General features: G+C 36.1%; 6 protein-coding genes and 1 pseudogene across 6 annotated transcripts; 4 read left to right on the forward strand and 3 right to left on the reverse strand.

Annotated features, from left to right (window-relative positions):
* Positions 1 to 591: 591 nt before the first annotated feature.
* Positions 592 to 3541, reverse strand: LOC143610426 (stress-related protein-like). The gene is made up of 3 exons (XM_077084910.1): positions 3420 to 3541; positions 1720 to 1953; positions 592 to 1058 (listed from the first exon to the last, which is right to left on the reverse strand). The coding sequence occupies exons 1-3, from the start codon at positions 3456 to 3458 to the stop codon at positions 597 to 599; spliced, it is 735 nt and encodes a 244-aa protein (XP_076941025.1). The 5' UTR covers positions 3459 to 3541; the 3' UTR covers positions 592 to 596.
* Positions 3542 to 21943: 18402 nt separating this feature from the next.
* LOC143610429 (uncharacterized) lies at positions 21944 to 24551 on the forward strand. Its single transcript, XM_077084913.1, has 3 exons — positions 21944 to 22337; positions 23442 to 23777; positions 24233 to 24551. Exons 1-3 carry the CDS (start codon positions 22133 to 22135, stop codon positions 24331 to 24333), a joined length of 642 nt encoding a protein of 213 aa, XP_076941028.1. The 5' UTR covers positions 21944 to 22132; the 3' UTR covers positions 24334 to 24551.
* Positions 24552 to 26490: 1939 nt separating this feature from the next.
* LOC143610432 (mitochondrial zinc maintenance protein 1, mitochondrial-like) lies at positions 26491 to 29483 on the forward strand. The gene is made up of 3 exons (XM_077084916.1): positions 26491 to 26503; positions 26846 to 27112; positions 29319 to 29483. The coding sequence occupies exons 2-3, from the start codon at positions 26860 to 26862 to the stop codon at positions 29393 to 29395; spliced, it is 330 nt and encodes a 109-aa protein (XP_076941031.1). The 5' UTR covers positions 26491 to 26503; positions 26846 to 26859; the 3' UTR covers positions 29396 to 29483.
* Positions 29484 to 29658: 175 nt separating this feature from the next.
* On the forward strand, positions 29659 to 30583 carry LOC143610435 (pectinesterase inhibitor 6 pseudogene; annotated as a pseudogene).
* A 3560-nt stretch (positions 30584 to 34143) lies between these two features.
* On the forward strand, positions 34144 to 35784 carry LOC143610424 (large ribosomal subunit protein eL22z-like). Its single transcript, XM_077084908.1, has 2 exons — positions 34144 to 34378; positions 35587 to 35784. The coding sequence occupies exons 1-2, from the start codon at positions 34152 to 34154 to the stop codon at positions 35729 to 35731; spliced, it is 372 nt and encodes a 123-aa protein (XP_076941023.1). The 5' UTR covers positions 34144 to 34151; the 3' UTR covers positions 35732 to 35784.
* Positions 35785 to 37279: 1495 nt separating this feature from the next.
* On the reverse strand, positions 37280 to 40622 carry LOC143610420 (blue-light photoreceptor PHR2-like). The gene is made up of 4 exons (XM_077084905.1): positions 39530 to 40622; positions 38483 to 38709; positions 37477 to 37563; positions 37280 to 37340 (listed from the first exon to the last, which is right to left on the reverse strand). The coding sequence occupies exons 1-4, from the start codon at positions 40478 to 40480 to the stop codon at positions 37280 to 37282; spliced, it is 1326 nt and encodes a 441-aa protein (XP_076941020.1). The 5' UTR covers positions 40481 to 40622.
* A 9460-nt stretch (positions 40623 to 50082) lies between these two features.
* Positions 50083 to 52175, reverse strand: LOC143610421 (uncharacterized protein At5g01610-like). The gene is made up of 2 exons (XM_077084906.1): positions 51926 to 52175; positions 50083 to 50410 (listed from the first exon to the last, which is right to left on the reverse strand). The coding sequence occupies exons 1-2, from the start codon at positions 52173 to 52175 to the stop codon at positions 50148 to 50150; spliced, it is 513 nt and encodes a 170-aa protein (XP_076941021.1). The 3' UTR covers positions 50083 to 50147.
* Positions 52176 to 72089: the final 19914 nt, after the last annotated feature.

The raw sequence follows: 72089 nt of genomic DNA on the forward strand, positions 1-72089 counted from the left end.
AGTCTATAAATTTATACTTATACTCAGTATCGCTTAACCCACGCCTATGTAAATCACAAGCTATAGTGCGCCGATACTACTTTAGACGTTTATAGATTTGCTTTCAGATTTAGTGATGGTTATAAACTAACCGGCACCCATTAGCAAAGCTTGAATGAAAACGTCAAAAGGGACTCAAATTGTATGAAAATTTCACAAAAGAGGGAGGCTAGGCTCAAATTTTCAGCCGAAAATATGTAAATTTACACTATGTGTATAAAATTTCGGGAGCGGGAGGGGGGGGGGGGGTTAATTTGCATTACTACACAACTCTGGCCCTTAATAAGCTTCTTCAATGCCGATACCAACCGAATGCACCCGTTGTCCCACCGCAATGTGACGGATTTGTTACCTACTTCACTATTAAATGAGATTTTCCTTTTTTTTAAATGTTAAAAGAGAGAGAGAGAGATGCAAACAAATACGATTACCTAAATGAAAACTTTATACAGAGCCACCTACTTATATCATATCAAACTTAACCATAAAACACAAAGACAAAAGTTACCACACCACCAAAAGCGAACGATTATCACAATTTGTTACACAAACACCACTCATGTCTCGACCTCAACACTTTGATTAACCGTTGCCTCATTCTCACCATCTTCAAACACCTTCGCAATCTTATCAATCGGAACCAACGGCAAATACTGAGCCACCACATAACCTTTCTCCGCGGAGTAGACAACTACGTAGTTATACTTCTCAAGCACATACACGCCGACTGGGACGGCTATCTGAGCCACTTGAGGAAACACGGGGAGTTTGTTCAACGAACGCCAAGTGGACACCACGTATTTCTCAGCTACTGGCTCATAGTTCTTGTAGAGTTCTTTAGCCGTCGGCTCGTACTTCACGTACAATGTCTGAGCCACGGTGGTGGCTGTTTTGAGCGCCTCGGAAGCCACTGTTTTCGCCACTTTGGGGAAGTTGTGAACCGTGTATTTGACTTGGCTTGGAAGCTGTTTTATCAGTGATGGTACGTGGCGGTTCAGCTCGGTCAACAAGTCGTCCACCTACATGTCATGAGACCACCGCTAGTTAGTTATTGACAGGGGTGCAAATGAGCCAAGTCTCTCGCTTGCTACCCAAAACCGGACCGATAAAGAGACTCGTAACGAAGCAAAGCAAGGTTTTTCAAGGTCGAGCTAAGGCCGAGCCTAATCAAAGCTCGTTTAGTTATCAACCCCGAGCTTGAGCCTTGTGTACTTTTTAAGTTTTACCTCTTTTAGACTTGCATGTACTAATTTCACACATACGCATCCGAGCTCGAGGCAAGCTTTGACTCATTTAGCATACTACAAGACCTCGAACCGAGCTTAGGCTCGGTTAAGATTTCTCTCAAAATATACTAAATTAATTAAAAAAACGTATACAAATTAATTAAAAATTTGATAAACAAGCCGAGTCAGAGCTTGAAAAAACGACTCACAGCCCAAGCCTGAGCTTTAGAAAAAGAGCTCTAGACGAGCCAAGCTCGAGCTCTAGTAAGACCAGATGAGCCGAGCTCGAGCTCTAGTAAGACTAGACGAGCCTCAAGTTCAAGTAAAACTAAACGAACTGAGCTCAAGCCTAATCAAGCTCGGCTCGGCTTGTTTAAACTTAAACCCCTAGTTACTAACTTGTGCTGATACGCGCTCGATAGCAAAAAGCATGACAATGACTGAGAACACGCACCTTCATATCAAGGAACTTGAGAGCTTCAAACGGAACATAATGAAACTTCTCATAAACCGGTCCAACAACAGTTTTAACCGTGTTCTCCACGCTCTGAATACCAGGCTTCAACGATCCAGCGTTCTCCTTCACGTATCCATACACAGTCGCGAAACAAACAACGAAATACACCGCCGCGTATTGCACGAAATCCAGATATTTCAAATGGTTCACCTCACCTTCATTACTCTGTACCTGTATATATCCAATCAAATTCAAATCACATCTAATTAAACAAAAATTACACAAAATTATTTAAAACCACCAGATCTAACACTAAAATAATCAAATCGATGTTTTAAATATTAAATTAACAATTTCGGTTACATGATTTATTAAGAGAAAACTGTGAATATGTGCTTATAAGTTTGTGAAGAACAAGATGCTTCACGAGTTCACGGCACGTGTGTATATTATGTGATTAACAAGCAAACACGTATCGAAATAGCGTTCTAGAGATATTAATAGATCAAATTAGAGCAGATTACAGCAAAAACGACGTTTAACCGGAAGAATAAGTAGAAATCAAATTAACACGCAATTGATTTTTTATATTTAAATATTTAATATGTAGAGATCGAGTACAATTTACAGCAAAAACGATGACGTTTAACAGGAAGAATAAGTATAAATCAAATTAACATGCAATTAATTTAATCAAAAACATTATATTTTCATCGAGTTACAAACCGAGCAATAAACAAGTACGAATCTATAATATATGATTGTTTATTGGATTACATCGAAACAGAAGGCAAGCGGGCAACAAGCTGCGCCGCCACTCCTTTTTGAATCGCAAAACCCAATCTTTTAAAAACTATATTTGCTGATCTTGGAGTCATAACATTACTATGCATGACCCGCTGAACACGGGTAAGTAGCTCCACAGCTTCAGGCGCGAGGAAACCAAAAGTGTCAAAAGCAAAAGGAATAAATACATGTCGGTTGTCAAGACACGCCTTTTTCATGTTTTGCCACCTTACCTGAAGCAGCTTTGAATGCGGCTTGACTGACCGCGAAACCACCACTCCCTAAGCCCACCAAAGGAGAAACCCTGTTAAATCCACACACACGTGTTTCCCTCCTATCCATCCAAACACCAAAATGTCAGCCGGTCGAAGAGATGATCTTCCCTCCGACGGGTCAGACAGGAAATTCACATGTGCTTCTTTCTTAATTTAATATTTTATCAGAAACTTATTTGATATGAGAGATCAACTGATCAAGTGCTAATTACAGCAAATTAAAGCAAAAACGACGACGTTTAACAGGAAGAATAAGTAAAAATCAAATTAACATGCAACTGATTTGATATTTATTTTGTAATAAATTGATCTGATATGTAGAAATCAAGTACAAATTAGAGCAAAACGACGACGTTTAACCGGAAGAATAAGTAGAAATCAAATTAACATAAATTTAAAATTAATTTAGTATAAATTAGAAATCAAGTACAAATTAGAGCAAAACGACGACGTTTAACCGGAAGAATAAGTAGAAATCAAATTAACATAAATTTAAAATTAATTTAGTAGTAATAAATTAGAAATCAAGTACTAATTACAGCAAAACGATGACGTTTAACCGGAAGAACAAGTAGAGATCAAATTAGCATTCAATTGATTAGATATTTAGTGAGAAATTGAAGAGAAGAGGCTTACAAGAGGCTCGGTAGTCTGAGTGCTTTCAGAATCCGCCATGGAAGAGAAGCTTAGAGAGAGTATTGACGGAGATTGCAATAAAGAAGAAGATGAAGAGTAAGCAAAAGAGATTCAATGCTGAAAATGTAATGTAATTTTATTATTATTATTATTGGAATGATATTATTGTTGCCTTTAATACAAGAGCCTGGATCTGGTGCGGAATACTCGAGAACACTCGATTCTCATCGGGTGTTGAGATAGTTACACGTGGCATGGGATGATAGTAAGGTTAGTTTTGGGAATATGACAAGTGGAAGTAATTGAATACTTAATAAGCAAGTTTTGGTTTAGAATTTAAGAGGACGTTTAAGGATTTTAATTTTTAATGTTATGGGATATTAATTAATTGTAATTAAAACAAATTAGTGATTGTGATTGTGATTGATGCATTGCACATTTAATATTTTAGGGGTTGTTCTTCTGGTTCAATGATATAGTTGATAGTTAGGGCTTAGAATTTTAGTGTAATTATAAGTTTGAAATCTGACTGTTAAAATTCTTTTAGCCTTGTCTCTATTGTTGCAGCTGCTCTCTCCTTATTTTGGCTCTGTCTCATTGCTCACTATCATGAAAATTGCCTATTGTTGCAGCAGTCGATTGATTCTAGCCATTCCGACATTGTTCTTCCATCTCTGGCTCCATCGTTGAAGGTGACTTATCTACCTATACTAATAAAAGAAGATAACCGGGACGCATGTTACTTGAAGATTTATTCATATCATAAATTTCTCGCTCAAACTATTTTTCTATTTTTACTGAAAACATATTTATGTCAGTGTAATCGAAACATATCAATTCATTATTTAATCAAATAACAAATTACATATCTTGTAGGGATAAAAAAATATGCAGATATTTATATCAATATAATCAAATAATTTTTATTTTTAATGAAATCAATCAATTTATATAGACTTTTGAGTGTCGAAGATGAATATGGTAAAATTCAATTAACATTATTTATAGGTTTACAATTATAAAAACAATAAGAAATTATGAATGAATAGCAATTTTATTATCACGTATTTATTCAACCTCCATAAAGTTTTCATCCATTTTTTCCGAAACTGTAATAAAAAAGCGTGTTTTATTCATGCTAATTTTATATAAGATGTTTTTTTTTCTTGTCATTCATAATGAAACATTGTATCATCTTTTATTTCATGATATTTTTTTCAATTAATCCGTTAGTATTTCATGTCAAATTTATGATATTTTTTTCTTAGTTTTGTTCTGATTATTGATGATGTGAAAAACGTGATGCTTGTTATTAGTCACATACTTCACAAGTATGCAAATAAAGATGTTTTCTTAAACTCTTGGTTCATCGGTTTGATGTTGAACATAATTCGAAGCCTATGCTGCCAACAACCCCAGGTAAGTTTATGAAATGGACCCATTGGTGTAAGTCCAATTTCTCGAGTATACTTTTGTAACTATGATACCTTGTCTAGCTTCTAGCGAGTTGTTTAGGTGTTAATGATATTTAATTTAGTTCTATTGTCGTTAAAAATAAAATATAAAATAGCATTAATATACGGAGTAATAAACAGTTTGAGTTGAGACAGGTAGAATATTATATTAGAAAGAAGTAGTGTGTCATAAATGTCGACACGTGAGGAGGTGGTGATGGGATCAGGGGCGGACCCACATAGGTCCGATCGGGGTCCCGGGACACCGATGTTTTTTAAAAATTACTTAGAGACGGTATATTAAATTTTGTAAGGATCCCATAAAAATTAATACTTGGAACCCATACTATTAGGATTGAACTGGTACAGTGGAAAGTCCCTTGTTTTACTTGTGAGAGGTTGTAGGTTCAAGCCCCACCATACTCCTTTTTTGTTGTTTTTTTAATATCCAAGTCTTAGTTATTCAGTTAGGGTATTTGTGCTTTTTGTTAGTTTCTCTCATATATTCATTATCACCATGCAACATATATAATGTTAACATGGATTTTGCATATTCTTTTATTATTTACCTTGTGTATGTATATTATAATTAATCATTTATTTGTGTTAGAGTTATTTTTTCATGTTTTGGTCAATTATGTAAGACCATATATATAGATTACGTTCATGTTGGGTATGAATTAAAAGTGTATGTTTCATCTAGTTTCTAATTTAGATTCTTTCTACTTACTCGTTTCCAATGACACCATAGTTCCGTGTTTTATTATGTTCCTCGCCTCGACCCGACCCGACCCGAATAACGATCGACCCGAAAAATTTTGTAAACCAAAAAAATTGGGACCCCATTGACAAAAAATCCTGGGTCCACCACTGGATGGGATCCTTATAAACTTACCTAACTATTTATTAGTGTATTAGGTGATGGTGGTCAGGCTTTTAAAATATTTTTGGTTGGTTGGTTTGGATTGACGCCGTTATTTACACCTCCATTGGCTTATTCTTACTCATTGACACTCGTACGATATGATTGTATAGACTTTATACTATCGTGTAAGATACAGAATTTTGTCTGCCATATAGAGAACCAGTGTATGACGGGATTCTTTTTAATGAAACACTCCATATGATAGTATAGAGCCCATACGATAGTATGACTTTTTTTATAACTTTTTTAACTTCTTACCCATATGATAATATAACTTTGTTTTTCTTTTTTAAACTTCTTACTTCATTCGATTATATAGCTTTTTTTTTCTAATTGCGAATTTCAATCATGTTTCTACTTTTTTACACGACTAGATTTTAACTATTTTTTTTAACTACCGACATCAGATGGCTTACAAGTTATATAGATGGCGCGTAGATCCTTTTCTTATTCGTTATCGTTAAAAATCGACATCGCCCACGCTATTTAGATAGTTAACGAATGAGAAAAAATAAAAAGACTTGCGTTGTTCGATGTTATATAATGCATTCGATAGAATCTTGTGTGGAATCAAATAATTGATGGAATCTTGTATCGTGTCAAATAATACACGGAATATTATATCGCATCCGGAATATTGTATAGTGTCATTGCGTAGACCGAGGGTAAGTGCGTACGAGTGAGAATATGGTGTTATGTTCTAGATTTTACACGATTGTATAGAGGTCATACTAGCGTATTCCATATGATCATATAGCACTCATACTATCGTATGACTTATGGTCCAATTCGTATGGACTGCATGTTTGTCAGATACTTTTGTACGGTGGATTTCATACGATAGTATAGTCCTTATAAAATCGTATAACGGTGTGTGAATTCTAGCGAAGGGTGTACCAATAACATATCCCTTTGGATTTTCAACTCATATCGAAACTGTTTACAAAGATAAACTGGTAGAGCTATAGCTTCATAACATTTTTTATTTTTTTGATAGGATGTCGTAGGCTCGATATCATCTAAGGCATGTTGTTTCAAGTTGAGTCACAAGGTTTTTTTGTTTAGCCGTTGGAACATTATCGTTTTTTAAACATTTTTGTATATGGAGTCAGTTCTTTTGGTTTAACCGTTTGAACTATATAAATGACCAACATTTTATACATTCATGGTTGTTGGATGTACGTTTTTTATATTGAACAAAGGGAAAGTTTTAAACGTAAACACAGTTGTTAGTTGTAGCATGAACTTTGTGCGCAACTTCGTTTAATCATTATAAAATTATATAATGGGCACGACTCCAAAATAGCAATTAACCAATTTAACCAATTAAAGACTGGACCACCTAAATGTTCGACTTAATACACTAACCGAAAAGACCAATGATCACTCCTCTATCCACACCTAAATCTTTACTCTCAATATTGGGTGAACATGATAACAATGAAAACATGAAAATAACCTTAAACTCTTCAAAAAAATGACATTTTAGATACACACTTTTAAAAGTAATGTTTTTAAAAACTCTCAAAAACTAATAATCTATTATTAAAAGTTAATAAAACAGGGCATCCAAAATGTCCTAAAGTATATAATACAGATTTACAGACGCTAAAAACCCGGTCCATAGAAAACAAAGCTTCACTAGGTCACCACCTATCGGATTAATTCGACTAAACATATGTGAACATAATAAAATGGTAACCAATTGGCCGACGATCATGGCTAACCCCGTTTGAGTCGGGCCCATTTTAAAAAATATATTGTCCAAAGCCAAGCCGAGCCCAAGCTGAGCCAAGTACACAACCATAGCCATGGGCGTGCGATGAAACCCACTCTCGGCCCACACAAGCCAAGCCGATAAGCCCATTAACAGAGTCGATGATACTGAGGTTATATGTATGGCCCACAAGGGTGGGATCCAAAAGGGTCGGGTTAGGGTCTTATATGTGTTGCTATCTCCGAGCCATATGATGATGCTTAGGGTGAGACCCACGGGGACCACAATGGCTAAGCTTAGGGATCGGAAGCCGCGACTAGCCATTGATGGTTTCTTTTGGGATCGTGTTCTTGCGACATTGTAAGTCATGATGTTGTGATTAAGGTTCGAATTTTGGGTCATTAAAGGACATGTTTGAGGAGAAAACATGTGAGTTTTGTTATGGGATGGTGATGAGAGTTTTTAGGAAATATGTTTTTGATGGAGAATGTTTTATCGCGGGAATATTGGTAGGGAATCACACGTGGCAGTTTGGATGGTGTGGATCAAATTGAAGGGTGCCAACAATTTTTTTTCTTTGAAAATCATTCGTTTGTTTTAAAAAAATTAAAATAATAAAAATAGTTCATGATTAGTATATATGATTGCATATTAAAATGGCAAAAATTGTTAAATGGTCGGTTTTATGTTTCAATCATAACCGAACCATTAAAATGTCTAGCTAAATCGGCCGGTGATATGGGCTAAATTATATACAAATATTAGAACTATATCCATACACTTTTGAGTTGTTTTGAGCTAGTTTTTAAAGAATAGTACTCTCAATTGGTTCATATATGGTTTGTAAAGGTTTGAGGAGACAACGGACTGAAATTAAGCACTTTTATTAAACTTGAGATTTAAGTGAAATTATATACAAAGTTTATGTATTTCTAATTTTATTAATATTAATTATATATCAAAAATCGGTTTTGTTAATTTAAATATGTGAATGCATTTATTGAGTTTGAACGTTAATTAATACTCATTTAATGATTTGTGTAGGCATACGTGGGATTTCACAATCCAAATTGAGATATGAATTCTTGTGAATTATGGAGTTAGAGAAAAGAAGCAAAAACTACCAATTATTAAATCTCAACGATACAGTGGAAAGTATATGGTGCATGGCCCAACATCAACAAATAGACTAAAATGGATTATAAGCCCGACTCGCAAGAAAGGGTTAATTTTGTAAGGGAATTATATAGAGTATGGAAATCCTTGGAAAAAATGAAGGGGATTGGAAGGGTTTGACAGAAGGTTTTGGTCGGCTAACTTGGAAAGCTGATGTGCAAAGAAAAATAAAAGGAGCAGCCGCAAGCAGTCTTGAAGGGGAGAAGAATATATTGGTTCAACCAAATAGCATCCGGGATCAACACCTACTCATTCAAACATTCTAGTTATTCGGTTTGAATTTTTTATTTTCGTCATGAATTTACTGTTTGAACCTATATATTTTCTTTTGGTCTTGAGTATGGTTGTTGGCTAAACCCATAGACCACCTAGGTTTATGATGAACGTTTGTTGACATTGGATTTTAGTTTGGACTTTGCTTTTGTTATAGTTTATGATTAAGTAAGAGGTTTCTTGTTTTTTATTCGATGCATATGTGTGCTTAGGACTGTTTGGTGAGTTTTATTGTTTCACAGTTTTCTTGGTGATTGTTTCATATAATAGGATTCTGTTAGGTCATCTACCGTGTGTTTTTGACTAGTTTATGGTTGATATGCATTAAAACCATAGGAACAATTTTAATAAATCAGATAGACTTAAGTGTGCTGCTAATCTAAATAACTGTAAGGTGATAGATTATGTTATAGGTCTTGGTTGATAAATTGCTAGATATAGTTCTCTGTAAGGAGTCCGTCTAGGTTTGGTTTATTTGCCCTGTCTATCTAGTCTAGGGAATTCTTTAAATTACCTTTGATTTCCGCGCTGTAAGGTAAGATTTCTTATAGAGGTACTTGTCATAAAATAATTAGCGACCGTAAGCGAGTCTAATTAAACTGGTGTTTTTAAGAACTTAGTATAGATCCATAAGTGTCTTCTTGAGAAGGGTCAGGGGTCCTGTTCGGGTTTTCTTTAAGTGACTATTTTATGATACCAGTTCCATAACATGCATTTTCCAAGTGATTGACAATTGATACATTACGGATTCTAGTGTAACAACTCGGGTTTTCCACACACGAATTTTATATCTAATACCCGACCCGCGTTATGATTCGGGAAATTTATCACTAAAAAGTAGCACGTCTACCGATGAATTTCTATATAAATTATATTTATCTATTATAATTATTTAACATATATTTAACTTTCGAAAATGTACATTTTTAGCTAAAATGTAAACTTTTACCCTCTATCGTTTCCACCTCAAAACACTAAGGACTAAAATACAATTTTTACATACTATCCATTTACCCATGATCCGTTTACCCAAATCTTGACCCGTTTAGATTACTTGAAGCACAATCATCAATTTAAATTAGGAATTGAATCCCGTTTATGATTCCTCATACTATATTCGGCCTAACTAACATAAACAATTAGGAAACGAGATCAGAATCGGATACGAATTTATTTGTATTTTGAGCCGACTAACCCTAAAATCGTTTATAAATTCTAAGATGCGTTGTAATTCAATTAAACACGGCTACACCTCCTTTATAACTCAGCGGTCACAACCCCTATAATTAATTGCATTGAGTTTGGCTGTAACCTGTCTTTTCGTCGTCGTTATTGCCACTGGAGACGAGCTCGCTGTTCTCCCTTGATTCGTCGTCGTTAGAGGTAATTAAAACATGGATATGATTCGTCTAACATCTTTATACATTAACCCTAATCTTAATTTAACAAACAATTAACGGTTTGAGCGATTGAACAATTAGGGTTTATAATCAAATTAGGATAATCTGGGTTCTGTATAAATTAAATCGTTTTCATCATATAACCAGCTGACACCCTAGCACAGTTGGCTAGGTTGTGTGTGCTAATTACTTGGACGGCTTAGGTCACGGGTTCGAGTCCCGGCCGCCCTATATTTTTGGTATTTTTATTATTTGATGATTTTAACATGTTTTAATTAGTTAAAAATATTATAAATAATATTAAATATTAAATAAACAATATTTTATTTAATCCGACATCATAAAGTAAACGTTTCGTGTCGGCTAGTTTCGATACAAGTTTTCGTGTATATATATATATATACAAGTTTTCGTGTATATATATATATATACAAGTTTTCGTGTATATATATATATACAAGTTTTCATAAAATAAACGTTTCGTGTCAGCTCAACCCTAGCCAGGGGCGCTGCCCCTTGGACCGTGCTAGAGGCTGCCGCACCTAGACCCCGCTACCAAGGGCGCTGCCCCCGGACCCCCGTTAGTTGAGGGTGTCATTGACTTAGATATAAGAAGTGTATGTTATATGTATGACTAAGTATTGAATGTTATTATGGAATGTTTATACGAATGAATATGTACATATACGTATATACATGACTAGAAGATATGTGAAGTATGCATGAATGAAAATCAATGGATGATCGAGTGACGTGACAGGTATAGTTATTGGAGACAAAGAGACCAGACCCTAAAAATATCTGATACAAAAGGGATCAGACCCTAAAAATATCTGATACAAAAGGGATCAGACCTTGATAATATCTGAGACAGAAGGGACCAGACCCTGATAATATCTGAGACAGAAGGAACCAGACCCTGATAATATCTGAGACAGAAGGGACCAGACCCTGATAATATCTGAGACAGAAGGGACCAGACCCTGATAATATTTGAGACAGAAGGGACCAGACCCTAATAATAGCTGAGACAGAAGGGACCAAACCCTAATAATATCTTTGATGGTAGAGATAGAATAGCCTATGGTAAATTACAAGGCCTTATGAAAGAAAGTATGTAAGCGTGTGTGCATGTATATAAAGTTTGTATGAAAGAAGTAAGAGCAAATAAGGTATGAATACGTATCTTCGGATGTGTATGAGTAAGGATATGAATGTATTGTATGTTAAATGATTAACTATAACTCACTCAATGTAGCTGACTTTTAGTATGCACGCAGGCAAATAGATTGAGGCAGCTGGCTTGAGTAGGGACACATGGCATGGACGGAAGAGATTGGCATCTACGAAGAAGTGTCAAGATTGTTTTAATTAATCACAATTTGTATGTTAAGACAAGAATGAATGTTTTGTAATGTGATGTATGAAGTTTTAAATTATTCCGCGAAAGTTTTAATTAACTCTGATTTTAAAACTGTGTTTATGAGTAAATCCAACACCAAAGTAGGGTTACCGGGAATGGGGCCTTAGAGCCAATCTCGACAAAACTAAAATACACCAAACAAGAAATCTTATACTAACTCATATCCATTAAAATATTATTTAAATTATATTTTCTTATTTATATCCATATCCTCAAACTATAAATTTCTAAGTACATTTAAATCCTTATCCTCAACTTTAAACTATAAATATTTTATTATCTCTTGTTTTCCTCAATATCATGATGGTTTTCACAACTAATTTTCCACTTTATAAATCTTTATTATTAAAATTCAATTCTTGTAAATTTTATTATTATTAAACTAAATTATGTATTCTCTAAATTTAATTTCCATTTTAAATTAAAAATTTTCCATTAATTAATTTAACTTTTATTATTAAATTGACTTTTTGATTGAATCTTCATCATAAATATTTCAACTCCCTACTTTAATTTTTATAAAATTTTAAGCGTTTTAAATAATACATTCGTAGTTGTTAGAATAAGTCATGGTTGTTCATGCATTTCCAGCCTAGCATTTATCTTATTTTATTATATGCTTCACTTTAATTTAAAATTTGTTATTTCCTTAAATTTCCATTATCGATAATTCAATTTACATATTTCCAAATATTTATAACGATTTTGTGAAAAAGAAAAATCCACGAATTTCCAATTTAATCTAATTTAATATCTTCAATTACCTACTTTGTATTTTATTTAATTTTAAAGGTTTAATTGGAATAGGACTAGCTCGGTGGTTCGGGAATATCCGTTTCCCAATTTAATCTATTAACGATGTACTGATGTGCTAAAAGTAGTTTAATATTTATTAACTAAATTAACTAAAAATAAACACTAAGTAATACTCTAGACTCTCTATAACTCGACTAAACTACTAATTGGCAAGTGAACCGATCGACTATAGTAAAGCTAAGTAAGTCCGGATATCGAACCCACGAGACTCTCTAAATTACGTTTATTAGCTAATTAGACTTGACTACAAAACACGACTAATTAATTATATTTATTTGGGGGGGTTTTATTAAAAAAAAAACTAATTTAATACTATAATTAAAAACTAATTAAGAAAATAAGTAATTTAAACGAAAACAAAGTTTGTTGTGAAAATAAGATGATGATGAGAAAACTACCTAGGCTAGTATCCCCTAAATTTCAGTAATGAATTAACCCAGGAAAATATTTAGTTATGGACTGAGATCATAAAATAGACACTTAAAAGAAAACCCAAACATGACCTCTGACCCTTCTCAAGAAGACACCTATGGGTTTCTAATAAAGTTTAACGCACACCAGTATTAAAAATCAAATTCCCTTACGGTCACCTAATTAATTATTAGCTAGTTCCTTTATACGAAATCCTACCTTACAGCGCGGAAATCAAAGACAATTTAAAATATTTAATTGATTCAATAGACAATAATATGGACTCCTTACGAATAACTAAATCTAACAAGATTAAATAATAAATATCTATCAATAACCTAGCACTTTACAGATTTTAGGTTAGGAGCACACATAGGTTTATTTGACAATATTATTCATATGATCTTATCATGAAATCAACCATAAAATAATCAAGAACACAAAGTAATTGATCTAATAACACCCTATCACATGACAAACAATAATCAAGGAAAGATATGGAATAAAACTCATCAAACAATCCTAAATATCCATATGCATCAATTAATTATAAATAAATATTTTACTAAACCATAACAATAAATAGATCCCAAGTCAAATCAAAACATCAAAGTAGGTTTATCATAAGCCTAGGCGGTCTAAGGGTTTAGCCAACAACCATACTCAAGAACAAAAGAAAGTAAATAGGTTTAAACAATAAATTCATGACGAAAATAATGGATTCAAACCGACTAATAAGGATTTTTGGATGAGACGGTGTTGAACCCGGATGCTATTTGGTTGAACCAAAGATGCTATTTCTCTCCTTGCCTTGCGATCTCCTTTTGTTGCTCACGGCTGCTCTTTCTCCCAAAAAAAATCTGTCTCCCGTCCTCCCCTCAAAACAATAATGATGATCCCTTTATATAATGCTTGTCCTTTTCTTGTTCCACAAGTCAAAGTAATCGGCCCATTTGTAAACCGACTTTTGTATTTATGCTGTCAAAACATAATTTGTTAAAATGGACTAAGTGATTAATACCATACACTAATTGAGCCCATTAATTAATTTATTTTTAAAACTCTCGCTATCAGCCCAACATGAGAAGCTCAATTAATTTTATGATTTTCTTTTATTTTGTTTTTTAACTGAACCTAACTTGAAATTTCGTTTTCTAACAATCATCATTGTTAATTACTTTATATTTTGAACTAAATACATAATAACAATAATAATAATAATAATAATAATAATATGCAAACTCTATTCGGATATTCACTCGTTGGTCTCAAGTTTGTAAACATGCTCCAAGTTTTTGCTCGTTGTATCTTAAAACATTTAGACTTTGCATACGAGCCACTTTAGTATAATATTCAATAAAAACCAACTCAAAACCAATTTAAAGTGTAGAAAATATTTATATATAATATGTATACTTTAACCCATATCATGTACATTTTCGCATTATCATTAATATTTAAATTATTAACTATTATAATATTTTAGAATATCTTAATCAAATTAATCTAAATCTCAAATCACCAACTTGAAAAGCTATGACCTTATATTAGCTTCTCTTTAAACTCATAAGTACTTAAATTAACCAAACTCGACTCACCAAAATTTTCGTTAACTATGTTTAAACTTATATTCTCGATATTAAGAACTTCATTTCCTAAAAGAATACGATATTTAAGGACTCCGTATGCCATTAACCATTTGTTATAAATTAAACCTTTGCGTAATTCATCTCCTGAATAAAATTCCTTTATCGAAGTTAATCTATTAGGATCTTGTATCTCCATCTCATTTCCTTAATCTCGATTATCACAATAACATCTGTTTCACCAAATCTAATTTTTTAATTTTCAAAATTTTACTTTTAAAAGTAAAAGAGGTTTTCAAAATCTTACGGTTTTATTAATTCAACTAGAACATTTATTAATTATCATTTGAAATTATATTTAAAATTATCAAGACAATTGTTTTCTCTTAAAAATTTTATTTCAAAACGTTTGTTTCTTACAAAATGATGGTTTTAAAACGTTTTATAACCCACATGATGGAACGAATTATGCGGACCATCTGACGATCTAAGTAATTATGGTCGCGAACATAATTATCAAAGTCATCGCATGGAAATCATAATACGTACAATTATGTGTCATGATCTAGAACTTAAGGTAGCTTGGGTAACGGTACGAATGATGAGATGCTAAGGACATGATGGATACGCCGCTGGTACATCCTATATATAAGTGCCCTTATCAGATCGTCATTTGAAGCGTTGCTTCGGTTATTGGAAGTTCTATGTTATGATATTTTCGTTAAAAGTATAATTGTTTTCAAAACGATGATGTTATGGTTTTCCTTAATTTCGGGACGAAATTCCCTAAAGTAGGGGAGACTGTAACAACTCGGGTTTTCCATGCACGAATTTTATATCTAATACCCAACCCGCGTTATGATTCGGGAAATTTATCACTAAAAAGTAGCACGTTTACCGATGAATTTCTATATAAATTATATTTATCTATTATAATTATTTAACATATATTTAACTTTCAAAAATGTACATTTTTAGCTCAAATGTAAACTTTTACCCTCTATCGTTTCCACCTCAAAACACTAAGGACTAAAATACAATTTTTACATAATATCCATTTACCCATGATCCGTTTACCCAAATCTTGACCCGTTTAGATTACTTGAAGCACAATCATCGATTTAAATTAGGAATTGAATCCCGTTTATGATTCCTCATACTATATTCGGCCTAACTAACATAAACAATTAGGAAACGAGATCAGAATCGGATACGAATTTATTTGTATTTTGAGCCGACTAACCCTAAAATCGTTTATAAATTCTAAGATGCGTTGTAATTCAATTAAACACGGCTACACCTCCTTTATAACTCAGCGGTCACAACCCCTATAATTAATTGCATTGAGTTTGGCTGTAACCTGTCTTTTCGTCGTCGTTATTGCCACTGGAGACGAGCTCGCTGTTCTCCCTTGATTCGTCGTCGTTAGAGGTAATTAAAACATGGATATGATTCGTCTAACATCTTTATACATTAACCCTAATCTTAATTTAACAAACAATTAACGGTTTGAGCGATTGAACAATTAGGGTTTATAATCAAATTAGGATAATCTGGGTTCTGTATAAATTAAATCGTTTTCATCATATAACCAGCTGACACCCTAGCACAGTTGGCTAGGTTGTGTGTGCTAATTACTTGGACGGCTTAGGTCACGGGTTCGAGTCCCGGCCGCCCTATATTTTTGGTATTTTTATTATTTGATGATTTTAACATGTTTTAATTAGTTAAAAATATTATAAATAATATTAAATATTAAATAAACAATATTTTATTTAATCCGACATCATAAAGTAAACGTTTCGTGTCGGCTAGTTTCGATACAAGTTTTCGTGTATATATTATAAGTGTATATTTATTTATTACATACTTATATATATATATATATATATATATATATACATGGTTAGTTTTATTTGAGAACTTAAAAAAAGTTAAGAACTTTTAGAAACTCTTAAAAACCAAATATTTTTTCCACTTTTTTTTATATATTAACATTATTTGAGACTTATTTTATCATATTTATAAAAAAAAATTTATTAAATATATAAATCACAAGTTATACATGTGTAAAATTTATGTGATAAAAATTTACATATGTGTAAAAAAAACATAGATATGTGTAAAAAAAACTAATTTTCATAATTGTAATCGTAAATATAGATGTCAAAAGTGATAAAACTATACTTAAATAACATTAACATACAAAATTTTTTATAAAAAACGTTAGTTATTAAGAGTTCCTTCAAGTTCTTAAATAATTTAAGAGTTTCTCAAATGATATTAATCCTATATATACACACACACACACTTATAAGTATGTATTATAAGGGTATATTTATTTATTACATACTTATATATATATATATAAGTATGTATTATAAGTGTATATTTATTTATTAAATCAACGCTTATTTTATTAAGGTTTAACGCCAATATTGATGTTTCTCGTCGTTGAACGTTTTTCATAAACTTATTTATTTATTTATTATATATGTTAATATATATATATATATATACGTATATATGAGTATAACAAACAAATTAAACGTGTTACTTATAGTCATATCATTAAACTTTCGTTAAGAATTCCAAGATATAAATTTACGATAATTATATACTTAAATGGTTATTATTATAAATAAATCTCAACCCATATTTATTTAAACTAATTATTCGTAAACCCGATTTTATAACAAACAATAATTTTTATAATTAAATGATAACAATATTAGTAGATGTCAATCGTTCAATTCATAACGTACCTAACCATAAATATAACTCAAATCATATTGAAATCCTAAATCCGTTATATGCATTGTATCATCTATAATTCACTCATAATATTATGTAATTAGGATTTTTGTCGGTAATTCTAAAGGAGTGTGATTTCCACTTTCTTGTCGTAATCATTCCCGTTTGGCTTAATCGACCAGGTAAGTTTTATCATTCCCCTATTTTACTCGATTTTCATAAACTTTTTGGGGACATATGCGTATATAATACTATACATACATACATATCAAAAATAGCAAATGTGTAATTGTGTGTGATTAATCAAATATACTTGTTACGTGCTTATGTGTTATTGTATTGATTCGCTTGACATATCATCTTAGAAAGGGTTCTCATTCTCATTGACCACCGCCCGATTCGCTTGGCAACAGTCTTATTCTCATTACTTGCTCATGGTTGATATACCGGCGCCCGATTCGCTTGGCAATGGTTTAATCGACAACTTATTTGCTTATGGTTTGATTTCATTACCGCATTTATTAAGTTTTGCTTATTTATCATATTAACATTTTTTTGGTGTTAAAACTTGGTGGTAAACTCACTCAACATATTTGTTGACAAAACTCCATTTTCTACGCATATGCAGATTGCTTGAAGATTGAAGTTGGAAACGTAGACAAGACCTTAGGATATAATCAAGATAATCGTTATATGACTCATATTTGTGTATTTGAATTGTTTTGTATATTTGAATAATATGTGTAATATTTGTAAACAATTAATTAGATATTGTTATTTATATTTATGATAGTATCTTCGAGCTGTGAGCAATCGGATCATGCCCCGGCATTTCCGCCTTAGGTTGGGGTGTGACATCTAGCCTAGGTGGTTGCTTGTCATTATTTGAATTATGTTTAGGTTTAAGTCGTCTTTAAGTTTTAGTGATTAATTTAATATTAGTTGAATATTAGTTATTAGAAAAACCCCCCAACATAATATAAATAAATAGTCGTGTCAGTTAGTTGAGTCTAATTAGCTAGTTTACGTAATTAAAAGAGTCTCGTGGGTACGATATCCGGACTTACTTAGTTGTACTAGAGTCGACCGGTTCACTTGCCGGGTAGTAGTTTTAGTTAAGTTAAGAGTCTAGAATTATTACTTAGTGTCTAGATTAGCGTTTAGTTAATAAATTAATAACTACTTTTAGCATATCAGCCGGCTTGCTTTGATTTGGACGGTCGAGTCGATTTTAACAGGCTATGAACACTTATATTTCCTTATACATAGAAAAAAGATGTCATTTCATGTTTATGCATAAAATTCTATATATTATATCGATACATAGCATAATATATACATTATAATCTATATTATTACATTATAATAGAGAAAGTTTGTTTATGCAATACAAATATCGGTTATTTTGCTTGATTAAATGATTAATGTGGTGATGTGTGATTTTAATCTTTATGTATTAATCACGTGTTATAAACCTATAATTAACTAGAATTAAGACAAGATTAACACAATAATCTAATAGGTTTGTGAGAGATAAAGATGGAACTTGCCAGCCAAAACGATTAGGGTGTTTATTATGGAGTGGCTTTAAAGCTTTGAAGCTCCTCACCATTACATTTCGTTGTGGTTTAAAGTCCCTTTACCGTCCCATTATATATATATATGTGCTTGTGTGTGTGAGAGAGAGAGAGAGAGAGAGACTCCCATACCGCCGGTCTTCGTGAGGCCATCCCCCTTGAACACCCCTTCAAAGCCGCCCCTCAGCGATGTTCCTTTCGAATACCGCCCCAAATTAGCCCTGGACCACGCCCATGGCGTGCAGTAAAAAATAGTAAATACCACTTATGGGAAACTTTATTTTTAAGGTATTTTATTTTGAAAAAATGTAAACAAGGTTGGTTGGACAAACAATTCATGAGACATGAAGGGCTCACAAACTACTCGCTCTCTATATATAGTACCAACATGTGACATTATAGGCATGTGGAAGTTTTTACCTTTTAGTACTCGATCAATCTAATACTGTTACATATATCATAAATGAAATCATTTTCATTAGTTATTTTTTATAATTGGCCTTTTGTTTTATTTGTTGATAAAATGGTTTTAAAAAAGTATTTACATTTTTGTACTTTTTTTCATCGTTTAATTTGTTGAAATGAATGGTTACTAATTCAATTGTTTGTGAGTATTTAAAATTAATCGGGCTAAATCTTATTAGCTGAGTTATTGGCCGACACTCTGACAAAGGACAATGAATTATTGTTATGGGCTTTAAATTGAAAGGAACGAAAGAATTGTGGGCCATCAGCCCAAATACAAACCCGTTGAGGAATTGATTGGTTTTTGGGTTTCGAAGAAAATGAAACATGTATGAGATAAATATTGTTAATTAATTTCATTATCGAGTGCGCACCATCGTCTTTTAAGTTGTCTGAATTGTCGGGAGAATAATTACAACGGTCGTGGTGAGCTCGAGCATAGTCATAGCGGTCAGAGGGAATCAATGGCATGGTCAGTCAAGAGATTTGTTTAACCATGGTCCTAACCAAGATTGTGGTTGATAAGATTTTTTAGGGTGTGGTGTAGACTGTAGGGGTGCATCATCATTGAGAGCCACCGTCATGGCTAACTTGGGCACGGTTGTGATTGCTTCCAGACATGATTTTTCTTTTGTCTTAAATAAAATCTCATCCAAATAATCCAACTTGTTCCCATTTCATCACTAGACCCTTGAAAATCTACAAACAAAGCAATCAAGTATGTAATCTAATGGATATTTCAAAGGGGGGGGGGGGGGGGGGGGAGGAATAAAAACGTGCTATAAAGATGCGTAATTTACAAGCACATCAGGTCTCTTAATGATGAAATAGTTCAAGAACACCAACCAATAACATGTACTAACAAGGATTTATTTTCGGGCGCGTTCGTTTCACAAAATGAAATGGAATTGAAATAGGAATTTGCATAGGATTTGGAATTGGAAGGAATTGGATTTGGAATCTGAACATTTCAATAGGAATTGGAATTTGAAAGAATTGAAATCCAATTTCATTCTTGATATGTTCGTTTGACAAATGAATTGAAATCGAGTTTTTTTTTCTTTTTTTTTAACGAGGATAGTGGCTGAAACGTTGTTGTATTTTTAGATTTTTTGTTTTTGATTTATATATTGCGTTATATTTATTTATTTATTTTTTTGGATTTTTTTAGAACTTTTCTATTAAGATAAAAAAAACCCCTCAAAAAATATTTAAAAATAATAATAAAAAATTCATTACTCAAGATATAAATCAAAAACAAAAAAAAGTAAAAAAACTAAAATGTTTTATTTGTTGTTCTCGTTTAAAAAAAACTCGAGAAAAGATTCCAACGAATTCACTTGAAATCCTTCCCATTTTGGAAGAATTTAGAATCCCTTTATTTAAAGGAATAAGAATGAATTGAATTCCAATTCCAATTCCAATTCCAATTCCTTGACAACCAAACACACCAAAATGGAATTAAGATTCCAATTCCAACAAAACGAACATGCCATGTCATGGGACTTTAATTTCAATTCCTTTGAATTTCCACGGATTCTGTGAAACGAACGCGCCATTAGAGTTTAAGTGTAATAGAGTTAGGAGGTGATAAAAGGGTGGGATGAGAAAATACGTTCACAGTGAGCTATCACAAATGACAACGCTGACTTAACCTTTAGACAGACCGTTAGAAGAATAAGACGACATGTCAAATGATTAGCTAGAACCGCTAGCCACTTGATACAAAGTTACAAACCATCAGAAATGACTCTTTATGGGGAAAATTCCCAAAAATGATCCATTAGAATAAAGAGAGGATGATTTTGGCCCAAAACTAGGTATCTTTTCAAAAATGACCCACCCAAATCTCACAAAGGCGATCCATTTGGCTTTGTGCTGATGATTTTCGTTACCCACTAATATTATGCCACATGTAATTTGTTTTGACCCCACCCGTTAAATTTCAAAGCAAATTCACCGGATCTCTGAGATTTGATATCAAAACCGTCTCCTTGAAAATCATCTTCCCCGCGATGTTTCAACTTGTTTTTATCTCCCCCGTGAGTTTTGAAAAGGTTTGAATATCCAATTCCACTCATTACCGATTCACCACCACCAATGGTGAATGAATTTGGATATTCAAACTTTTTCAAAACTCACGAAAGAGATGAAAACAAGATGAAATATCACGGAAGAGATGATTTTCAAGGATACGGTTTTGATATCAAATCTCAAGAATGTGATGGATTTGCTTTGAAATTTAACGGATGTGGTCAAATAAATTACGCATGGTATAATATTAATGGGTAATGATGACAAATGCATCATTTTGGGAAAATCACTTCTCTCTACTTCTAGTCTAATGGATCATTTTGGGAATTTTATGGACATTTATTATTTATACAATTATGCCATATACATTATACAATACACAAGATTTTTATTCAGAAGATAACAAACAAATCCCACTTGTCACCATCCTCTCAATTCCTTCAATACCCCCAATTCCAAACCCTAATTCCACAATCAATCAATCCACCAATGTCACCGAAACCCATCGGCAGCTCACGCCACGCAATCGAATCCTGCATCTTCAAGCTCCACAGCTGGAAGCCCTTCAATCTCCACACATCATTCACCAAACCCCTAGACAAATCCGACACCATTAACACCACCAATCCGACGTCGTGTAAGCCTCACAAACGCCCGTGTTTATCCGACCGAGCGACGTCGTTTTCGATTGAGAATCTCGACATGTCGAGACTCTCATTGTTTGATGATGACGTTGGTGGTGGTGGCGGTGGGGGTTCGAGATCGTCGGTTAAGTCGAGGCGTGATCGGATGCATTGGATGGCGAGGAAGAGGCGGAGGCGTGGGTCGAGGTCGGTTTCGGGACGGAGTAGTGATCAGAGTGGGACGAGGAGGCGGTGTTGCTCGGTTGGTGCGTCGAATGCGTATGGTAATTCGGATTGACTTGTTGACCAATGTGGATCGAAATTCGTAATGTTATTAAAGAATAAAGACGTTTGTTTGAGTTTATTATGATCGTCGGTTTTAGAACCTCATTGGTTTTTAGGGGCGAAGTGAGCAATGGGGTCTGAGGGCAGCTAGAGGTGAAACGATACGAGCCCGAGCTTGTTAAGGCTTTTGCTTGGCTCGTTTTAACGTTGAGTGCTTGAGCTTTGCTTGTTTAAAGTTTTATCTATAGAGCTTGAGCTTGGATCGCGAGTAATTTTTTAAGCTCGGGCTCGGCTCATTTCAGCGTTAGAGGGCTTGGGGTCGAGCTCGAGCTTGGGTCGTTTAAAGTTTTATTTCTATGGCTCAAGCTCGGCTCGTTAGTTTCAGGCTCAGGCTCAGGCTCGGCTTGCTTATTATCTACTAATTTACTAGTTATTTAGTTTATATGTTTTTGTAACTATTTATGTATATATATATTTATAATTATGATTATTTATATATTTATATAATATGTATCGCCTAGTTATGTTGATCATAATCTTTTATAGAATAAAAGATATTATATAATCATGTTAAATAAAATTATAAATAAAAAGCTCATTTAGGCAGCGAGCCGGATCAAGCTCAATATGTGAAGCTTGGGGTCGACCTCGTTTATTAAATGAGCCTTGATAAAAGCTCGAGCTTGTTTAGGCTTGGCTCGATTTGAGTTTTTAACAAGTCGATCTCGAGTAGCACACGAGCGGCTTGGCTCGTTTACACCCCTAGTGGCAGCGCCTCTGACAACAGGTTCCAGGGGGGCAATTCATTTCTTCATTAAAATTCGTTAGAATTTCGATTTCCGGATTTGTCACACGTAAAATTCGTAATTTAATCTGCATTTCAACTTGTTAACCACGAAAGGCGGTTTCTGGCCCTTACCTGCAAATACGATTTCTTGTTCATGTGGTCGAACTCTCTGGTTCTCATAACTCACACAAATAAACATACTTGATTCTTGTCAAATTTCCGAGTTTTATCCGATTGAAAATTTCAGGAAGTGTATTTCAATATGAAAGTGTTTCATGGCTCTCAGATTACCTTATAGATTACGAATCTCCAACAGGTACTTGTTCCGATTTCATGATGGCGACTAATGCTGGTACGGATTCGAGTGGCGAGTTGTTTGTGAATGGTGGAGGTGCAGGGGATGTGAATTGGGCGTCGGATGCCAGTGAAGTTGCCGGTAGGAGTTTGAGGAGAGAGAATACTGATAGGGAGAATTTGAATAGTGTAATCGGATTGCATCATCATCATTATGGGAATTTGGATAATCAAGGGAATGAATCAGGGTATGGAAGTGAACCTGGTTATCGAGGGGATGCTGAGTTCGGGTATGGTGACGAGTTTGATGAAGAGGAGGATGATACACGACCGTTGTTTTGGGGCAACAAGTTTGGAGGTAAATTCATAAATTCTCGATCATATGATTTTCCACATTTTAGGACTATTAGCAACACAACTCATGTTCAAGATCCATGTAATGTGACAATCTAAATGCCATATCATTGTTTTCTCTAGATTTAACTTTTAAGATATGAACTTTGTCATAGACTTGGGAATTATATCATTATATATTCACAATACTTGAACTTTATCTAACATTATGTGACTTATGTCTGCAAGAACTTATTAAGTTAGTCATAAACATTTTTACAACATTAAAAGTTTACATAAAACCGCTAAAAAATGATGATTGGGTTGTGACGAGTCACTCACCTTCATACAATTCATCTGTTGCTTGATTTTATTATTGTTGCAATTTTTGTACTTTTTTGTTTATGCTGCAAGCACAAGAAGCTTATAAGGCTGTTTTCCACATTTTTTCTGATTATTTTTTGATTTTTTTAAAATCAGATGCAGTAAATATGGAAAGAATAGGTGAGAATACATTGCAAAAAACTCATCACAGGTGTCGACGCAAGAAACATGAGCTTAGAATGATTGACGCTGTTTGAGATGCGGGCTTTTAATATCAGCTACATCTCTGCATATGGAGTGTTATAGTTATATCAGGCTTTATTACATCAATATATGACTTACTTTTACCTTTTTGTTATTGTATACGAGAAAGAATATTCTGTCTCTCTATTGTATGCAAGCAGCATTCTGTAGCAGGTAAAAATGATGATGTGGCACACCGCCACGTCATCAAATATTTTGCTACAGAAGGTGAGTTACAATAGTGAAAAACTGGAAGAAAGATCCAAGTTTTTGCGTATACGATAACAAAAAGGTGAAAGTAAGTTACTTTTTGATGTGATTAATTTCTGTTATGACTTATCAAGTGAAGGTTAACTCTTATTATCTATGCGATAAGCGAACTGTTAGTATTGAGGTAGAAAAGTTTTCTGATATTCGCCAAGTACCGCTCTCAGGTTCGTCCATTTTTGTGACTGTTATTATATTTTACTGATTGGTCAGGTTTGGTGATTTTTGTTTTAAGAGTGATTTGACATTCCTGTTTGTATGTACAATTTGATGAATATTTCTAATTTATTGGTCAAATGATGGTATTGTTGACCTACCTGTATTCAAGTCGGTATAATATATGATTGTTCCTTGTTTGTTGTTTGTATGTGCATGTGGTGTAAACAAGCTGATCAACCCGTGAGCTATTCAAGATGGGCTCGTAAGTTTATTGATTTTCCAAGTCGGTCTCCCATAATTGGTAATTAACATCGTCAAACTACTTTGATTTAATCTGTTTAATTAGTTTGAATTGAACGTGAACGAACTTATCAGCACACCGATTTTAAGTTCCTAACTATTTTTAGGAGATTATGTAAAAATAATGTCATTAAATATGTAATAAATAATAAATAAACTTAGGAAGGAGATACATGTAAATTAGTAAATGCCCCGCTAATAAAGATCATTTCTAATAAGATAGTTCAAGTGTATGGGTGCAAATGAGCCGACTTGCGAGCTATTTGAGATTGGGTAAATTAAAAACTTGAAATGAGCCGAGCTTTATCGGGCTCGAACCTAAGTCCAAAATAAAGCTCGTTTAATTATCGAGTCTGAGCTTGAGTCTTGTATGGAGAGATCATTTAGGTTTGTCGAGCCTGAACAAACCTAGCGGTTTTTAGAAGTTCTAACTCTTTTGAACTTCTATGTGTTAGTTACACACTGCAAACCGTACTCGAGCCGAGTTTTGTCTCACTAAAGCATAACGCACGAACTCGACTTGATCTTAGTCTTGATAAGATTTCTTTCAAAATAATTAAAAATGTATATCAATTACTTAATAAATAATAAACATGTCAAGCTTATGCTAGGCTTTAAAAAACGACTCACAACAATTACAGTAACACTGATCATTATTTTGGCGTCAAGGGCACTTGGAATTTCATCTCTGGAGCTCAAGTTTTAGAAAAAGAGCTGGATATGCTCCGAGCTCGAGCCTTGTCAAGGTTGGGCAGGCTCGTTTACACCCCTACTTATTTTACAGAATTTACCCTCATCTTATTAATAATGGCTTGTATTACCCCTAAACTTCACTTAAGACCAAAAGCTAATCGACATCATAACTTTAAATTCATCGTCGGCGTGATAACTGATAACAGGGCAACTGAATTTCCGGTTTCGGTTCGGTTTTCCATTTTTTAAAAACCGATTGATGGTGATGAAGATTGAGACTATACTTTGAAGATGAACAGGCCGATGAAAGAATATTGGAACTAAACTTTTAGTGTTTTTTTATTAAGATATTTGTTGATTTAAACTCTACTGCTCTAACAAATTTGTATTCGTATGGTTCCACGTAACACGCGCCTATTTTTGTTTTTTGTATTTAATAAATTTATGGTACTCTAATACGCTATCACAAGCTTAAAATCATCATCTTCATTTCTAAATTTTTTTACAATGTCTACAGAAAATTGACCCCCCCAACTATAACCGAACCGAAAATAGAACGTTTGTATATAAAACAAACTGATGACTTCGGTTTCGGTTTCGCCTAATAATCGAGCCGAACCGTACTCAGTCCTACTAGTCGAGGTTGGGCGGCTCGTTTACACCTCTACTTATTTCACAAACTTTACCCTCACCTTATTAAGCTTGATTATAGAGTAACATTTGAATTATCGGCAGCTTGATTACAGAATAATAGAACAACCGCCCAACAGAAATCACGAATTGAGCCCAATTCGAGTTTGAGCGGGTTTGAACTCAAGCACGAAATTGAATGAGCCAGCTCAGCTAGGCTCGAGCTCGATTTTAAAGTTAAACGAGCTTAAAATCAAACCAACGAGACGAGCCGAGCTTGAACCAAGTTTGACTCGGTTACAAAAATGAGTCACCTCAGCTCAATTCAAATCAGATTGTTTTAACTAATTTTCTTCGAGCTTTGATCAAGTGCCCTATTAGTAGAATAATATTATCAAAGGCAAAAGCTAATCGGCATCATAACTTTTGAATTCATCGGCGGCTTGATTACAGAATCACATACCATACCAACCGTCTAACAGAAATCAACGATGGCAGCAAGAGGCTTATCCGGCGAAAGTTTATCGGCGTACAGTACGCTTCTCAGAGCCACTCGTAAATCGTTCGCCGGAGACACCGTGATGCTCAACGGCTCAGCCGCGGAGGTGAGGAAGAAGTTCGAGGAGAATCGGCACGTGACGTCGGAACCGGAGGTTTGGAAGCTTCTAGATGAGGCACGTGAGGCGGCTGATTTCATATCTAATATGATTGTTCAGGCGAAGCTCAATTCACGCGGCGGTTACGGTATTATTATTATTATTTTTAGTATTATTATGCAGTTTGTTTGTTATTATGTTTTGTATAAGTTTTATGAATATGTTATGATTTATACAGTATCTGGTTCGGTTTATGATCTCGATTTGCTGATTATTGTGTGTGGTTTAGTTAGAAGGTTTCATGATCAAGCCGGAAGTGATTAGTGCCCTAATTTGCAGTGTTAGGAGCTTTAATATTGTAGCTTTGCTTATTTCAGTTAGAACTGTATATGTTATGAGTTACTGATTTACAAAGCATCTGGTTGTGTGCAGTTTAGATAGAAGGTTTCATGATTAATCCTGAAGTCATTAGATCTGTATATGTTATGAATTATTGATTTACACAGCATCTGGTTCAAAAATTTTTTTATCTCGATTTACTAATAGTTGTGTGTGGTTTAGTTAGACGGGTTTATGATTGATGTGAAAGTGATTAGTGCCCAAATTGCAATGTTAAGAGCTTTATTTTTTTAGTTTTGCTTATTTCGGTTAGATATGTATATGTTATGAATTACTGTTTACTGATTTACACACTACACAGCATCTGGTTCATTTTTTGATCTCGATTTACTAATTGCTGTGTGCTGTTTAGTTAGAAGGTTTCATGATTCATCTTGAGGTGATTAGTGCCTAAATTGTAATGTTAAGAGCTTTAATATTGTAGGTTTACTTATTTCAGTTAGATCTGTATATGTTATGAGTTACTGATTTACAAAGCATCGGTTCGTTCGTTCATTTCGATTCACTAATTGTTGTGTGCGGTTTAGTTAGAAGGTTTCATGATCAATCCTGAAGTCGTTAGATCTGTATAAGCTATGAGTTATTGATTTACACAACATCTGGTTCAATTTTGATCTCGATTTACTAATCGTTGTGTGTGGATTAGTTAGATGGTTTCATGATTGATATGGAAATGATTTGCCTAAATTGCAGTTTTAGGAGCTTTAATATTGTAGATTTACTTATTTCGGTTAGATATGTATATGTAATGAATCACTGATTTACACATCATATGGTTCATCTTGTTTTTATTTCGATTCACTAATCGTTGTGTGCGGTTTAGTTGGAAGGTTTCATGATTGATGTGGAGACGATTAGTGCCTAAATTGCAATGTCAAGAGCTTTAGTATTGTTGGTTTTGTTATTTCAGTTAGATCTGTATATGTTATGAATTACTGATTTACACAGCATCTGGTTCATTTTTTGATCTTGATTCACTAATTGTTGTGTGTGGTTTATGTTGGGTACGTAAATGATTAGTGATTTAGTGCCTAAGTTGTAATGTTAAGAGCTTCAATATTGTAGGTTTACTTATTTAGTTAGATCTGTATTCTAAATGATTTGATTAGGTATTCAACCAATGAACGCTTCTAGTAAGATTATTAAATTTTAATTCCACTTCTAATTGAAAGCAGTGGTTTTCTAGGGTTTGTAATTGAGACTAATGAATGATCATGCTTCAGTTGAACCTAAAGATGTCATGTTGAATGCCTATATATGAGTCATTCAAATGATACTATTGCAGTGTGTCTGTATTTCATTGTTCCTGCACTATACAAAAAAAAACACACAATTTTTGCTAAAGGTCATAAGTTTATTAAGCATCTTGTTCTAGTTTATGTGGCCAAATTTAATTAATAAGGTTTGATGACGCCGAATTATGATTTCAATTTTCCCGCTATAGTTCCCATGGTCATAAGTTGTCTCGAGTCTGATACTGGCTGTGCTAGACTAAGTAGTTAGTTATATACTTGCATTCTCTTAACAAATACTTACTCTTGGTTGACTTTTTTCTTTTAATTCTTTGCAACCACTACACTGAATTGGTTTTGATTTAAAATTTTCAAATGAACAAAAATCTTTAAATTTTAAAATATTGTGGGCCCCCAGACCCTACTTATAGCTTTGCTGTCGGTGGGATTTTACTGGGCATGATTGATTGATTGATTTTAAAATATTGTGGGCAATTCACATTTCACAGTTGTGAGATACAATGTTCTTTTTATGATATGGGTTGGTAACTTGGTATGATATTTATTTTGAAAGCATGTGTCAAGCATGATGGTTATAAAAGCTTCATATTAGACAATTTGGTACTTATGCTATATAATTTGAAAATTCATACTATCATTTCTGCATCAATGTTCCAAACTAATCATCTTGTTTCATAACATAACTCTCGTTTGTTTCTGCAGATGTAAAGCCAAGCAAAGACCACGCAGGCGCAACACTCGAAGTCCCTTCTGAAGAACTTCTAAAAAAACCCGCTTGATGAAAAACTTTGTGACAAAATCATCATCGTTTTGAGATTTTTATTTCTGAACTTAATATAACTTTATTTCGAGTCGCTTCATCTTAATTCATAAGATCATTTCACTTGAAATAAGTTTTGCCGTTTTTATTATTTATTGTCAGTTTGGACTATCGTTGTACTGTTGTAGACACGTATTGTATTTACTGCTTTGCATATATCACCTTTCTTGTGAACAAATCTTTCTGCTATCTGCACTTTTTTGTGCTTCCTTCAGTATAAGGCAAGACAAATATCCTAGAAAACTTTAGAAATTCATGGTGGGGCCCGCCTCGTTTTCACATGATCATCTAGACATCATTTATTTCAGATTACCCTCCCACTTACCACTCTCTATTACCCTCATCCTCTTCTTGTTTCTCAACACTTTCCACATCATACAAATGTAACAGACCGCTTCCTTTTTGCATAATATATACTAACATGTCCATCCTTCAACTTCATATAGCTACATAGGTCACAGAGTAAAGCTTTAAATAATTCTTTAATTTCCAATTTTTCATCTTTATAATGGCGTGCACTCACGTTATGCTTGTAACATTCATGTTATTATCATGGCTAACCGCACCGTCATGTTCATGGGGATCTAGAGTGGGGAACGCCTTTGTCAAAGACGCTTGTAGTGTTACAACACATCAAGATCTTTGCGTCCACTCTCTTTCTTCATTCTCAAGCACGGCCAAACGGGACCCAACTAAGTGGGCCTGTGCCGGTGTCTCGGTCACAATAGGCGCAACCAAGAACACGACTCGTTACCTAATAGCCCTAAGGAACAAGAATTCCATGAAGGGACGAAACCGCTTTGCGGTTCTTGATTGTTTGGAAGAATTTGGAGATGCGTTGGATAACCTTCACAAAGCATTAGGGGTGCTAAGACATATTAACGGCGAGTTGTTTGATACGCAAATGGAGGATGTAACTACTTGGGTTAGTAGTGCACTTACTGATGAAGACACTTGTTTAGACGGGTTTGAAGGGCAAAAAGGGAAAGAAATAAAGAAGTTATCAAATAAGGTTACAAAAGTGAGTTATTTTACTAGTAATGCTCTTGCTCTTGTTACTAAACTTGCTGCAGCTGGTCCATAGCACAATACCCATTTGACCGTTATGCCCCTTACGACAAACCTACCTTTTCCACTTTACCCTCTTTAAGACAGTAAATAAATTGTTGGCTTTGTAGCAACTAAGTTTCATAATTAGATTGTATGGTTAAGGTTACAAAGCTTTTGTAAAACATATAATCCAACTGTTTAATGTCTTCTTCTTTGTTTTTTTCTTTCTTATATGTGGTATCAACGTCATAGGTCGCTTTGTATAAAATGTTTTGTTGGTGTTTGTGTTTCTGTTTTCTAGCGTGTAATAAGTTGCTTTCACAATAGGCAATTCGAGATTGCTTGTGTAAGGATTGAAATCCCATCCAGCTTTTGGCTTGGTAAAACCCGCCCTCACGTACAGGGAACTTTCAGCATGGTAAAAACGGATTGGATAGAAAAAGCGTCATGTGGTTAAAAAGATTTCGAGTCAAATTATATTTTCCGGTTGACTTGTTAGTTCATAAACTAAAAGAATTTGGTTATTCAATCTATCACCTTGGCACTAATCCTGCACGTAAATGCTAATTTATTCTATAATTTGTTGAAATATATATATTGAAATACATCCAAAATTGAAGAATTAAAAGCAAAAACAAGTTACCTCGTGAACAAGTTATTATGTTTTTTTATTCACTAGACTAATGTAGAACACATTCTTCATAATCACATGAACTATGTGGTTGCTATCAAGTAACTTGCAAGCACTATACACTTGGGACCATTAAAATTTATTAATTAAAAGAGTTATTAATTAATCGATAAATTAATAATTATTAATTTATATATTAATTAATATTTTATTAATTTATAGTAGAATGTTCTGACTCACCCAGAAGAAAATATAGTTGCACAGTTGACTGATGAAGAAATTATTGAAAGCGTTATTGGAATTAATAAAGATGATATCGATGAAGAAGATGATGAAAGTTCTACAATAGAGCCTCCTTTGCGAAACAAAGCTATTAAAGCGGCAATAACATTGAACAATTTCTTGTTGAGCTATGAGAAAACAACACCAGAAGTTCTTACCATGCTAAGGAAAATTAGAGATGAGATTCAAGAGGAAATTGATTTCAACAAAAAACAAAAGACAATTGAGTCATTTTTCAAGAAACCTTCATAAATCATTCATGTAATATGCTATATATAAGGAATTATTAATTTATATTTTATATGGGGTATAAAGAAATTATCAAAAATGCATTATCTTATAATTTTAGCGAATTATTAATTTAGCACTCTATCCCCGAGTCGGGACCGGCAAAAAATATTATTTTAGAGAGTTTATTAAATAATCGAGTATTAATTTATCGAGTTTCTACTATAGTATTAACTATTAAGTATTACACTCCAGTGTCTCCTCATCAAAACTTGTATATACGATTGATATCTTTCCAGTGTGGAGTAAACTGAATGCCGTCGACACAAATAAAGGCGCTGCAAAGTTGAAACACTTCATTCGCTGGTATCGGTGCCCAAAATATATATATATATATATTTGAATGTAAATGCATAAATACATTTTCTCAAGATTTGTATATGTAGACGCGACTCGTTCTATATACACGTTTTAGACTTTTAGCTAATGCTTCGCTACTCCATTTTGTTGAAGTGAAACACAAGGTTGTTTTTTATTTATTTTTTATTTTTTTAATTATGTTTTTATAAAAAGCTACATGCTTTCTAATTAATCATCCTTTTGAATTTATCAAAATTATAAACAGAGTCGACTAATTCTTTATATCACGTTACAAATCGATGTTTTAATCGAAAACTTTTCTTTCTTTTTTTTTAAACAAAATAACCACATTAATATTTGCTATTGGTGGGATTTACTGAGTACGGCGACGAACCACATTGATATCTGCAATAAATCGTTAAAATTTTTTTAACAGACGTGCTTGTTTGTTTATTCTGTTGGTAACTAGAAGTCTTGAATTTCATACGAATTGCACTCATGCTCAATATCCCATATGATAATATACGATCAAAGAGGGCTAGTGGTGCAACTTTATTTCAATATACACACTACACTTTTCTATAAATAAATATCTTTCTTAAAATTTACAACCTAAACGCCCAATAGGATTTCTCCCTAAAGCCATACGAACCAGAACCGACTTGGACTTGGAGGAACCGGAAATACCCGGTCAAAACCCGACCCTACGCTACCCGAAATCCGAAAAAACCAAAAAACCCGGTTAAATACCCAGCTATACCCGGAACCGATTCCTACCCGGTTCCGGTTCCTGAAAAAACCTGGTCTACTTTTACTAAGAGCATGTTTGGGATTGAGTTTGAAAACAACTTATTGGCTTATTGACTTTTTCAAAAAGTCAGGATCTGGTGCTTTTAGAAAACTGCTTTTTGACCATTCGAAAAGCTAAAATAAAAAGAATTTTTGTAATGACCAAACATCTTTTAACTTATTGATTTTTTGAAAATGTCAATAAACCAAGCCAATAAGATGTTTTCAAACTCAATCCAGAACTAACATGCTCTAAAGACTATCTCCAATGCATGAGTTGAACTTTGAAGGATGCCCTTAGTAGTCAATACAAGCCCTTAACCATTGGAGAATCATGACCTTAATTGTTTGAAGCAACAAAGCCCTTCCACAAGGTTTTTGTTGCTTTTTGAAGTTGGGGTGGGTCAAAAGTGAAAAAAATATAGTTTTATTTAAATGTTGTGTGTAATGGATAGGTGTTGAGGTGGAAATTTAAAATAATAAGGATATTTTTAGGGTTGAAGATACAATTGAGGTTTTTAAGTATTTGTAATAATATGATGTAACAGATGACGTGACACATAAGGGCGCTTAAAGGTAGAGGTGCACAAAAAACCCGAACCCGGAATCGGACCCGAAAATAATACCCGGAACCGGTTATTTTAATACCCGGGTTTTTAATACTCGAACCCGTACCTGACCCTACCCATAAGGTACAGATAGGGTATGCATTTCAGTACCAAAACACGTACCCGGACCCGATTTATACCCGGTAATAGCCGAAAACCGGAACCGGTTCCATACCCGGAACCAGGTTTCTCCTATACCCGAAACCGATTTTTTCAAATACCCGATTTATATCCGAAATTACCCAAAAAAATACCCAAAAATACCCCTAAAAAGTGCAACCCCTTAAAAAATCCAATCTATACCTGAAAAAACCTGAATAAACCCCAAAAAACCAGAAAAGATGGTTTATTCAATACCCGGAAATAGGGTATTCAAATACCCGATTTTAGAATACCCGGTTCCATATCAACCTGAACCCGATTCATAGGGTATGGTTTTTAGAGACAATACCCGGACCCAAACCCGACCCGGATATTACCAATACCCGATCATACCCGAACCCAGGTATTTAAAAAACCCGATTTGTGCACCTCTACCTTGCCCAAATAATATTGGGCTGATATTCTTTCCAAAACAAAAGCCCAATTAACAACCAACCCGAAACCCTAAACACACCTTCTCTTTCACCTTATAACATTTCCCTAATCCTAATCTAATCTATCCGCCGTCTTCATAACACACACAGGTAATCCTTTGTACTGTTAATCAAATAATAAGCAAATTGATCGTTAATTGTTGTTATTATTATTAATGTAGAACATTGAAAATGAGTCGAGCAGCAGCCAAGGGCGGGAAGAAGAAGACAACATCGACGTTTGTGATCGACTGCGGGAAGCCGGTGGAGGATAAGATCATGGAGATCGCTTCTCTGGAGAAGTTTCTGCAGGAGAGGATTAAGGTTGGCGGGAAAGCCGGTAACCTCGGTGACTCTGTTACCATCACTCGTGAGAAGAATAAGATCTCCGTCACCGCTGATAACAACTTCTCCAAGAGGTAATTAGTTAAAAGTTATTACATTGTTGGTGTATATAATAGTAATTACATTATGTTAGGGTTTATATTTATATTCAGAATTTATATATACCACTTTAACACTAACAATTCAGTATACTCTTGTACTGTTAACAAATTATCCTTTTGTAACTTGCAATACACTAGTAATTGTAGCAAGTAGGAACCGATTAAGACTCAAAACACCAACATTAAACACTAAAAGTTGAAAATTTTAAAACACTGATATTGGGAATATCGCCGATATTATCTAAACCGATATATCACATGAGGACCAATAACCGAGATTGACTGCATAGCTCTAGGTAGGCTGGTTAAAAGCTTGACTCCAACCTAGCTTAACTAGCTCAAACCTAAAAATAGCTCGAGCTGGATGTGCCTGCTATTTGTATATTAATATATGTAAAGTCTTTTTTTAAGAAAAGATTAGTAATACATATTATTTAATATATTAAGGGTTTGGATCAAACAAATTAAATTAACATGCTAACTGTGTGAATCAAGTAGTGTAATTACACTACTTGATTCGCGCAATCGTGAACTCTCCCTGTATATTAAATACATAGCCAATACACACACACACAGTATAAGTATTATTAATGTAGCTAAAATGATTTAACAAATATTAAGTGAGCCTCGTCTGTGCCGATTTTGAGTTTGAAAACTACTGACGAGACAAGCTGAGGCTTTAGAAATTGAGCTCAAGTCTAGACGAGCTTTGTCTTGGCTGGTTTACACATAGTCACAAAACTTAATTCGATTGTTTTTTTTAGCTCAGAGATATAAACTGTATGCTTAGATTTTAATTGGTAGAATGTGTGTAGATTACTAAGTATTTTAAAAAGAATACTTAATACTACAATCTTGAATTTGTTAATTGTCAACTATTATAAGAGACTATAAGAGATGATTATGATGTTTATGTTTTAGTGTATCATGTCATGAACTCAGTTTTACTGGTGCTTGAATTTTTAAAGATATATATCATATTTTTTTAGTATTAATTGTGTAGAATCCACATAGAGTTTTATAGATTGTTAAGAAACAAAATGAATTTCTAGTCAAATTAAAATAATATTGAATTTGTTATCAGTCTTTTATGATGCCATTGATTGTTAGATATTGGCCATTCAGTTGACAGTATTAACGCTACTTTTGCTATGGTAAATAACGGGTGATATCTGTTTTAGGTACTTGAAATACCTGACAAAGAAATACTTGAAGAAGCACAACGTGCGTGACTGGCTTCGTGTGATCGCGTCCAACAAAGACCGCAATGTTTATGAGCTAAGATACTTCAACATTGCTGAGAACGAGGGCGAGGAGGAAGATTAAGCAAGGTGTTTACTTTGTTTTTGTAGGGTTCTTCTTACATGTGATTCTTGAACCTATATTGGTTTTGGTTTTGCTTCAGATTTCAAAGATACTGTTTGTAGTAAAATTTATGGTCTGTGCTTTTTCAAACTTGTCTTATTACTTCATCTCATTGAGTTAGGTTAACGGATTCATGGATTTTGAGTTGATGCATTGAATTGGGTGCACTCAAGCCACCTGCCCGTAGATTTATGGTTGACATGAACACGACTCATTTACAATTATTAAAGTAAATAATAATGAAATTGATCGCCTTAAAAATGTGAACGTGACTGCTCGTCTATTTTAATTTCAACTTTTATGTATTGATATGATCTGTCCAAATAAGCCATTGAATCCGCAAACTTATTTGGCTACACATGTTCTCGGGTTTGAATTAGAACTAAACTGAATTTGTTTAGCTTAAACTTTTGACTCCAAAAAGTGATGCTGGAACTGATTGAAATACCTCATAAATGTACTGCATGTATGTTGTACGAAACTGATTTTTCACCTGTGGCGTGCCGAATATTTCAAAATCACATGTGCTCAATTTATGCAAAAGCTTTTAGTTTATTGCCAATCCTTGCGTATTTTGCCAGAGCACTTCAACGATCAACAAACGTGCCTACGCAGAAGAGTGCTTTCACTTTTCGCATCGCATTTCATTGGTTTGAGCGTTCGTGACCGCTCTGATGGTTCCATGTCCAGACCCATATCAGAAGAAACTCTATTATGGACTAATGGTTATTTTCCAAACCTGAGCTTAGTTTGATCTTAGCTTGTTTATTATTTATACATATACGTATATAGTTAAATCAAATGAGTACATTACTAGGGGTGCAAACAAGCCGAGCTACTTGAGATCGGCTCGTTAAAAAGCTTGATCGAGCCGAGTTTAATCGAGCCCGAGCTTCACTTATCGAGCTCGAGCCGGCTTGCGAGCCTGCCATTTATATAATTTTTTAAAATATATATTCTTATGTAAAAATAAATAAAAATAACTTAATAATATATATTATTTTATACATAAAATTATAATAGAAAAAATATATAAAAATAATTATAATTATATAAAAAATAATTGATAAATAGTAAACGAGCCGAGCCCGAGCTTAAAAATCTACTCACGAGCCGAGCTCGAGCTTTGAAAATATAGCTCGAACCGAGCCGAGCTCTGTGTAAGTTAACCGAGCCGAGCTCGAGCCTAGTCGAGCTCGGGCTCTGCTCGGCTCTTTTGCAATTGGGTTTGGATGGATCATAACTTATTTTTCTAGCAGTATTGCTACAAGAATTATCAAACTAAGTTTAGTCATTGGTCTTATATCTAACAACCTAAATACATACAAAACAACCCAAATAAAGCAGCATATGGTCTTTTAACATCAATGGTGATGCAACATTGACTTTCAAACCAAACCAAAATTCTACACAACCTCTAGAATAAAAGTCCCAAAGAACATTTGCATGAATATGAATGAATTTTCTGGCGACCGATCACCAAAAAAGACTTTGACACGGCCTCAACTTTCAAGCTGTGACCGGAGCCTTGTTATGTTGTTTCGACGAACTGTATTTCCTTGTGACGAATCTGCATTATCCAATAACATATAGAAATAAGGAACAGCTTCTTTTTTCACCGTAAGGGTAAACTTGTAATTTTTAATCAAAATTATAAAATTACAAAATTTGAATCGAACTTAAAAAAATTAAAAAAACAAACTTGCCTGAAGAAATCCCTCCATAGAAGCTCGTACATCAACCAATTCATCCCGGAATCACCATCTTTTCCATTTGGGCTAGCAGAAATTGTTCTATATGTCACATTTTTGTTAACACAACTCACTATAGAAACAATATATATACGGGGACCACCCAAGTATTCAACTTTATGCATTAACACATCATTCATGTATTGGAACCAATTCATAGGCCCCAAAGTATGTATCTGGTTACATTTATTACAATTTTTGCCAAAAAACACATCCGATGACACCTAAGGGTGTAAACAAGCCAAACCATTCACAAGCTACTCGAGATAAGCTTGCTTAAAGCTCGAATCGAGCCAAGCTTAAACCTCAAAACGAGCCCGAGCTTCACTTATTAAGCTCGAGCCTCCAAATAAGCTTGTTTAATAAAAATATAAACATTTTATTTAATAAACTTAACATATTTAATATATATATATATTCATATAATAATTATTATATTATATACAAAATTATGAAAGAAATAACTCAATTAGATTATGTTATATATAAAATTACGAATGATAAATATATAAAAATATAAAAAAAAATTAATTAAACATATATAAAAATTAATATTATATATCCAATTATGATAGAAATAACTAATATAAAATTTTAGCGAAAATATACATACAAACTAATTATTAAACGATAAGCAAGGCGAGTTCAATCTTGAAAAAACCATTCACAAGCCAAACTCGAGCTTTAGAAATAAAGCTCAAAAAGAACCCCGCCTGACCAGCTTGTTTCGAACTTTTGTAAGTTAAACGAGCCGATCTCGACCTTAGGCGAACTCGGGCTTGGGTGGCTCGTCTAAACCCCTAATAAAACCATACAAATACTTGGTTGACATATAAAGTAGTTTCAATAAATGGGTGGCCTTGATGAAAGAAGTTGAGTACATGGATGGCGTTCACATGCATTATCCTAGCGTATGTATATTGTGGGTGTATAAACAGTATTATAAAAGAACTGGACATACCTAGAAGTAGATTTCTTCAATTCATTAAACACCGCACGAGGAGAAACACACCCCACTGCAAGCCATGGAGAGATTTTACAAGAAAAGTTTGCACCATAAATGCTATCGTTATTTCCATCTTTGGTTTCTTTTGGAGGCTGGCCTTGGCATTCGGTTGCAAATCTTTTAAGCCTGTTTAGTGCTTCGGTTTCACCTCCAATAAGAGGACCGTTGACAACCGGTTTGACCTACATAAAAAGTCTATAATATTAACACTATGCATGTACAGGTACGACTTTTGGGCCCATGTTTTTAACTAAGACCCATAATTCTGAGCCTATTTGGACGTTGTAGAAACCAGTTTGATTTACCTAAAAGTCAACGATATTAACAGAGTTCAAAATCACAAAATGCATTGCTTTCAGGCCAATCATAACCTTAGGTACAAACAAAGAAAACAATCTCATGACTTTAAGAATCATAATTTTAGTTGTAAAAAATATATTTAAAAAATGATTTGACTTATACAAAAGTCAATGATGTAATCACAATAAACACATTTTCAGCTGACTATCGGTTTGAACCAAGACAGAAATCTTCAGTATCCAATAAAGTCAGGCAATTTGGATGTTTTGAAGTAATTATTGCAAATTAAAAAAAAAATATATAAGCAGTCAATTTAGAGAGAACAATAGCTCAAAAATATTCATAAAAACTAAAACTGATAACAACATTTAGTTTCAAGCACTTGAATAAAACAAACATAATTAGCCCGACCCAAAACTATACCAAACCTTCACCACAAATTCACACAATCATACATAATTACACATATATAAAACTAGATGGCCTTATAAACAGAGAACTCGAATGCCTATATGTTTACACCTCATATTAATACCAAAACTAGATTATTAAAAAAAATCTTTATTTGTTCGCAGCCCTAATCTCAACAAACTTGTTCAAATATCGGTCATTCGGTCAACTATCGATCAACAGCAACATGTACAAACTTTTAAACCAAGATCAACACAACATTAACAAAAGGCCATCATTTTGAAACCATACCTGCGTCATATTACTCGCAGGATCAAGACCCAAATCAGCCAAAGACGGAATCTCACCCGGGTCCACATTCCCGCCAGATGGCAACCCCTTCAACCGATCAACAACCTCAATAACATTCCTCACTTTAACACCCTTAACTTTCTCCCTAAACCCGCCGTAATTAGTCGGCATATCCTCCAACTTAAATGGCAAATCATCAACATGATACAATGTACTCCCCCAAAAATACTTAACCTCCACACCTTCATCTTTCAACACACTCTCAATCTTATGCTCACCTTTAACCTCATCATTAGACACCTCTCTATGCATATACACCCCATCAGCCCCAATCTCCTTAACCAATTCAGCCAGCACCTTTTCGGGCTTTCCGACCCGAACAACAAGATCAGACCCCCTAGCCTGCAAATTCCTCCTCAAATCCTTAACCGACTCGATCAAAAACCCCGCCCGATTCGGGCCCGTTTTATCAAACTCTAATCTTGAATTCCCAAACTCACTAACATCAAAACAATAAACCGGTAACACCGAAACCGACTCGTTGTTAGCCGATATCAACGACTCGTTGTCATTAACCCGTAAATCGTTACGGAACCAGACAACCAAGGCTCGGCGAAGAGCCGCAGCATTTGTCGGGTCAGTGGGGAGGTTAGGGTTTATGGATAAAGGGTTTGAAAGAGGGGTTTTGGATACAATTGATTTGGGAATTGAATTGGGTATTGGTGTTGAGGTTTTGGAGAGTGAAAGGTTGAAAATTGATGTGATTTGAGTTGGGAGTTTGATAAATGTGGGGAGTTTGGGGGGGTTTTGGGTGAGAGTTGGTGGTGGGATGAAATGGATGGGTAGGTGTTTAGGGAGTGAGAGTGTGATGGATGTGAATGAGATGATTTGGGTTTGTTGTTCTTGGGTTTGTGGTTGTGGGTTTTGGGAATCTTGGGGTTTGGAAGCCATTGGTGTGGTGTGGTGTGGTGTGGAGTGGAGTGGAGTGGAGGTTGAAGATGAATGAGTGTAAATTTGAAGGATTTGTTAGATCTTGTGGTGTGCTGGCTGTTTTGGTTTGTAGTGAGTTTGGTGGGATAGTGAAGGTGGTAGGTGATAGGAACTAGAAAGTGTACAAAATTTAAATAGTATATTCACATGTTTTTACTTGAAACAAACATTAACCATATATTAATTTGATATATAATAAGTTTTTTTCTTTAAAAGGGGAGAATATATATTATATATTCTGTTCTAGCATGTTCCTGAAAAAGCAAATGAAATAGAAATCACACTGGTTTGATTAATTTATTAAAGGAGGATTCTCAACACAGTCTTCAAGAATTTATATGCCTTGACCGAACCGAAATAAAAAGGCCCGTAGTCTTTAACAAGTAACGAAATAATATAAGCAAAAAAAGTTTTAGGCCTTATGTAAATGGTTTTTTGTTTGGTTTAAACAATTATATTTTTAATGGGCTTACTTGGTTATGATTTAGATTGTGTAAAAAACTTTTTATATAAAAATAAGCATAAAAATGTTTTAAGTGAAACTAGAACCTACAACCTTTTACTTGGGAGACATACCCCTTTGCCACTAGACCAAGCTAGTTATTGTATAATTAGGATAAAACATTAAATATGCATTTTTTTTATAAATATATATATATATATATAAAATTTTGTGCCCGAAAATTAAGTGCCCCAACCGGTCGTCTACTTTGCCATGTGCCCCAGCCGGCCCAGAGTATTCTTGTTATTCTTAACTTATAGAAAACTTATCGTTTATGTGATTTGCTACATGAAATATGATAATATGTAGTGAAAGATAGAAAAAGAGAGAATTAAAAATAATTGTTTTGTGTGTTACTGATTATAATGATTATATAGTTTTTGTAATTCTCTATTTTAGCTTTGAGGTTTTAGGGAACACAAAGTCAAATAACATCATCTGAAATTTAGTCATCATCAAATTCATAAATTAAACAATTGTGATTAAAAAATAAAATCATATGATAAAATCTAGGGGCGTTTAACAAATATAATGTGTAGGCATTTCTTGTTTTCTTAGTTTGGGTTTTTATTTTTATTTATTAATTTTTTTGAATTTATTTTCCTGTTTTGCAGTTGGCATGGGGCAAGTGTCTTCTTGGCCCGCTTTGGTGGTTATTATAAACAACTTGTTGGTCATTCAAAAAAATATGTTAGATTAATGGAAGACGAAAATCTATGGTGAATGAATCAATGTATCAACTTTATTTTTATCTGAGGTCCATCGGTTTGAAAAGACAAGCTACATAGCGAATGTTCAACACTTCAACCTGAGGGTTTTTTTGTTCACTTTTAAACAATCTTGTTAACACATGAAGGTTCAATACAAGGGTGGGGGAAATGGTTCCCATGCATCAACAAACGTAAACCAACGAACATAAATGAACATCAACAAAAAAATGTTCACGAACATAAATGAACGAAGGCATATGTTCATATACGGTTGTTTAACCAAATGAACAAAATGTTTTATTCATGTTCGTTTGTGAAAACCAAACAGACAGAGGGTTCAATATTTAAAGCACTGCAATGAATCCGCAATATATATTAACAATGTTCATCACTATGCAATAAAAACGAAGAATCGATACTACAGATATGAGATAACCATGCCATAATTATCTCAATGAAAATATGAAAGACAAAATCAGATTATGATTGCATATCACCATTCTTATTATTGATTAGTAGAAAAAACTAAAAGTGGAACAGTTTAGTTATCTACATAAAAATAGAATACCAATTATTAAATGTTCCTGAATTAATAAAAAAATGATAAAGAAAAACTATAAAACTGATTGTTGCATTGATCATTGATGCATCCAAACTATTTATTTGCTTTGAAAAAGAGCCTTTTTCGTATATTTTATAAGAAAGCTATAGATTATTGCAGTACCTGTTAGGAAGATTTAAAGCTGCAATCGTTTGAAGGATGGCGGTGGCCTCATGACATTCATAACATCATGTGCAGTTGCCTCCAAATAAGAAAAAAAGGATCAGATATATGTTACACATCTTATTGATCTAAAAATAATCATAAATGTCGTTATTACCTCAAAGTAGGAATTAAAGTTTAAACGCAAAAGGAATCGCCTAAGAAATGGGGGCTCGTTGACTACCAGCGAGCCTGCTGCTTCACAATATAGTGTATAAGGAATTTGATTTCTTGTTATAATCCTGTATAAAATAACAAGAAATAACCAATATACTTATGAATGGGTTATATTTTTTTATCATTAACTGGTCAAAAGTGTAAAATTTTTATAGAAAAGAAACTAGCTAAAAGGAAGCGGGTCAAATAAACCGAAACAATTACAGATTTGGCTTTCAGTGCGATTTTAAATGAAACTGAATTGGTAATTCGATTTTCGGTTTCACAAAATCTAAATTTCAGCTTCAATAACCGAAAATAAACCGAATCTAGTTGTTGTATCCAGTGTTTTAAATACCGGTTCATACCGGCCGGTTGAACAGTAATACCGGGTTTCGCATATTAGGCCGATATTTTGAATCCGGTATTTTTGGGCAGTTTGCTAGAACATCAACCGGCGGTTTTTTCTAAAATATCGGATTAAACCGGTTTAAAGCCTAAGAGATTTTTGATATTTTGTGGCCTATATCTTTTAAAAATTACTTTTAACATAGCGATTAACGTTGAGACGAGTATACTTTTGGATTAGTTTTTAAAAACCGAGTAGTGTTGTATTATTTTTTAATTATGGATTTACTTTTGGATTATATTTATTATGGAATCATATGTTTTTGGGTTATATTTTGAGTTGAAGCTGTAACTATATCAAATAACAAGGTAAACTACATAACCCGGTTGAACCTATTAACCTTTTGAATATATTATAAAGCCACACTTTGAATATGATGTTACAATGGGTATAAATAGAATATACAAGAGCTAAACTTTAGAAATACAATAAATATAAATATACGAAATGCATAACTTATGGAGAGAATTTGTCCATCTTTGACTAGCCATGATTCTAGGGATTGATATGATTATTATTATCCTTGATACGCCTCCGCAAGATGGACGACCATCGGATAAGTCCAGTCTTGGATAAAAGTGGATAATCGCCGTGTTTGAGCAAGAGAAGAAGTTGATGTGAAGATGCAAATGAAAATGAAGTTGATGAGGTAAAAGAAGATATATTTAGCGAGTTTTTTTTGGTGAAGATCAAAGGTAGAGTTAGTCGGAAAGATGATGGTTCCGGCGGCGATAGGATTATAGGTTTTGCAAAACCTAATTGAACAAGAGAGAGCAATAGTTGTATTTGAAGAAATAATATGGTGATAGCCTTCGTTTAAAAAAGCGCGCTTAAGGCGAGGTGAGGCGAGAAACGACCCAAGGCGAACACCTCAACGCTTTTGCCTACCCAAGGCGAAGGCTGTTAAAATAGCGAACGCTTTTTGCGCTTTTTTGCGAGGTGAAAAAGCGAGGAGGCGAAGGCTTTATGCACAAAAAGCGACCAGTTAACCCATTTTTAACTTAACCTTTATAATTAGTCATTTTAGACTTTTCACATCTGACAATAAACTTTTGAAAGTTGAAACACTTTTCACATAAGTGTTCTTTTAGAAACACTTATGAATAATTTGGTACTCGATAACTTGTTTTTATGTTACTTTGATATTTTGGGCGAGTAATGTGGTACTCGAAAAATTGTACTACACTACGTTTGGAATTTTGGGATATATATATGTTGATGTTTCAGACATTTAATATATATTATAATGTGGTTTGTCTATAATATATGGCTTATAAATAATTATATATTTTTTAAAATACGGTCGCCTCGTGTTCAAAGAGCGTTCGCTTTTGCGCTTTTCGTTTTTCGCCTCGGCTGAGGACCTCTTCGCTTTTGTTAGCCTCATGCTTTTTTAATCCAAGGTGATAGCAAGGGATGGTGCTATACTAAAGGAAGAAGAAACGAAGAATTCGTTAGAGATGGTGGGATTATAGTTCCCCAAAAAAATATAGGGTGGTCGGAAAAGAAATTTAGTGGTGATGGACGGTGGTTTTCAGGCTAGTTGGATCAAAAGTTTTCTCGTTGGAGATACGAGCTTTGATACCATATAAACGTTTTGAATATATTATAAAACCACAAATTGTACAATTACAATGAGAAATGTAAATACAATACAATGACTAATATCTAGAGATGCTATTAAATATAAATTATATGCAAGCTAATTGTGTGGAGACAATCACTCCAACATATTGACCAAACATGATTTGCTCTTTCATAATCAATTGATTTGATCACATTCCTTGATATGCTCCCGCAAGATGGACGATTGTAGGATAAGTCCAATCTTGAATAAAAGTGGAAGATATATTATGGTATCTACCTATTCTAATAAAGTAAAATAAATGGGGACACTTGTCATGTTTTGGTTAATTCTCACAAATTTTTTTCCTCCAAAACTAATATACCATAATATATGTAATAAATCAATAATTATTCACTTTCCTTTTACACTATATTTATATAATATCTGTATATTTTTATAAATACAAATATTAACATATTATATATACCTATTCTAATAAAACAAAATGATGACCATTCTAAGGATTGTTTTGGCGCTCAAACCTTTCCCTTCTTCGGAGACGGATCTATTTGATCCGAATCTGGCCCGTAGTTACCTTTGTTTCTTGTCGGGCAATTCAGTCTCAAAAAAACCCTAATCGCTACCTGTTTCAAACGAAAATAGCAAATCAATCTTCCAGGTATGTACATCATCCCCATCTTTTTAAACATGGCACCTATTTTAACATCTATTTCAATTCTATTAGGCTTATTATATGTGTTCTTAGGCAACGAGGATAAAAACGCTAAGCAACGTTTTTGAAATACTATAGCGAAGGTATTTTTCATTAATTTTCAGTTATCTTTGTTAAGTATCTGTTTGTTTATATATCTTATTATAAGAATGTTCTGTAACAGAGGTTATTTATATATTTAGATTTAGATTGTATCAAATATGTATTTGTGGACAAGTTTGATAGGAATGTGAACTCGTATACATGGTGCAATAGGAATCTTATTATAAGAATGTTCTGCAAGCCCCGTTGAATTTTGTGAACTCGTATACATGGTGCAATAAGTATTTTGTTCATGAAAAGGTATACTGGTACTTGCTGTGGATGACACTTCCTCTTTTTTATTTTATTTTGACTTGTCTCAATATGTGCCCTTGTTAACCCTACAGCATGGAGCATGCAAATGGTTGACTTACAAAGCAGTATATTACAAGGTGATACAATATTATTTGTGCATGTGGTGAGTGGCTGCTAATGACAGTTATTACATCATTATCTCTATAGTTATTGGTGATACAATATTATACATATACTGAATCATCTTTTTTCTTTTGTTACAGAAAATGCCTCAACTAATAACCAGAAGTTAATTGTTTTGATCAATTCTACTTTCGCTCAACAGGTATTTATAAAATTATATTTTCTATGTTTGATTTGACTAATTGATTTGTAATTATTTCATTATTGATTTTTAGGCACTACCAAATTCTAACAAATATGTTTAATGAATTGAAGAAATCAATCATTCATTTTTTTATGACTCAACATGGGTTTGAGTTGAAACGGGTATTACTTGTCAACACAAGCTGAGTGATAGTATACTTTGCTCAACGGAAACTTTTATTGATTATTTGGATATAATGATTTAAGATTTTGAATATCACACATTTTCTATGAATTAGGAATCTAGAAAGATTTATGAAATAAAAAAAATACTATTGAGGTTGGAACATTGCACTGGAGCAATTGCCAATCAATTTGAAATATTGGAAGGTTCACTATTCTATTTGTTTATGCACTTCCTAACCTCTTATTTTCGGATTTCTTCTTAACTTACAATTTGGGTTATTCGCAGTTATTTCCAGTGGCAACAGTTTATTATTGATTAGAACCACCAAAAAAGATCTGCCTCATTGGAGCTGAAATGTGATCAATGTGCTAGAATTAACTACCCATTTAGAACCAAATACAACAATCCAACTGTGGTATTAAAAAACTATTAGATTCTTGAATCTTCTTGGGAATAAGTTGCAGAAGAAAATGCCGAAGTATGTTTTCTAATGTATTATTCAATTTTATTAAACTTGAAAATATTATTGTCTATGTTTACCTTTACTCTTTTATGAATGTGAAATCAAAAAAGATTCTTGGTAGGCATTTACATGTGTTCATGCATATCGGTTTGACCTTCACTCTTCTCGGGTTCTCATTTGTTTATAATCTTTGTTAGAGGTGACAAATTTTGGGCGTTATGCTACTTATATATGGGTCAATTTGGGTTCTATTTTGTTACAAACAGATCGGTAAACGTCTAAAGCCTACCTCTTAAATGGATAAAATTCACATACTTATATTATTATCATGAGTAATTTATATATTATAATTAGTGATTAGTGCATTCTTTTCGTAAATAAAATGGACAAAGCGTTTTGACGGGTCAACCCAAGTTTTGTTTACTTTGCGGGTTAATCCAACATAACTAACATGTTTCAACTTGAACCATAAATGACATGTTGCAACTAATTCCATTTTTTTATGTATTGATTATGTACTGAAATACATGTGAAAGTGTTTGTAGGTCAATCTAATTTGACATGACACGACATAGTAAATGCCTCTCCAAGCTCATCCTAATATGAAAAACTACAAAGACCTTAAACTTACAAAAAAAGATAAGGTTAAGTGTATATAGCGAAGACTCGAATATTGAAAAAATTAAATTATTTGCTTAATGGTTTTTGAATGTTGACGAAGTAAACTTGGTGGTTTAAACGTTAACAGATATACGTATGATCTTCTTGTGACAAATTCTACTGGCATACTTCTAATTTACTTTGTTGCAGCAATTTGTTTATGTGCCTATTGTTTAGGTTTAATTTTGTTTTTACTATTTAAAGCATCTCGTGTAATACACTGGTTCTAAAACTAGTTACTATATATTTCAAAATACTTGGTGAATTCCAAAAATCAACAAAAAATCATGTTTCTCAAATGAAAATTGTTTCGGGTTTTTTGTGGAAATTAAATTTGAGTTTATGGGTCAAAAGTTGGTAAATACATTGTTTGGTACAAGTTAACTACATGTGTGTCAAAATTTGTTACGGGTCTAAAATGAAAATTTTGAGTATTTTTAAAAGTTTGAGAATGCAAAATAGATTTATCGTTAAATTTGTTATGAGTTAAAAGTGTTGACTTTAAAATGTCAAAAATATGAAAGCTAGAATTTTAAACATGATTCGGGTTTCAAATTTATATTTAAGGGCATTTTTTGAAATAATCAAAAGGTTCAAGATTTGGCAAATTGACTTTATTTCCCTCAACTATTAAAATTTAAGAAAAGATTGCGAACACTTGCAACATGCCACCCTCATGCCTATCAATGCTTCTAACTTTTATCAAATTTGAAATATTTATGTCAATATTAATTTTTCCTTCAATGGTGATCAAAACGTTGTATGGAAAGCATGTCATGCAAAACTATGCTCAAATGAAACAAAATATTCACAAAATTGAATTGGTTAACATGCTATTTTTTATGTTGTCAAGAAGCCCTCTAAAACTTATCAAAATCATTTTATGGTGTAGCTCAGAAAAATGTAGTTCTTGAAGAACATCCATTGCTACAATTTAATATCCTACTTTCGTTTGATGGGTGGTAAATTGATAAATATATCAATAAAGGTAACGCCTCTTTTGTATTTAGGCTGAGCAGTTAGAACTACAATCGTATGAGAAGTCTTATTTTCGAAATTGGTTCATAACCAAAAGTCTTTCAATTATACATATATAACACCGAGAATGAATTTTTTAATAGAAAGAAGCATTCTCGGATACGATTTTGCACGGACATTTTTTTTATTAAGTTCATTTAAAAAAATCATTTTGTGATATAAATAAAATCAATTTATGTACACATTGTATAGATATAAGCATAGATGTAATACATTTTTTTTCATATACGCTATGTAATTATTTGTTTTACTTATAATTTTATAATTTGAATTATCCCGTGTGTGACACGGGCTCTAAAACTACTTTAAGAAATAAAAGAAGTAAATAAAGCTGAAGATGTAAATGGAGATGAAGCAAAAATAAGATATATTTTGTGAGTTTTTTTTTTTTTTTTGAGGGTGAATGAAACAGAAGATTAGATATAAAAGGTAGGGTTAGCCAAAAAGATGATGGTTGCGGCGGTGATAGGATAATAGGTTTTGCAAAACCTAATTGATATAGACAGAGAAGTAGTTGTGTTTGAAGAAGTAACCATTGCAATGTGACGTAGGCAGAGGTGTTTTTTTAAAAGGGATTTCGGTAGAGATGATGGGATCATAGTGTCCGGAAAAGAAATATATAGGTGGTCGGAAAAGATATTTAGGGGTGGAGGACGGTGGCTAATTTGCAGGCTAATAGGATCAAAAGTTTTCTCGTTGGAGATATGAGTTATGATACGATAGAATGATTTGGAAAAGATGATAAACAACCACAATATTAGAAGAAGAATATAATCAAACACACTTTATCTATTACAATAAGGCATGTATATATACAAGAATTGGAAGCTAATTCTAGAAATACATTTAATTACAATTATAATTAATAAAGAAAATATCTCCATCTTTGACTATCCATAATTTGTGGGATCGTATTAATTATTATTATCCTTGATGGAACCTTCCGGTACAATCCGATTCAACCGGTTGTACCATTTTTTAGCCTAATCCGGTATGAGTAAAAAACCGGTTTTAAAACATTGGCTGTATCTTTTACACTGTATTAACTCATAAGAAAGAACTACACTTGTTCTCATCTACCTTAATCCAAAGAAGATCTTTGTATATGATGGTCAAATCCAATCTTATTGAAAAGTATACACCATACAGAAAATCACTACCTTACTATTGAGAAATTGAGAAGTATATACATTAGTGATCAGTACTGTACTAGTACAGATTCTCTCTTGTTAGGCTAATGAATAGTTGTAAGTAGTAAGGTGGATTTGTTAACGTTCATCTGAACCATAGTTCCCAACTCCCCACCTCCTCTTTTATTGCAGTGACGCCACCGGGCAACGCCAACTTATTTTGTACAAGGACCTGTGATATATTTTGTATTAGGTTGAACTCGTTATAAACTTATTTTACTTGGTTATAATTATTTAACTTTGTTTAAATTGAGCCAAACCAAGACAGGCAAAGTGAACTCAATTTAAAACCAAGTCGAGCTTGAGCTCAAACTCAGTTCAGTTTAAAACCGAGCGGAGCCCAAGCTCGGCTTGGCTAGTGAGAAACCCTTGTGGTGTATCATTCTATCTTGATAATTCCAATTACTAAGAAATTGACCTATCAATACAATTATTTGAATATTCAAAGTTAACTAATACAAAATCTCTAATCAATTGACATCAAAATAATAGGAATTCAAAGTATGATTCATTTAGATAATATTCGCAGTAACATTTCCAACATATAACATTCCAAAATCACAAAAGAATTATCATTCCAAATCGCAAATATTGTACCAATCTCATCCCTATAATGACGAAACAAACACATTCGATCTCTTATTCCTCACTAACACACCTCCATCACTATCCGAAACCCCATCACAATCCATCCCACACCCGCACTGCGGACAGAGCTCAAAATTATCAAGCGGAAACCCAGCCGAAGCAATCCCAACCGAAAACCCTAGCTCATCATCCGTTACATAAACCTCAACAATATTAAGCCAAAACAAAAACACCTTCACACTAACTCCAGTCAAATTCGTTAACCTACCTTTCGAAATAACACCTGCAATTATTTTATACAATGAATACTTTCTACATCAAAACAAAAGGTAAATAGGCAACAAGTTGTGCCGCTAGCGTTTTTATATAGCAAAACTAAAACTAGGCTTGCGAACGAACTGAACGAACACGAGCAATTAATCGAACATATATTTGTATTGACGTTTGCTCGTGTAAAATGAGCATGTTCGTGCAAGTTCGTTAAAAATCTAAAAAAAGAACTCACAAACGTAAACGAACATATATAAAAAAACGTAAACGAAGATAACGAAACATAAATGACCAAAAACGAACAACTATAAAATATTAAATACATGAATCACCCAAAAAAACACATCTAAAATTGCATTATTTAATTATTTTAAAAAAACTATAAAAATACATAGTTAATGAGTTAAACGAATGTACATAAACGAACTTAAATGAACTAATGAAACACGTGTTCTAATAAGTTTGTTTGCTTATTAAATAAACGAACTTCACATCTTCACTGAATGTCATAGTTAATGAGTTAAACGAACGGACATAAACAGACATGAACGAACATAAACGAACGGACATAAACAGAAATGAACGAACATAAACAAACTTAAATGAACTAATAAAACACGTGTTCTAATAAATTGTTCAAGTCTGTTTGTTTATTAAATAAACGAACTTCACGTCTTTGCTGAATGTCATAGTTAATGAGTTAAACAAACGGACATAAGCAGGTTATGAACGGACATAAGCAAACTTAAATGAAGTAATAAACACGCGTTCTAATAAATTGTTCAACTCTGTTCGTTTATTAAATAAACGAACTTCACGTCTTTGCTGGATGTCATAGTTAATGAGTTAAACAAACAGACATAACGGACATGAGCGAACACAAACGAACTAATGAAACCCAGTGTTCTAATAAATTGTCCAAGTTTGTTTGTTTATTAAATAAACGAACTTCACGTCTTCGCTGAATGTCATACTTAACGAGTTAAACGAACAGACATAAACGAACTTAAATGAACTAATGAAACACGTGTTCTTATAAATTGTTCAAATCTGTTCAATTACTAAATAAGCGAACTTCACGTCTTTGGTGAATGCTCAGTTCGTTTACATGCCTACCTAATACCAAGTGTAGGGGTGTGCGTGGTGCGGTGCGGTTCGGTGCGGTTTTGGGCTAAAACCAAAACTTCCGTTTTTTAATTTTTGAAACCATTGGCTTTCGGTTTTTGTCATTGAGCTTTATAATTTAAGGCCGAAAAGAAAGCTGGTGGAAAATAAAGAAAGCTGACAGAAAATAATGAATTTAAGTGTAAATAGTTTTGTTAAATGTTAATAATTTGGCCTAAAGCATTTGAGTTGCATATTTATTAAATTCTTATAAATTATTTAAAATTTATAAAAAATCTAGATATTAGGTTCCGTTTTTGTTGCTTCGGCTTCCAAAAAACATAAAACAATCCGTAAGTTTTTGTTTCGGTTCGGTTTTTTCGGTTTCTTGGACACTCGTAAGTCCAAATGTTTCAAAACTTACCAGCAATTGTGGATTTGTATTTCAAATCATACGTGCCTTCCAGCGAGAAGCTACAAGTTCCATTAAAGAACGCTTTGAATCGTCCGGTGGATTCATCGAGATCGTATCCGGTGACGCCGATCGGGAGGATGCCTTTCGGAAAGCCGTACGATTGGATGACGTCATAGGCGGTGAGTGGTGACGAGGTTGATGGTTGTGAGAGTATAAGGATTGAGAGAGTGAAGATGACGGTGGTGGTGACGGGCGACATTAGGGTTTTAATTTACGTGTTAAAATTTAAATGGTGTTTAACGGATTTAACAGTCTGTTGATGGATCTGGAGGTCAGTTTGATTGAGATCCTGGTTTTTGGTGGTTAACCAAGGATATATAATAATTTAATAATAGCTTTCAAGATGCTTCAATAGGGGGGTTAAGTTTGGGTAGGGATTGATATCTTTAAGCGTTATCGGTATGGGTCGTGAGTCGTGACTTAGTGTTTGATACATGCCAGTAAATATGGTTTAACTTTAAACTAGGTTTTATCCTATATTTTTATTTTTTTTATAATATTTATATATTTTTGGATTTTAATTTTGTGTATTATAAGGAGGTTAATAATATAATTTAGGTGTGATGATGAAAGGGATTCCAAATAAATGAGATCCTATAACCTGTTTAAAAGTTATTTGGTTTTGTTGAGACTCATGGCTCGCTTATTTTTTTACTATAAAATTGTTTTTTAATTACAAATAATATCTTTTTTTTAAAAAAAAATTGGGTATTAATTTTCAGTAAATTTCTATTTTATAGGATTTTCATATCAAATATTTGGTGAGATTAATTTTTAATATGATGATGTTATAGCCCGTTTAAGGATTATCTGGGTTTGGTGAGATTCATGCCCGTGAATTTAAGTCAAATGCATGAGAAGCATTTATTTATAAATAACGCAATCTGTTAGCTGAGAAGACGTAGGAAGCAACCAGAGCTTTTAAAGGTTTCGGTTATATATATTATAGATAGTTATATATATTATAGATTAAGATGATTAGATAATGACTAGATAATAACATTATGCTACGCTATGTGTATAATAAAACACCTCATTATAAGTTGGTCGAAGGATATTAAAAAATATCATGGCTCATATTGTCACACCCCGACTTAGGGTCTGGGTGTGACACCCGTTAGTTGGTATCTGTTTTGAAAATATATCAGAGTTGCGGGTTATTAGCGGAAGTCTTTTAAAATATAATATTCATTTATAAAATGTCGGGTCAGAATACCCGTTTGATATTTCAATTAACTGTCTTTTGAAAATATAATTTATTAATACTATTCTAAATAAAATATCTGAGCCATCAGATCACCTCTAATGATTATGTCTCCAATCTTCTATCAGTCTTGCCTGTCAGTTCTATTCTTTACAGTTTTTCTGAAATGTGGGGGAAAAGTACATCAGCACACGGCCGGTGAATGACACTGACTCAATAATACCAGTGTGTAAACAATAACAATACATTTGTGACAATACTCATTAGGCACCCAACTCAATTGGGTTAAAATTACCCTAAGTACATGTACAATTAATCATATATACAATATCATTTCTCTGATCAGTCCCGTAGACTACCAGAGGCATGTTTGATGATATGCATGGGCTCGGGGAACTCCGAGTCACCATGTATGTATGGATCCAGACACATGTGTACTCTTAATTTGAGTATGCCCGTTTCTCATTGTTGTAACACAAAGTTTTAAGGATTCGTAAATCCTATGTAAACAGTTCAGACTCTAAAAGAGTTGTAAAAGTTTAGGGCGTATTCACCTTATATGATTGTAAATCAGTTTCTGACACTGATTCCTGTATATTGATCAGTTTCTGTTACTGACCACTGTCTATAAATCAGTTTCTGTTACTGATTCTTGTTTCTGTTTTCAGCTTTCTGATTGATTGATTGGTTGTTATCTCAGACCTATAGTACGAGAATAACATTTGTATAAATATCTAGATCTACGATCTAGCTTCAGACCTCGTAGTCTGTTTTGTATAGCTGTAACCTTGATAATTTATTTGTTGTATAAAACATGTGGACATTTAGTCCCTTTATTTATTAATTATATATCAGGTTTCTTCTTCAGGAAGAAACATTTATACCAGGTTTCTTCTTTAAGAAGAAACATTACTTTGTCTGTAACCTGTGAATGAATAGTATATTTCTTAATTATTAAGATATACTATTTTTTAACTATACCCTTTGTTTATAAATGATTACGTTTTTTAATCATGAAGAAACTATAATTAGATTACAACCTGTGCTTATGAAAAGCTATATTATACTTAACAGTGATCAAGGTTCGGGCTATACCTCCGACTATGGTCTAAGCTATAATAATAATAAAATAATAACTTAATCAGAACCCCTACCTCGTACGGGTTATTTGGAGTTAAATGCTTATGATTGATCGAGCGGCACTTCTACTCAATATAGCGTATTATCACTTAAACCGTCAGAGCTTTGGAGCTTGGCACGCTTCACGAGTTCGGTACGCCTTTCGACGTTGGCACGCTTTTCGAGGTCGGCATGCAAAACGATGCAAAACGTGTGAAAAGTGAAGTGGTTAGTGTGAGTTGGGATGTGCCGAACACCCTTCTATTTATAGCTGAAATGTTACAACTTCGCGTATTGCGAAGATGCACTAGCTTTGCTGAGTCAGCAGTAGGGTTGCCACGTGAAGCCATCAAAACACCACATTACGCCCTTCGCCCGTGTCCGAGTCCGTGCGCGTCGGGTGCTTCGCACCCTCCGCTAGGACTATGGAGAGTGATTAGCCACATTAAAACATTTATATGGAAACTTGCTTCCTTATAAAGAGCTTCCATTTCTTTACCTGTTTCCATGTGGGATGAAAATTCCATTTCTTATTTATACTCATGTAAAACACTTCCATTTTCTTTCATCCTTCCATGTGGGATGAAAATTTTTCTTATTTCCTTAAGATAAGATGCTTTCTTTTTCTTATCTTATTTTCTCATTACTTGTCTTTGTAATTATTATTTTTTTTAATCATTCAACTTTCAAAGTTGGCAATTTTAACCCAAATTAAGTATGGTTTTTTCCTAGATGTTACATCCTCCCCACTTGGAATGAATCTCGTCCTCGAGATTCGCATGTCTTAAGATTGGATGTTCTTACTTACAGATTCATGATTAGATTTTATCTAATCTGATTCTTGCGTTTAACTGTCATTGCAGAATGATAAAAATTTTTAGACCTGTTGCTAACTTTACATCTCAATTAGTTAATAGTTCAGAATATCATAAGTAATTGTAAATTGCTAAACACAGTGGCCAGTTGTACTTAATTATTTACCTTACCTTTTGTATTCTAAACATCTACCAATGTTAGCTTTATTGCTTATTGGATTCGATCTGTCGAATTAGTTCCATCTCTTGATCCTTATCATTTGTTTTCCTTATGTCATAACAGTACCTTTGAACTTTTGAGCAATCATATCTAATATGCTATACAATCATGTCTCTCAAACATTCTCGAGTTCCTTTGACTTTTTGATCAATCTTTGTTGATTATTCCATTAACAGTATTTCTCAGAGATTTCTTTTCAATGATATGCTATCTTTGCATATTTTGATATCTCGTGACATCAGTGATATTCAGGATCTTTTCCCTCAGTACGCTATTATCCTATAGTTGTAGTAGTCTTGCATATGTATCTAGATAGTATTTATTTGATTAATCAGCAGACTTTAAGTCTGTTTCGGTTCAGCAGATTCGTGTCAGCAGACTTGTGGTCTGATTAGCAGATTTTTAAGTTTTGTTTTAGTTCAGCAAACTCCTGGTCTCATCAGCAGACTTTTAGTCTGATTCAGTTCAGCAGACTCTTAGGTTTGAACTAACCTTAATAGAGTTTTATAGTCGTTTTATATTATATTTACATATGATGTTTAATATGTCACGCCTTGGCCTAATAAAGATAGTTCATCCAACTGGGTGAATATGTCAGATGATAAATCAAATCAACATGTTATCGGTTTTGAATGTCAGTTTCAATTTCGATTAAGCATTTTTGTGTATTGACAAGATTTATATACTAATATTTTATTTATAACTTATGGAATTAAAAACCCTTTCTCGGTTTACAAAACTTCTCGTTTTAGAACGAGTCACATCTTTAATATACAGAAATTAACTATTCTATATGGCATTCCTTTGTTAGATAATTCTGATTTCTTCTGACATTAGTGTCAGTTTTAATTAGCCTTTTTTTCGGGCAATTTGTTTTGAAGTGACCCGTTTCTCAACATATGAAGCATACTCCTTGTTTCTTCCTGCATTCTTGCATTGTGTGTCCTTCTCTATTGCAATATGCACACTTATCTGTGCCTTCTCGTCGACATTTTCCAGAATGTTTTCTTCCACAAGTTTTACAAGTGGGTTTTTGAAGTATTTCCATCAAAACGCCACATTACGTGTGACATCTGACCCGATCCGACGCGACCCAGGTACCCGTTTCCCTTATCCGATCTCTTTCTCTTATGATTTAATATTTATTTATACTTATATTTTACTTTTAATAATAATAATATATTTTCCTTCCCGCCTCTTTCCCTCTTGTCGCCGTCCCGCCCTTACGTCTTGTTTCCCTATTTTCTTCCAACTCTTTGCTTGTCCTTTGTTCCTTCCCGCCTAAGGTTGTCTGCGCAGCTCCACGCGCCAGACTCCTTACAAGGAAGCCTGCGTGAAGACCAGTTGTTCCTGCGTTACGCGAGGCGAACTGTTCTCGCAGCGCGCTAAGAATTGAAGTTCTTCTCGCAGCGCGCTAAGAACGGTAGTTCTTCCCGCGACGCGCTAAGAATTGTAGTTCTTCTCGCAGCGCGCTAAGAACGGTAGTTCTTCCCGCGACGCGCTAAGAATTGTAGTTCTTCTCGCAGCGCGCTAAGAATGGTAGTTCTTCCCACGGCGCGCTAAGGATAATAGTCCTTCCCGCGGCGCGCTAAGGATTGTTCTGTCTGCCTTCGCCCTCGCGCGTGCGCTCAAGCCTTCTCGCGCTATGTCTTGAGTCTTTTCTTCTGTTTAATCTAGCCGTTTGCTTTTGTGTTGTCTTATCTTCTGTGCTGTTGACCTGACCCATCTTATGTCTGAAAAGTTACTTTCGGTGCAGCACGCGCACCAACCCCATTGGTTGGCAGAAAAAGTGACTGACATTATCTTTTGAGATCTGCTTTTTCCATGCTTGACCAGTACCTTTACCTGACCCGCCCATGCCTGTTTACTGTTCCCTGTCAGCTTTATCTTGCCCCCTGCAGCTGCCATATCTTTTGATATCTTTTGCTTTTGGAATCTTTTGCTTTTTGGAGATCTTTTTCCCCTTTTCTAGGGATTGTGTTCCCTAGGGTTTCTCTATAAATAATAATGTTATTTTCCTAACACTACACACACAAAACACTTAATCTCTCCTGTTCTCTCTTGCTCCTTGCTCTCTCTGCCGTCTTCCTCCCTGCCTCCGTCTTCCTCCCTGTTCTGCCCTGCTTTTCCGGTAATATATATTATATATAATAATTTACTTATTAATTATGCTAACTTATAATCAAGACTTAAAACAAATCATTAAAACAATAATCTTATTTATAGGTTAACTTGTGCTTGTTTAAAGTTGGTTCTTGCTTTATCTTACACCGCATCGTTTATCAAGTGAGTAATCTCGTACCTAATCCCTTTTTGCTTTTAATGTTTTGGGATGTTCATGTGTTCCTACAAACTTAGAGTCTTAAACTGTTTATGAACTTTAGTCGCGCAGTATCCCATGTGTTGAGGACGTAGACTTGGCTGTTTATTTGTATGTGTGGATCATTAACCGTCTTGTCGGTCTATTCCGCAGTTCTCATGGTACCATTAGATGAACACGGGAGAACTATCGTTTATGATTTTCTCTTTTGTTTACACTTGCACAGTCTTTCTTGTTTGTGAGCTCAATTGTGAGTACTGGCAGTCTATGAATCTTAGAGTTGGTCCCGATCGGATTACACCCTTGTTGAAAACCAGACATACACATGTTGCGCGCAGATTTATTGTTATCTATGTACTGTATTAAACTTGATTTCTCACCAACACGCAAGTGTTTGACGTTTATTTTAACACATGTTCAGGTTTGCAGTAGCTGTTTTGGAGCTTGAGGACACGTAGGAAGTTTTCTTTATTTTGGACCTAGATTAAAATGTATCAAGACAAGTTATTACTGTTCGAATATTATGATTTATAATATATTGATTTATGATGATTTATGTTATCTTATGTTTACTTTGCGCGTGCGCGAATGAATGTATTTATTAAATATTGACACCCAATAGTGTCACGAGTAATGAAACAATATGTGGCGCCCCGATGTATAATCCGCCTTTGGTCGGGGTGTTACAGGTTGGTATCAGAGCTCGTTGACTTTAGGATAGGTGGTTAGACGTAACGGCCTAGAATACCTAAGAGTCCCTTCTCGCGCATGAGAGAAATCTCATGTTTGCGCGCTTATTGTTAATTACTCGTTATTTATGAATATGCTCGCGCTTGCGCAGTGTATGATTTTATGTTTTATTTCGCGATATTTCGATTTTTGTTGAATTTCGATTTTTTATTGATTTTACTTACATACTCGTTTGTTGGATTTGAAAATCCGAAAAGTCATGGTGATACATGAATAGTTGATTTTCAATTTCCATTTACGATTATGTTCTGAGGTTGGAGACTTGAAAAGTCATGGTGATACATGAATTGTCAACCTCCAATACTCATTTTCTTGTATATTTTATATTGAAGATTGAAAAGTCATGGTGATACATGAATCGTCAATCTCCAATACTCGTTTGCTCGTATATTTTAAATTGGGAATTCGGAAAGTCATGGTGATACATGAATTGTCGATTCTTGATTCAAATTTGTTACCTTTATTAAGTCTGCATTTAGGGTCATTTATTTTACTATAACTTTTGACAGTAACTGACTCCGTGAAACCAAGCTTTTCGAGGTTATACTTTGCGCTAAAACCAAGATATTAACTAAAATTAAAACTTTTATAGAATGCCTCCGCTATCAGCTCGCCATCTCAAGAAGAAAGAAGCCGCGCGCAGACGCTCGCAGCAACGTTCCCAGGAAATGGCCGCCGCAATAGCCCAAGCTTTGAGCCAAAACAATACCAACACCTCTGGTTACAACATTAAGTCCTTTAACGCGGGTAACCCTCCAAAGTTCACAGGTCTTGAAGGAGCCACCGTGATGCTCCAATGGCTCGAGAAGATTGAAAACACTTTCCTCCATACCCAATGCCCTCCTGACAGACGAACCCTATATGCTTCCAGTGTCCTGGAATCTAGAGCGCTTACATGGTGGAATGGAGTAGCTCATGCGCGTGGCGCAGAAACTGCTTCTAGCATGACATGGGAGGAATTCAAGGAAATTCTGACGCGAGAATTCTGCCCTCCCAACGAAGTTAAGCGCCTGGAGGAGGAATTTTGGAACTTGAAGCAATACAGCGGTGAAGCGCGCGAGTACGCGACGCGTTTCCATGAACTAAGTTTGCTTGTCCCTCACCTTGTTACCCCTTCCCGCCGAGCCATAGAGAAATTCCTTGGGGGTCTCCCCATGGAAATTCAAGATTCTGTATGGGCCAGAAACCCAGTTACCCTCTCTGACGCCATCGAATTGGCCGCTGTGCTCAGCGACAACCATGTCAGAGCAGGAACCCTGTTCCTGCGGGGAGCTGAGAAGACCAAACCTACCAAATCTGCCCCTGAACCAACAGAAACCAAACCAGAACCCTCAAACCACAACCCGAAACGTAGGCGCAGACAAGCTTACGCGCTTACCAGCCCGCCCATAGTCCAGCAACCCGCCTACCAACCTCTAGTATACACGCCTAACCCACTATCAGCCTACCCAACTCCCCCTATAGTCCACAACTATGCCCTAACCAATCCCGCACTCCCTGCCCCGCCAACTAAGAAACCTTATACAGGAAACCACCCCTTCTGCCCAACCTGTAGACTTCACCACCCACCTCAAGTCCCATGTCGACTTTGTCACCGATGTGGCCGCGCTGGTCACATGGCGGAAAACTGTAGAGTTCTTCCCGCCAACCCAATTGCGCCAACACCACCAGTCTACCCGCAGAACCCACAACCAACCTACCAAAACCCACGACCCAGATCGTGCTTCAACTGCGGTGATCCCAGCCATTTCCGGAACGCGTGCCCGAGACTACAAGTGCAAATCACGCAAGCGAATCCGGCGAACCAGATTTCGAACCAAGTGACACGCGGACGAGCTTTTAACACAACCGCGCACCAAGCGCAAGCGAATAATGACGTAGTTAATGGTAAATTTTTGCTTAACGGATTTTATGCTTCTGTACTTTTTGATACTGGCGCCGATCGAAGTTTTATTTCTCGCGCGTTTGAGCAGAAGCTTGCGCGACCGCGCAGCGATTTAAAAGAAAATTTTTCAGTTGAATTGGCTAATGGCGAAACTGTTTTAATTAACTCAGTGATTAAAGATTGCACGCTTAACCTTAACGAAAACGATTTTCTGATCGACCTCATCCCCATGCCTCTTGGAAGCTTTGATGTTATCATTGGTATGGACTGGCTTACGCATAATCGCGCCGAAGTTATTTGCGCCAAGAAGATGATTCGCATCCCTCGAGAGAATGGTGATCTTCATATCTACGGCGAAAAACCTTCCCGCGGTCTTAAACTTATGTCTTGCGCCGAAGCCCGAAGGCTCATGCGGAAAAGGTGTATTGCATTCTTAGCCCATGTGGTTAAACCTGCTGAAGAAAAGAAGAAGCTTCGCGATATCCCTGTTGTGCGTGATTTCCCTGAAGTTTTTCCTGATGATCTTCCTGGTATCCCTCCCGCTCGTGAAGTCGAGTTCCGTATTGATCTTGTCCCTGGTGCTTCCCCCGTAGCTAAATCTCCTTACCGTCTTGCGCCCGCTGAGATGCAAGAATTGGCAAGCCAACTTCAAGAGTTGACTGCCAAAGGATTCATCCGCCCTAGCTCTTCGCCCTGGGGTGCTCCGGTGTTGTTCGTTAAAAAGAAAGATGGACGTTTCGCATGTGTATTGATTACCGCGAGTTGAACAAACTCACCATTAAAAACCGGTATCCCTTACCGCGTATTGACGACCTCTTTGATCAACTCCAAGGTGCCTCTTGTTTCTCCAAGATTGATCTCCGCTCTGGCTATCACCAGTTGCGCATCCGCGATGAAGATATTCCGAAGACTGCTTTTCGAACTCGTTATGGCCATTTTGAATTCTTGGTCATGTCCTTCGGTTTAACCAACGCACCCGCCGTTTTCATGGATCTGATGAATCGGGTGTGTAGGCCTTTCTTGGATAAATTCGTGATTGTGTTTATCGATGACGTTCTGATTTATTCTAAGACCAAGGCCGAGCATGAGCAACATCTTCGGTTGGTGTTGCAAAAGCTTCGAACCGAGCAGCTCTTTGCTAAGCTTTCCAAGTGTGAATTCTGGTCTGATGAAGTACAGTTTCTTGGCCATGTTGTGAACAAGATGGGTATTCATGTCGACCCATCCAAGATTGAGGCAATCAAGAACTGGATTACGCCGACCACTCCTTCTGAGATCCGTTCCTTTCTGGGCTTAGCTGGTTATTACCGGCGCTTCATTTCGAACTTCTCGAAGATCGCTTTGCCTTTAACAGCTCTAACGCACAAAGGTAAACCGTATATTTGGGGCTCGAAGCAAGAAGAAGCCTTTCTAACGCTCAAGCGATTGTTGTGTGAAGCTCCTGTTCTTGCGCTACCTGAGGGTAATGATGATTTTGTCGTATACTGCGATGCCTCCAACCAAGGTCTCGGTTGTGTTCTTATGCAACGAGGCAAGGTTATCGCTTACGCATCGAGGCAACTCAAGGTTCACGAGAAGAATTATACGACTCACGACCTCGAACTTGGTGCAGTTGTTTTTGCCTTGAAAATCTGGAGACACTACCTTTATGGTACTAAGTGTATCCTCTACACTGACCATAAAAGCCTTCAGCATATCTTTGATCAAAAAGAACTCAACATGAGGCAACGCCGATGGAACGAACTCATCAGCGATTACGATTGTGAGATCCGGTATCATCCTGGTAAGGCTAATGTGGTAGCCGATGCGCTCAGCCGAAAACCCTGCCAGCTTAACTGTATCTTGCCGCGCACGCAGCTTCACTTCGCGCCGATTCAAAGCAACCTTGAATCGCGTATTCGTGACGCGCAGCGCGCATCCATCAGTAATGGTAACCTTCGCGCCGAGTTAGCGTGTGGCGCGGAAGCGCACTTTGTCCCTAATCTAAGTGGGATTCTCTGTTATCTTAATCGCATCTGGATTCCCTTTGATGAGAATCTTCGCGCTGATATCCTGAGTGAGGCGCATAAATCTCGATATTCCGTTCATCCTGGCGCTGATAAGATGTACAAGGATTTGCGCATTACTTATTGGTGGCCCGGTATGAAGAAGGATATTGCTGTGTTCGTAGCTAAATGCCTGACTTGTTCTAAGGTAAAAGCTGAACACCAACGCCCATCTGGTTTGCTCGAACAACCAGAAATTCCTACGTGGAAATGGGAAGGTATAGCGATGGACTTCATTACCAAGTTACCTTTGACAGCAAGCAAACATGATAGCATTTGGGTAATAGTGGATCGATTGACTAAGTCTGCTCACTTTCTGCCCATTCGTGAAAACTACCGTGTTGAGCAACTCGCGCAGCTTTATGTCAAGGAGATTGTCTGCCGTCATGGTACTCCTTTGAGCATCATATCCGATCGCGATGGCCGTTTTATATCCCGCTTTTGGAAATCTCTCCAATCTGCGTTAGGAACTCGCTTGGACATGAGTACTGCATATCATCCTCAGACTGACGGTCAGTCTGAGCGAACTATTCAAACTCTTGAGGATATGCTCCGATCTTGTGTTCTTGATTTTGGAGGTAATTGGGATTCGCACATGCCTTTGATCGAGTTCTCTTATAATAACAGCTATCATTCCAGTATCGGTATGGCCCCATTTGAAGCACTTTACGGTCGTAAGTGCCGCTCCCCGATCTGTTGGAGCGAAATGGGTGAAACTCAAATCACAGGACCCGAACTTGTTCAAGAGACAATCGATAAAATCGCCAAGATCCGTGATCATCTGCTGACTGCCAGAAGCCGACAGAAGAGTTACGCAGATCGTAGGCGGAAGCCTCTCGAATTTCAAGTTGGTGATCTTGTTCTCCTCAAAGTGTCGCCCTGGAAAGGTGTTGTCCGCTTTGGGAAGAAAGGTAAGCTTGCTCCTCGATATGTTGGACCATTTAAGATTCTCGCGCGTGTAGGAAAAGTTGCCTACAAACTTGACCTGCCGCCCGCGCTCAGTAATGTGCATCCAACGTTCCATGTATCCAATCTCAAGAAGTGTTTAGCTGACGAGAACCTTCACATTCCACTTGATGAAGTTCAAATTGATGAATCCATGCATTTCGTTGAGAAGCCTGTTGAGATTATGGATCGCGAGGTTAAGCAAACCAAGCGCAGTCGCATCCCTATCGTGAAAGTTCGCTGGGAGTCCAAGCGCGGAGCCGAGTTTACATGGGAAAGGGAAGATCAAATGAAGATCAAGTACCCGCACCTGTTCTCTGCGCAACCTACTTCGAGATAAATTTCGGGACGAAATTTCTTAAAGTAGGGGAGACTGTGACATCTGACCCGATCCGACCCGACCCAGGTACCCGTTTCCCTTATCCGATCTCTTTCTCTTATGATTTAATATTTATTTATACTTATATTTTACTTTTAATAATAATAATATATTTTCCTTCCCGCCTCTTTCCCTCTTGTCGCCGTCCCGCCCTTACGCCTTGTTTCCCTCTTTTCTTCCAACTCTTTGCTTGTCCTTTGTTCCTTCCCGCCTAAGGTTGTCTGCGCAGCTCCACGCGCCAGACTCCTTACAAGGAAGCCTGCGTGAAGACCAGTTGTTCCTGCGTTACGCGAGGCGAACTGTTCTCGCAGCGCGCTTAGAATTGAAGTTCTTCTCGCAGCGCGCTAAGAACGGTAGTTCTTCCCGCGACGCGCTAAGAATTGTAGTTCTTCTCGCAGCGCGCTAAGAACGGTAGTTCTTCCCGCGACGCGCTAAGAATTGTAGTTCTTCTCGCAGCGCGCTAAGAATGGTAGTTCTTCCCGCGGCGCGCTAAGGATAATAGTCCTTCCCGCGGCGCGCTAAGGATTGTTCTGTCTGCCTTCGCCCTCGCGCGTGCGCTCAAGCCTTCTCGCGCTATGTCTTGAGTCTTTTCTTCTGTTTAATCTAGCCGTTTGCTTTTGTGTTGTCTTATCTTCTGTGCTGTTGACCTGACCCATCTTATGTCTGAAAAGTTACTTTCGGTGCAGCACGCGCACCAACCCCATTGGTTGGCAGAAAAAGTGACTGACATTATCTTTTGAGATCTGCTTTTTCCATGCTTGACCAGTACCTTTACCTGACCCGCCCATGCCTGTTTACTGTTCCCTGTCAGCTTTATCTTGCCCCCTGCAGCTGCCATATCTTTTGATATCTTTTGCTTTTGGAATCTTTTGCTTTTTGGAGATCTTTTTCCCCTTTTCTAGGGATTGTGTTCCCTAGGGTTTCTCTATAAATAATAATGTTATTTTCCTAACACTACACACACAAAACACTTAATCTCTCCTGTTCTCTCTTGCTCCTTGCTCTCTCTGCCGTCTTCCTCCCTGCCTCCGTCTTCCTCCCTGTTCTGCCCTGCTTTTCCGGTAATATATATTATATATAATAATTTACTTATTAATTATGCTAACTTATAATCAAGACTTAAAACAAATCATTAAAACAATAATCTTATTTATAGGTTAACTTGTGCTTGTTTAAAGTTGGTTCTTGCTTTATCTTACACCGCATCGTTTATCAAGTGAGTAATCTCGTACCTAATCCCTTTTTGCTTTTAATGTTTTGGGATGTTCATGTGTTCCTACAAACTTAGAGTCTTAAACTGTTTATGAACTTTAGTCGCGCAGTATCCCATGTGTTGAGGACGTAGACTTGGCTGTTTATTTGTATGTGTGGATCATTAACCGTCTTGTCGGTCTATTCCGTAGTTCTCATGGTACCATTAGATGAACACGGGAGAACTATCGTTTATGATTTTCTCTTTTGTTTACACTTGCACAGTCTTTCTTGTTTGTGAGCTCAATTGTGAGTACTGGCAGTCTATGAATCTTAGAGTTGGTCCCGATCGGATTACACCCTTGTTGAAAACCAGACATACACATGTTGCGCGCAGATTTATTGTTATCTATGTACTGTATTAAACTTGATTTCTCACCAACACGCAAGTGTTTGACGTTTATTTTAACACATGTTCAGGTTTGCAGTAGCTGTTTTGGAGCTTGAGGACACGTAGGAAGTTTTCTTTATTTTGGACCTAGATTAAAATGTATCAAGACAAGTTATTACTGTTCGAATATTATGATTTATAATATATTGATTTATGATGATTTATGTTATCTTATGTTTACTTTGCGCGTGCGCGAATGAATGTATTTATTAAATATTGACACCCAATAGTGTCACGAGTAATGAAACAATATGTGGCGCCCCGATGTATAATCCGCCTTTGGTCGGGGTGTTACAGGTTGGTATCAGAGCTCGTTGACTTTAGGATAGGTGGTTAGACGTAACGGCCTAGAATACCTAAGAGTCCCTTCTCGCGCATGAGAGAAATCTCATGTTTGCGCGCTTATTGTTAATTACTCGTTATTTATGAATATGCTCGCGCTTGCGCAGTGTATGATTTTATGTTTTATTTCGCGATATTTCGATTTTTGTTGAATTTTGATTTTTTATTGATTTTACTTACATCCTCGTTTGTTGGATTTGAAAATCCGAAAAGTCATGGTGATACATGAATAGTTGATTTTCAATTTCCATTTACGATTATGTTCTGAGGTTGGAGACTTGAAAAGTCATGGTGATACATGAATTGTCAACCTCCAATACTCATTTTCTTGTATATTTTATATTGAAGATTGAAAAGTCATGGTGATACATGAATCGTCAATCTCCAATACTCGTTTGCTCGTATATTTTAAATTGGGAATTCGGAAAGTCATGGTGATACATGAATTGTCGATTCTTGATTCAAATTTGTTACCTTTATTAAGTCTGCATTTAGGGTCATTTATTTTACTTTAACTTTTGACAGTAACTGACTCCGTGAAACCAAGCTTTTCGAGGTTATACTTTGCGCTAAAACCAAGATATTAACTAAAATTAAAACTTTTATAGAATGCCTCCGCTATCAGCTCGCCATCTCAAGAAGAAAGAAGCCGCGCGCAGACGCTCGCAGCAACGTTCCCAGGAAATGGCCGCCGCAATAGCCCAAGCTTTGAGCCAAAACAATACCAACACCTCTGGTTACAACATTAAGTCCTTTAACGCGGGTAACCCTCCAAAGTTCACAGGTCTTGAAGGAGCCACCGTGATGCTCCAATGGCTCGAGAAGATTGAAAACACTTTCCTCCATACCCAATGCCCTCCTGACAGACGAACCCTATATGCTTCCAGTGTCCTGGAATCTAGAGCGCTTACATGGTGGAATGGAGTAGCTCATGCGCGTGGCGCAGAAACTGCTTCTAGCATGACATGGGAGGAATTCAAGGAAATTCTGACGCGAGAATTCTGCCCTCCCAACGAAGTTAAGCGCCTGGAGGAGGAATTTTGGAACTTGAAGCAATACAGCGGTGAAGCGCGCGAGTACGCGACGCGTTTCCATGAACTAAGTTTGCTTGTCCCTCACCTTGTTACCCCTTCCCGCCGAGCCATAGAGAAATTCCTTGGGGGTCTCCCCATGGAAATTCAAGATTCTGTATGGGCCAGAAACCCAGTTACCCTCTCTGACGCCATCGAATTGGCCGCTGTGCTCAGCGACAACCATGTCAGAGCAGGAACCCTGTTCCTGCGGGGAGCTGAGAAGACCAAACCTACCAAATCTGCCCCTGAACCAACAGAAACCAAACCAGAACCCTCAAACCACAACCCGAAACGTAGGCGCAGACAAGCTTACGCGCTTACCAGCCCGCCCATAGTCCAGCAACCCGCCTACCAACCTCTAGTATACACGCCTAACCCACTATCAGCCTACCCAACTCCCCCTATAGTCCACAACTATGCCCTAACCAATCCCGCACTCCCTGCCCCGCCAACTAAGAAACCTTATACAGGAAACCACCCCTTCTGCCCAACCTGTAGACTTCACCACCCACCTCAAGTCCCATGTCGACTTTGTCACCGATGTGGCCGCGCTGGTCACATGGCGGAAAACTGTAGAGTTCTTCCCGCCAACCCAATTGCGCCAACACCACCAGTCTACCCGCAGAACCCACAACCAACCTACCAAAACCCACGACCCAGATCGTGCTTCAACTGCGGTGATCCCAGCCATTTCCGGAACGCGTGCCCGAGACTACAAGTGCAAATCACGCAAGCGAATCCGGCGAACCAGATTTCGAACCAAGTGACACGCGGACGAGCTTTTAACACAACCGCGCACCAAGCGCAAGCGAATAATGACGTAGTTAATGGTAAATTTTTGCTTAACGGATTTTATGCTTCTGTACTTTTTGATACTGGCGCCGATCGAAGTTTTATTTCTCGCGCGTTTGAGCAGAAGCTTGCGCGACCGCGCAGCGATTTAAAAGAAAATTTTTCAGTTGAATTGGCTAATGGCGAAACTGTTTTAATTAACTCAGTGATTAAAGATTGCACGCTTAACCTTAACGAAAACGATTTTCTGATCGACCTCATCCCCATGCCTCTTGGAAGCTTTGATGTTATCATTGGTATGGACTGGCTTACGCATAATCGCGCCGAAGTTATTTGCGCCAAGAAGATGATTCGCATCCCTCGAGAGAATGGTGATCTTCATATCTACGGCGAAAAACCTTCCCGCGGTCTTAAACTTATGTCTTGCGCCGAAGCCCGAAGGCTCATGCGGAAAAGGTGTATTGCATTCTTAGCCCATGTGGTTAAACCTGCTGAAGAAAAGAAGAAGCTTCGCGATATCCCTGTTGTGCGTGATTTCCCTGAAGTTTTTCCTGATGATCTTCCTGGTATCCCTCCCGCTCGTGAAGTCGAGTTCCGTATTGATCTTGTCCCTGGTGCTTCCCCCGTAGCTAAATCTCCTTACCGTCTTGCGCCCGCTGAGATGCAAGAATTGGCAAGCCAACTTCAAGAGTTGACTGCCAAAGGATTCATCCGCCCTAGCTCTTCGCCCTGGGGTGCTCCGGTGTTGTTCGTTAAAAAGAAAGATGGACGTTTCGCATGTGTATTGATTACCGCGAGTTGAACAAACTCACCATTAAAAACCGGTATCCCTTACCGCGTATTGACGACCTCTTTGATCAACTCCAAGGTGCCTCTTGTTTCTCCAAGATTGATCTCCGCTCTGGCTATCACCAGTTGCGCATCCGCGATGAAGATATTCCGAAGACTGCTTTTCGAACTCGTTATGGCCATTTTGAATTCTTGGTCATGTCCTTCGGTTTAACCAACGCACCCGCCGTTTTCATGGATCTGATGAATCGGGTGTGTAGGCCTTTCTTGGATAAATTCGTGATTGTGTTTATCGATGACGTTCTGATTTATTCTAAGACCAAGGCCGAGCATGAGCAACATCTTCGGTTGGTGTTGCAAAAGCTTCGAACCGAGCAGCTCTTTGCTAAGCTTTCCAAGTGTGAATTCTGGTCTGATGAAGTACAGTTTCTTGGCCATGTTGTGAACAAGATGGGTATTCATGTCGACCCATCCAAGATTGAGGCAATCAAGAACTGGATTACGCCGACCACTCCTTCTGAGATCCGTTCCTTTCTGGGCTTAGCTGGTTATTACCGGCGCTTCATTTCGAACTTCTCGAAGATCGCTTTGCCTTTAACAGCTCTAACGCACAAAGGTAAACCGTATATTTGGGGCTCGAAGCAAGAAGAAGCCTTTCTAACGCTCAAGCGATTGTTGTGTGAAGCTCCTGTTCTTGCGCTACCTGAGGGTAATGATGATTTTGTCGTATACTGCAATGCCTCCAACCAAGGTCTCGGTTGTGTTCTTATGCAACGAGGCAAGGTTATCGCTTACGCATCGAGGCAACTCAAGGTTCACGAGAAGAATTATACGACTCACGACCTCGAACTTGGTGCAATTGTTTTTGCCTTGAAAATCTGGAGACACTACCTTTATGGTACTAAGTGTATCCTCTACACTGACCATAAAAGCCTTCAGCATATCTTTGATCAAAAAGAACTCAACATGAGGCAACGCCGATGGAACGAACTCATCAGCGATTACGATTGTGAGATCCGGTATCATCCTGGTAAGGCTAATGTGGTAGCCGATGCGCTCAGCCGAAAACCCTGCCAGCTTAACTGTATCTTGCCGCGCACGCAGCTTCACTTCGCGCCGATTCAAAGCAACCTTGAATCGCGTATTCGTGACGCGCAGCGCGCATCCATCAGTAATGGTAACCTTCGCGCCGAGTTAGCGTGTGGCGCGGAAGCGCACTTTGTCCCTAATCTAAGTGGGATTCTCTGTTATCTTAATCGCATCTGGATTCCCTTTGATGAGAATCTTCGCGCTGATATCCTGAGTGAGGCGCATAAATCTCGATATTCCGTTCATCCTGGCGCTGATAAGATGTACAAGGATTTGCGCATTACTTATTGGTGGCCCGGTATGAAGAAGGATATTGCTGTGTTCGTAGCTAAATGCCTGACTTGTTCTAAGGTAAAAGCTGAACACCAACGCCCATCTGGTTTGCTCGAACAACCAGAAATTCCTACGTGGAAATGGGAAGGTATAGCGATGGACTTCATTACCAAGTTACCTTTGACAGCAAGCAAACATGATAGCATTTGGGTAATAGTGGATCGATTGACTAAGTCTGCTCACTTTCTGCCCATTCGTGAAAACTACCGTGTTGAGCAACTCGCGCAGCTTTATGTCAAGGAGATTGTCTGCCGTCATGGTACTCCTTTGAGCATCATATCCGATCGCGATGGCCGTTTTATATCCCGCTTTTGGAAATCTCTCCAATCTGCGTTAGGAACTCGCTTGGACATGAGTACTGCATATCATCCTCAGACTGACGGTCAGTCTGAGCGAACTATTCAAACTCTTGAGGATATGCTCCGATCTTGTGTTCTTGATTTTGGAGGTAATTGGGATTCGCACATGCCTTTGATCGAGTTCTCTTATAATAACAGCTATCATTCCAGTATCGGTATGGCCCCATTTGAAGCACTTTACGGTCGTAAGTGCCGCTCCCCGATCTGTTGGAGCGAAATGGGTGAAACTCAAATCACAGGACCCGAACTTGTTCAAGAGACAATCGATAAAATCGCCAAGATCCGTGATCATCTGCTGACTGCCAGAAGCCGACAGAAGAGTTACGCAGATCGTAGGCGGAAGCCTCTCGAATTTCAAGTTGGTGATCTTGTTCTCCTCAAAGTGTCGCCCTGGAAAGGTGTTGTCCGCTTTGGGAAGAAAGGTAAGCTTGCTCCTCGATATGTTGGACCATTTAAGATTCTCGCGCGTGTAGGAAAAGTTGCCTACAAACTTGACCTGCCGCCCGCGCTCAGTAATGTGCATCCAACGTTCCATGTATCCAATCTCAAGAAGTGTTTAGCTGACGAGAACCTTCACATTCCACTTGATGAAGTTCAAATTGATGAATCCATGCATTTCGTTGAGAAGCCTGTTGAGATTATGGATCGCGAGGTTAAGCAAACCAAGCGCAGTCGCATCCCTATCGTGAAAGTTCGCTGGGAGTCCAAGCGCGGAGCCGAGTTTACATGGGAAAGGGAAGATCAAATGAAGATCAAGTACCCGCACCTGTTCTCTGCGCAACCTACTTCGAGATAAATTTCGGGACGAAATTTCTTAAAGTAGGGGAGACTGTGACATCTGACCCGATCCGACCCGACCCAGGTACCCGTTTCCCTTATCCGATCTCTTTCTCTTATGATTTAATATTTATTTATACTTATATTTTACTTTTAATAATAATAATATATTTTCCTTCCCGCCTCTTTCCCTCTTGTCGCCGTCCCGCCCTTACGCCTTGTTTCCCTCTTTTCTTCCAACTCTTTACTTGTCCTTTGTTCCTTCCCGCCTAAGGTTGTCTGCGCAGCTCCACGCGCCAGACTCCTTACAAGGAAGCCTGCGTGAAGACCAGTTGTTCCTGCGTTACGCGAGGCGAACTGTTCTCGCAGCGCGCTAAGAATTGAAGTTCTTCTCGCAGCGCGCTAAGAACGGTAGTTCTTCCCGCGACGCGCTAAGAATTGTAGTTCTTCTCGCAGCGCGCTAAGAACGGTAGTTCTTCCCGCGACGCGCTAAGAATTGTAGTTCTTCTCGCAGCGCGCTAAGAATGGTAGTTCTTCCCGCGGCGCGCTAAGGATAATAGTCCTTCCCGCGGCGCGCTAAGGATTGTTCTGTCTGCCTTCGCCCTCGCGCGTGCGCTCAAGCCTTCTCGCGCTATGTCTTGAGTCTTTTCTTCTGTTTAATCTAGCCGTTTGCTTTTGTGTTGTCTTATCTTCTGTGCTGTTGACCTGACCCATCTTATGTCTGAAAAGTTACTTTCGGTGCAGCACGCACACCAACCCCATTGGTTGGCAGAAAAAGTGACTGACATTATCTTTTGAGATCTGCTTTTTCCATGCTTGACCAGTACCTTTACCTGACCCGCCCATGCCTGTTTACTGTTCCCTGTCAGCTTTATCTTGCCCCCTGCAGCTGCCATATCTTTTGATATCTTTTGCTTTTGGAATCTTTTGCTTTTTGGAGATCTTTTTCCCCTTTTCTAGGGATTGTGTTCCCTAGGGTTTCTCTATAAATAATAATGTTATTTTCCTAACACTACACACACAAAACACTTAATCTCTCATGTTCTCTCTTGCTCCTTGCTCTCTCTGCCGTCTTCCTCCCTGCCTCCGTCTTCCTCCCTGTTCTGCCCTGCTTTTCCGGTAATATATATTATATATAATAATTTACTTATTAATTATGCTAACTTATAATCAAGACTTAAAACAAATCATTAAAACAATAATCTTATTTATAGGTTAACTTGTGCTTGTTTAAA

Source organism: Bidens hawaiensis, unplaced genomic scaffold (assembly GCF_021521415.1).
Source record: "Bidens hawaiensis isolate Kalapana, Puna unplaced genomic scaffold, B.hawaiensis_p1.1 tig00026279_1, whole genome shotgun sequence".
NCBI classification, from domain to species: domain Eukaryota; kingdom Viridiplantae; phylum Streptophyta; class Magnoliopsida; order Asterales; family Asteraceae; genus Bidens; species Bidens hawaiensis.

Bases quoted from the DNA above. Each gene is read 5' to 3' on its own strand.
- LOC143610426 (XM_077084910.1), bottom strand. From the start codon at position 3,458: ATGGCGGATTCTGAAAGCACTCAGACTACCGAGCCTCTT. The intron at 1,954-3,419 runs GTAAGCCTCTTC...GGATATATACAG, and splicing joins CTCAGACTACCGAGCCTCTT to GTACAGAGTAATGAAGGTGA. The intron at 1,059-1,719 runs GTGCGTGTTCTC...CATGACATGTAG, and splicing joins TCAAGTTCCTTGATATGAAG to GTGGACGACTTGTTGACCGA.
- LOC143610429 (XM_077084913.1), top strand. From the start codon at position 22,133: ATGTCGAGACTCTCATTGTTTGATGATGACGTTGGTGGTGGTGGCGGT. The intron at 22,338-23,441 runs GTAATTCGGATT...AATCTCCAACAG, and splicing joins TGGTGCGTCGAATGCGTATG to GTACTTGTTCCGATTTCATG. The intron at 23,778-24,232 runs GTAAATTCATAA...TTTTAAAATCAG, and splicing joins TTGGGGCAACAAGTTTGGAG to ATGCAGTAAATATGGAAAGA.
- LOC143610432 (XM_077084916.1), top strand. From the start codon at position 26,860: ATGGCAGCAAGAGGCTTATCCGGCGAAAGTTTATCGGCGTACAGTACG. The intron at 27,113-29,318 runs GTATTATTATTA...TTGTTTCTGCAG, and splicing joins CAATTCACGCGGCGGTTACG to ATGTAAAGCCAAGCAAAGAC.
- LOC143610420 (XM_077084905.1), bottom strand. From the start codon at position 40,480: ATGGCTTCCAAACCCCAAGATTCCCAAAACCCACAACCACAAACCCAA. The intron at 38,710-39,529 runs GTATGGTTTCAA...CTTTTTATGTAG, and splicing joins CTGCGAGTAATATGACGCAG to GTCAAACCGGTTGTCAACGG. The intron at 37,341-37,476 runs GCAAGTTTGTTT...TGGATAATGCAG, and splicing joins CTATGGAGGGATTTCTTCAG to ATTCGTCACAAGGAAATACA.
- LOC143610421 (XM_077084906.1), bottom strand. From the start codon at position 52,175: ATGTCGCCCGTCACCACCACCGTCATCTTCACTCTCTCAATCCTTATA. The intron at 50,411-51,925 runs GTAAGTTTTGAA...AAATAATTGCAG, and splicing joins ATACAAATCCACAATTGCTG to GTGTTATTTCGAAAGGTAGG.
- LOC143610424 (XM_077084908.1), top strand. From the start codon at position 34,152: ATGAGTCGAGCAGCAGCCAAGGGCGGGAAGAAGAAGACAACATCGACG. The intron at 34,379-35,586 runs GTAATTAGTTAA...TATCTGTTTTAG, and splicing joins GATAACAACTTCTCCAAGAG to GTACTTGAAATACCTGACAA.